General features: G+C 31.4%; 7 protein-coding genes across 10 annotated transcripts in view; 4 read left to right on the top strand and 3 right to left on the bottom strand.

Moving 5' to 3' along the window:
• Positions 1–2,216, top strand: part of LOC114739927 (exonuclease 1) — an 8,281-nt gene extending 6,065 nt beyond the window's left edge. The window contains exons 11-14 of the mRNA XM_028928031.1: positions 1–136; positions 253–304; positions 1,490–1,709; positions 1,794–2,216. The exon at positions 1–136 is cut by the window's left edge and continues 565 nt beyond it. Coding sequence (XP_028783864.1) covers positions 1–136; positions 253–304; positions 1,490–1,709; positions 1,794–1,866 — 481 coding nt within the window. The 3' untranslated portion in view covers positions 1,867–2,216. The remainder of the gene's footprint in view (positions 137–252; positions 305–1,489; positions 1,710–1,793) is intronic.
• A 10,636-nt stretch (positions 2,217–12,852) lies between these two features.
• LOC114739926 (uncharacterized) lies at positions 12,853–13,275 on the bottom strand. Its single transcript, XM_028928030.1, has one exon. It carries the CDS (start codon positions 13,273–13,275, stop codon positions 12,853–12,855), a length of 423 nt encoding a protein of 140 aa, XP_028783863.1.
• Positions 13,276–20,065: 6,790 nt separating this feature from the next.
• On the top strand, positions 20,066–23,576 carry LOC114739921 (pentatricopeptide repeat-containing protein At4g18975, chloroplastic). Of its 3 annotated transcripts, XM_028928023.1 has the most exons (9): positions 20,066–20,240; positions 20,435–20,568; positions 20,881–21,057; positions 21,131–21,232; positions 21,334–21,428; positions 21,611–21,707; positions 21,899–22,042; positions 22,683–22,895; positions 23,023–23,576. In XM_028928023.1, exons 3-9 carry the CDS (start codon positions 20,947–20,949, stop codon positions 23,227–23,229), a joined length of 969 nt encoding a protein of 322 aa, XP_028783856.1. In that variant the 5' UTR covers positions 20,066–20,240; positions 20,435–20,568; positions 20,881–20,946; the 3' UTR covers positions 23,230–23,576. The 3 variants fall into 3 exon arrangements, with proteins under 3 accessions (XP_028783856.1, XP_028783855.1, XP_028783857.1); XM_028928022.1 differs by having other exon boundaries at positions 20,435–21,057; XM_028928024.1 differs by lacking the exon at positions 21,131–21,232 and having other exon boundaries at positions 20,435–21,057.
• A 399-nt stretch (positions 23,577–23,975) lies between these two features.
• LOC114739922 (subtilisin-like protease SBT5.6) lies at positions 23,976–33,406 on the bottom strand. The gene is made up of 9 exons (XM_028928025.1): positions 33,317–33,406; positions 33,009–33,204; positions 32,726–32,923; positions 31,935–32,046; positions 27,070–27,631; positions 26,265–26,362; positions 25,815–26,172; positions 25,238–25,451; positions 23,976–24,749 (listed from the first exon to the last, which is right to left on the bottom strand). Exons 2-9 carry the CDS (start codon positions 33,157–33,159, stop codon positions 24,199–24,201), a joined length of 2,244 nt encoding a protein of 747 aa, XP_028783858.1. The 5' UTR covers positions 33,160–33,204; positions 33,317–33,406; the 3' UTR covers positions 23,976–24,198.
• Positions 33,407–43,222: 9,816 nt separating this feature from the next.
• Positions 43,223–46,226, top strand: LOC114739934 (GDSL esterase/lipase At1g29670-like). Its single transcript, XM_028928045.1, has 5 exons — positions 43,223–43,487; positions 44,031–44,155; positions 44,270–44,515; positions 45,335–45,590; positions 45,702–46,226. Exons 1-5 carry the CDS (start codon positions 43,232–43,234, stop codon positions 45,923–45,925), a joined length of 1,107 nt encoding a protein of 368 aa, XP_028783878.1. The 5' UTR covers positions 43,223–43,231; the 3' UTR covers positions 45,926–46,226.
• Positions 46,227–47,897: 1,671 nt separating this feature from the next.
• On the top strand, positions 47,898–50,729 carry LOC114739925 (GDSL esterase/lipase At1g29670-like). The gene is made up of 6 exons (XM_028928029.1): positions 47,898–48,102; positions 49,342–49,463; positions 49,705–49,909; positions 50,069–50,112; positions 50,203–50,437; positions 50,515–50,729. Exons 1-6 carry the CDS (start codon positions 47,898–47,900, stop codon positions 50,727–50,729), a joined length of 1,026 nt encoding a protein of 341 aa, XP_028783862.1.
• Positions 50,730–51,057: 328 nt separating this feature from the next.
• Positions 51,058–58,794, bottom strand: LOC114739932 (floral homeotic protein AGAMOUS-like). 2 transcript variants are annotated; one of them, XM_028928043.1, is made up of 9 exons: positions 58,719–58,794; positions 57,764–58,026; positions 53,928–54,009; positions 53,700–53,761; positions 53,397–53,496; positions 53,244–53,285; positions 53,007–53,048; positions 52,297–52,484; positions 51,058–51,322 (listed from the first exon to the last, which is right to left on the bottom strand). In XM_028928043.1, the coding sequence occupies exons 2-9, from the start codon at positions 57,997–57,999 to the stop codon at positions 51,319–51,321; spliced, it is 756 nt and encodes a 251-aa protein (XP_028783876.1). In that variant the 5' UTR covers positions 58,000–58,026; positions 58,719–58,794; the 3' UTR covers positions 51,058–51,318. The 2 variants fall into 2 exon arrangements, with proteins under 2 accessions (XP_028783876.1, XP_028783875.1); XM_028928042.1 differs by having other exon boundaries at positions 53,244–53,496.
• Positions 58,795–71,571: the final 12,777 nt, after the last annotated feature.

The raw sequence follows: 71,571 nt of genomic DNA, 5'->3' as shown, positions 1-71,571 counted from the left end.
CATTGATTGTCACCAAAAGCAAGATTGTTTGGTCAAAGATGATGTTGCCATAGTTGAGCCCGTAAATACCATATCGGACACCCATATGATAAATAAAGTCCTGAAAAGGAAGATATCTGCTGACAGTGCTCAAAGTGTAGGGTTCTTTTACCCTTTTCTCTCCTTTCTTAAAAAAAAGAAAAAAAGAAAAAAAGAAAAAAAAGGTAGATCCTGCAATTTTATTTATGTTGTGATGGTTTTGAATTTCTTCAGGAAAACCTGCAGCCGGGCAACATGGAGTCTGCCTCAACTCTTCCTGACCATGGTATAAATAAAATATAACTCATTTGATAACTCAGTCTTAGCAAGTATAATTTGTTTCTTAGCTAATATATTCTTTTCATTATGAAATTTTTCCTCATGTTTCAAACAAATTTAATAAACTAGACCTTCAAGTACTTAATACCAGTTATATATTTACTGTCATAGCTGGTACCATTTATGTTGCTAGTTCAGCAACTATGTTCTTTGTATTCATTGTCTTTTTTACCTTTCTTTTTAAATTCATCGGCTTACAGTTTTGTCTGCCGATGCTTGTTGCTATTGTATCGTGACGATGCCTTTGCAAATCCAATAGGAGAGTCTGTATATATGCTGATTTCTTCTCTGAAATTATTTCCATTTCATGGTGACTTGACATTTCAACTATTTGCTGATTTAATGCAAATTTTCCTTGTATGTCAAATACTTGAGGTCATTGGGTCTAGATTTTAATTTTTCCACCTTAATAGAAAGGCATTGTAGCCTAATATTGGATGATTATCTGTTATCTGACCGAAATAAAACAGAGGCTGCTATTGTTGCAAAAGGAGTAAAACACAGGCTAATAAAATTGCCTGAAAATAGAAGTACCAGCCACGAGTATATATGCCTGTCACGAGATCACAGAAAAAATTGAACACAAGAACTGTATGTTACACTTCTATGGGATAACAGATTTCCTTTTGTTTCTTTTACCACTTATCTTTATGTTGGCTCAACAGAGAAATGTCAACAGGTTGGTGTCACCTTCAATTCCTCTTAAAATTATGAGTTGGTTTATCTATGGCATTTAAGACTATTCTTTGGAGTTTTAAAGAATTTCTGACTTCATTGTGTATTTGTATGCTGCTGGACTTGGTGGAAGTGTGCTGGAAGAGTCATGTATGCAGGGAGAAAAAAGAGCTGGTTTTACCACGAGTAAATTGAGAGTCACCTTCAATGTTCAGATCTTTATTTTAGGCTATAGATGTGAAAATGTTCATATCACAAAACCTGATATGTTCCAGCATTTAACAATATCACAATCACAAACCTGAGGCTGTAGATGGATTATAGGACTAATGATCTTGAGAAACATGTAGGAATTAATCTGAGCTAATATCTATGCATAAAAATGTATTTTTCTTGCTGTTTCTAAGGAGAAAAGGTATTTATATGAAGTTTCTCTGATTATATTTCTTGGGTCTAGGTTGTTGTCATCAAAATTCCGATAGAACATCTACAGAGGGGAATTCTGAAGAGAAGTTTGGTGCAAATATTTCCCACCTAGACCATTACTCAAAAATATCAGAGAAATCTTTAGAAAAATTTACCTTAATGTTATCATCCTTCAGATACACCTCATCTGGTTCTCGTGCCAGCGGTCTCCGTGCTCCTTTGAGGGATGTTCAGAACACTTGTAACAGTAGGTATTGAATTTCTGCCTCAACTCTGGAATTTATTTCCCCTGACTTTAGTTTTATCATGATCTGTGACTAGCTATTTTATCATAGGCCAAAAGCTGTGGACATCGAACAGTTTGCATTTGCGCCGAAAAAACAAAAGACTGACAGAGTAAGTCGGTGAGGCTAATTCAAGTTTAAGCAGAGCTGTGATTGGCTAAGGTTTATGCCATCTATGCAGCCATGGCATTGACCTATATTGGAGCTTTTTTTCATTGGCAACAGCGAGTTAGATTGCTGATCTAACCTCCCAGTTGAGTGCGATTTCTTTTCCTATAATCACACATTTTTGAAACAATTTGGCTTCAGCTCATCATTAAAAAGTGGAAGTATATCATATCATGCTTCCACCTTCCTGATTGATTGTACTCATTATCCACAGTTGAGTGTACATCTTACCATTTCGGTTGTATATTCATTTATAAATACTATACTGATCGGTTTAAAATAGAAAATGAAGTTAATTTTCTTTTCTTTACTTGTTAGTCCTTTACTCTTTAAGATCATAAGGTGTTCATGCTTGAGTGTATTATTGCCCCTTACTGTTTCATTTACTATGCACATGTTTGCATTACCTGCAAATTACCCTGAGTCATAAAGGGATCCGTCGAGGTTTCAAGTTTTCATTAGAACTCCAACCATCTGCTTTAATTGAGTCATATAAGTACACGGCTGAATTGATTAAACCTATAGTTTTTCGCTCTTACTGCATTAATGCCTGTGGATAGAGAGCTTGGTTTTTCTATTGTTAATACTATTTAGATTTAGATAAGATTATTTATATTTGATTTTGGAATAATGAAATATTTAGTTTTTCTTTTTTCTTTCAATGATGAATTGCTTAAGTTTGTTGACGAAATATTACTTCTGGTTTTTAATATAAAAGTTAATTTAACATTCAATTTGGTTATAAATATAAAATCTTAATTCATTTTGTTTTTCATATTTATATTTTTTTTTCAAAGTAGGCTTTAAAGTAGTTGTAAATGTTAAATGTTTAATCAAATGATGGTTTTATTTAATACACATGATTAGTAAAAATATTCTAGAAAAAATAATATTTATTTATTACAATAATTAATTTGACAAATTTTTTTAATCCATTCTAATTAGTCAATTAATTCTTATACTAAAGCCGGAGGTAGTAGTATTTGTATTCTGTATTTTTCTGTTTTAAAATGAAATTGGTATCAAATTTGAAATTATTTAGATCGGCTAGATCTTATTTCTTTCTTTTTTTTTTTGGTCAAGGCTAGATCTTATTTCAACTGGCAATACCCTCTGTCACTTTCACGAATAAAGTATCTATTTTAATGTAGATGACTGTAAATTTTATCGTTTTTGATTGTGTTAAAAATTGTAGATTAAATTTTGATATTTTAAAATCGAAGACATACACTCAACTTTGTGAATGTAAAGAACTAATAATATGGGATCTCTATTTTAAAAAATAAAGGGAGGATACATAGCCCAAAACAATTGAAAAAGAAAAGAAAGAAATTATGCCAACCTGATACGTACTGATTAAATAAAAAGATGAAGTCACAAAAGATTATCGGATCGAAGTGGAGATGCCAAATAAGTAAAGACAAATTAAAACTCCCACGTTAGACAATCATTCGTTGAATGTGTTGGCTTGGATATTGAAAGGCTCAAAAACCAATATTTCTGCGATTTTATGTAAAAAAGTCACTTCTAATTTTTCTAATCAGAATTAAGGAGATATTGTTAAATTATTGATATTGTCTATTATTTTTTTAAAAAAAAGCTCATCAATTTACTCTCATTAAATACTATCTCCGATCCTAATTATAAGAGCTTGTTAACTAATTTGAGGAGATTAAGGAAAGAAGTTAAGTTAGTTATTTGTCATAAATAGATGTTGTCTTCCCTAAAATATCCTTATTAATCAAGTGTATTGGTTAGAACTACTATTGTTAGAAGGACTATTTTAGAAAAAAATACATAAATATTAGAGATAAAGTAGATTAGGATATTATATTTAGAACCAAAATAAGAGTCAAATAAGGTCATATATTAAGGACTGGAGGTAGTATATCATCTTTAAACGCATTTTTCTCTTATATGCAGCATCTTACTTCTTAATTTTTTTGATAAGCATGCAACCTCTTGTTTTATTTGCATAAAATAACAAAAGGGGAAAATTAAAATAAAGTAATAAATACTCAATCTTTTAGGAAAAATTACAAATAAAGACTCCTGGATATGTAAAATTATGATTGAGACTCTAAATTTGAAAAATAACAAATAAAGACCCAGTCTCACTTTTGCAAATATGAAATGTGGGTGAAATGTCTGAAATGCCCCTCAGTCAAATGACAAGTTGAATATGAGAAATGATAAGTTCACTTTAGCGAATGACAACTTCAGTAAACAAAATCACAACTTGATTGAGAGTATGCTAGATGACGAGTTGACTATGGGAAATGACAAGTTCACTTTAGCGAATGACAATTTTAGTAGACCAAATCACAATTTGGATGAGGGGCATTTTAGACATTTTACCCATATTTCATATTTGTAAAAGTGGGACCGAGTCCTTATTTGTTATTTTCCAAATTCAGGGTCTCAAATCATAATTTTATATATTCGGAAGTCTTTATTTGCAATTTCCTCATCTTTTTATGCAAAATGATTTGTGACTGAATCAATAATCGCCCCCAAAAAAAAAGGATGGCTTATATATCAGATTGGATGGAGGATATGGAAAGACAAAAGCATATGCGATATTGTCTTGGTTGAAGAGGTCCTCCAAATTACTAAATTCTTCTAGAATGAGGTTAGAGAAAGAGGATGGACCTTATTTTAGTTAGGGTTAAGGTGCACCCAGTACCCCCAAGTATTTTGCCAGGTGCACCCAGTGGCCTAAAGTAATTTATGGTGCAATTTTACCCTCAAAGTAATTAAAATGGTGCACCAGTATCCCATGTTAACAGATCTGTTAGTTTGACCGTTAAATTGATGAGTCAGCACAAGTTTGACCAAAATAATCTGACGTGGCATGTCTAATAAGCAGGTGATGTGGAATTTTTTCAGGGTTAAGATGCATCCAGCACCTCCAAGTATTTTTCCAGGTGCACCCAGTGACTTAAAGTAATTTATTGTGCAATTTTGCCCTCAAAGTAATTAAAATGGTGCACCGGTATCCTATGCTAACAGATCTGTTACTTTGACTGTGAAATTGATGAGTCAGCACAAGTTTGACCAAAATAATCTGACGTGGCATGTCTAATAAGTAGGTGATGTGGAATTTTTTTCGTCTGCCATTGCTTTGTTTTCTCTGTTTAGTAAATGCTCTCTTCGGCTCTTGGAATTTTTTTCAGAGTAAAAAATTTTTTCAGAGATATTCCTCTGGTCCTATTTATAGGGTAGAGAGAGAAGATATTTTTTGGTCCTATTTATAAGGCATTGAGAGAAATTTTTTGTATGAATGTACAAATTTACCCCTCATTTATTATTGTATTGACTTTGTTTATATGAGGTATAATGTATATTAAATAGGGATAAAGTTGAAAAGTTATTAAAATTTAAATGAGAGTTAATGAAATTTAAGGTTTTTCTTGGTCTGTGTGAAACATGCTGGAAGTGCCTTATAAATAGGACCAGAGGAGTAATATTCAGACAAAACAATGGAATTAACAAGAAAAGCCATGTCACCTGCTTATTAGACATGCTAGGTCAGATTATTTTGGTCAAACTTGTGCTGACTCATCAATTTCACAGTCAAAGTAATAGATCTGTTAGCATAGGATACCGGTGCACTATTTTAATTACTTTGAGGGCAAAATTGCACCATAATTACTTTAAGTCACTGGGTGCACCTGGAAAAATACTTGGGGTTGCTGGATGCACCTTAACGCCGAAAAAATTCCATATCACCTGCTTATTAGACATGCCACGTCAGATTATTTTGGTCAAACTTGTGCTGACTCATCAATTTAACGGTCAAACTAACAGATTTGTTAGCATGGGATACCAGTGCACCATTTTAATTACTTTGAGGACAAAATTGTATCATAAATTACTTTAGGGCACTGGGTGCACCTGGCAAAATACTTGGGGGTGCTGGGTGCACCTTAACCCTTTTAATTACACCTACATGGTTTAAAAGTGAGATAAGTCACTTTTATTTCTGTTTTATCCCTTTAATTTTATTACAGATCTAAAGTTTTTTTTTTTGACCGGAATTACAGATCTAAAGTTGAGATTTATCACTTTATAATATTTGTACGAATTGGGTCACAACCTACTTTTATCCTGTTTTCTTATTTCAAGTGCTGATAAGAATTAAGTTAATCTCAAAGGCAAAAAAAAAAAAAGGGTTAATCTCCCTCAAGGCTCAACGCGTAGTGTATAAAGGGTAAATTCCTTTCAATTAGATCTTGTTCCATCTACAAATACTACTAATTGAACCCCCTAGTGACAAAACAATCCCCATCACTCATAATAAGTGAAACAGATTTATTTAAACGTGAGTAGACCTAACATGACATGAGAACATATCTCACATTAAATGTTAATTAAATTAGTTAATATGATTTTTTTTAATAAATACTCTAAACATCTTTTCTAATTCCCTCGCCCTCTTTCCTACCTGATTACTATGAAAAAAATATTAATAGAGTTAATTTAAAAAAAATTGATAAATATGTAAAATAAGTATAATATATAAGATCAATATCAATTTTTTAATTAGGTCATATATTAAGAACATAAAGAGTGTATGTATATTGGCATCACACACATGTGAAAAAGATTCCAACATTCAAATCTCCCTCAGTGCATACGTGCAAAGCCCTTTACAATGCTTGAATATGACACGATAATACTTTATCTCGTCCTAAATATAAAATCATTTTAATTTTTATTATAAAATAGGTTTTATATTTAGAACCGAATATGATTAGATTTGAGATAAATATATAAAAATATCCTTTCAAACATAAACTGCTTTTAAAAAAAAATTCAAGAAATTAAATTAACTAATATTGGGGGTTTTCTATACACTACACATATCAATATTCCCCCCCCCCCCTCAAATTAGAGAGACAAACACAGAGAGTTGAAGATTATAACAAGAATTAAATTTGCAACCTCCTACTTACAGAAATTTTTTCATATCATTAAACAACAAAGTCATTGGTATTACATATCTCAATTTTATGGTTTGTATTATGCTACATAATAATTAAGCTATTGATTTGATTAATAAATAATAAATGAGATTAAACATAAAAATAATGTCATTTTATTAATGTTTTGCATACGATAATAAAGGTAAATAAAGGATAATTGATGACAATGACGACATTTCAAATGAATTTTTTTTCCCACGTCCACATACAATAAATCAAAGTTAGGAATCTGAAAGGAAGTTAAGGCAGATGAATAATTCAATATCTCACAGCCAATAATTCAGAAGCCAATGAGGGAATAATATGATTAAAATATTAACCTTAAAATCTAATACCACATCGTAGACTTTAATAACATCATCATTCGCATATCTCAAGGTCGGTCACCTAATTTTTTGTTTTTAATATTTGAAATGATTAACATTATGTTTATTCCCATTTCCCAATGTGAATCTCATTTCTTGGCAAACAAACAAGACATTAATATTCAATTCTTAATATAAGAGACAGTTTATTAATTTAAATAAATTAATAAAATTTGTTAAATTAGCTATTTATAAAAATAGGTGTTGTTTTTTTTAAAATACTCTTGTTAATCATGTGTCTTAGCTAGAACTACGATAAAATTTTTAATATATACAATTACTACAAACGCTATTTAAAAAAAATTAATGAATATTAAAAACAAAGTAAATTAAGATCTTATTTTAAAACCAAATTAAAAGTCAAATTACTTCTTGTATTAAGGATGGAGATAGTATATTATAGGTAAAATAACATTTATAGACTTAGCCGGGTCATTAATTACAATGAAATATCATAGGAGTGCTAAATTTTAGAAATTTTAGAGAAGTACTAGGATCCTTAGATGAAATTATCCATGGATGGGTGGATATTGACAGATTAGGATTTCGATTAATTTTCTTTAGGTTATTAACCTTTTGGAAAAATGATAATAAAATACAATTTCACACTGAATTTTACAAAACAAATAGTGGATTTACAACTTTTATAGTGAGAGCTACTACTTTGTCAATAAGTTTTGTAACATGTTTTGAGACAAAAAAATCAAAATTTCATATTGATACCTAATGTCTTATTTGTCATTTTGTTTATTCGGATGCCTTATTTATCATTTTGAAATTCAGAAGGTATTTTATTGTCATTTTCTCTTATCTTTTTTCCCCTCCAATTTTTTTTTATATCATTCAAAATGAGTATATTTTAAAATGGAGTTAGTGCTTTTTAGCAGTGGTGCTTCAATTTCATACCAACGACCAGCAGCAGAAGGGGTCTAGCCTCTAGCAGGGCCATTTTTGTTCACCTATTTTCTTAAATTGGTAAAAATATGTTTTTTTGTATAGTTTTACATAATATGTTAGTTTGATTTCTTAGTTTTATAAAGTATTTTTTTATTTATAACCCATAATATTATTAATTTCAAATGATATTTTTTGTGTTGATCATTATAAAATAAAAAAAACTTAATATGTCAATATCTAAAAATATTGATATTGACATTTAAAACTTCAATACCACTATTTTTTTTCTGATAAAACTAATAATATTAAAATTAGGGAACCCGTAATTATCTGTAGTAATTGAAACTATTTATATATGATTTCGGGCAAGAGTTGAATTGAAACATAATAGTTTTCTTAAGAGAGAATTATATACCCATAATTAATTCTTTGATTAATTTAGAGGATTAGTTATTAATTCAATTAAACTCAAACACAGTATATATATTTATATAATAACTGAGTCAAACTCAAGGTGGCATAAAGTCTCTGTTTTTTTTTTCTTTTAAGTGACAAAGGTGCACTAATTCAGTACGAGAATTAAAATATATTTAATATAATTTATTCTTTTTACGTCTAGCTTTCATCGTGAAATTGAAAGTGAAAAGGAAAAAAGAAGGAAAGAAATTGAGTAACTTTGAAAATGACATTAAAATAAATTTGCATCCCAACAACCGCACACTTGGGCCATCAGAATAAAATACAAACTTAGAGATTAAGTTAAAGTTTACTTCCATAAACTATAATATCTAGTTGACTCTAATTAACAACCTTTTTTTCTTTTCAAGTGACCAAAAAAATTGAGATTTTCTCATTCTGCATCAATTGTAGAGAATCAAAGAAGCACACTAGTCTACAGATTTCTAATAATAACTATTACTTTTCCAGTCTTTAATATAAAACCTAATTATTAAGTTAATTTTGATCATAACTATAAGAATTATTTCTTATATTTGTCAATTTTTTCTAAATTATCTCTATCTATACTCTTTGAATCATAATTAAGTAAGTGAGAGAGGAAGCATATTAAGAAAAATGTTATGGTGTTTTAAAAAAAATATGTCATATTACTTTTAATTAACTATCTTATCTAACTTCTTTAATGTAATCAAATTAGTTAAATAAGTCTTATATTAAGAACCGGAGGAGTATATTACAACAGATCATTCATAACCCTAATAGTAGGATATTTATATTATAGAAGCTATGTTGTTTATAAGTTATGACTTTTGTAAAGACAATTAGAGAGAAAACTAGAAAAAAAAATACAGTATCTACTTTAATAAATGCTCACGCAAAATTATGTAAATTTCTTTTAAAGTAAACTTTAAAAATATTTTAATTGTAATGCTATATACCACTCCGACTTTTAATATAAATTACTTTTAACACATTTTTGTATACAAAAGGAATGCATTAAATTGACCCAAAAAAATTTAATTTTACTTTATTCAAATTACTTCTATATTTATAAATTATTTTCATATCTCTGATATAGTGGTATCTTTTTTCATTTTGTCTTTCTCATGAGAATTAAGTAAAAATAATACTAAAAAATAAGCATTAAATATACAACAAGTGAATTATATTTAAAATTAATTTTTTTTCCTACAACTGACTTAAATTTATGACCGGAGAGCTACTCATATAAATGCTCGCCAATTATATGTATGAGCCTAAAAAAAATACATTCGAAAACTTAACGTATATTCAAAGTTTTCAACTCATATACGTTACTATTGACATTAATTCAATTTGTTTGTAATAAGTCGTTGAACAAAAATAAAATAAAATAAAATTTATCCTGGCTGGACAAATTGGATAAGATCCAAACAATAACTCCTCTCTCTTTCATTATTTTAATTTCAAGAACAAGTAAACCGATGGAGCTTGTGTAACTTGAACACGTTACATAGTTAATGTGGCGCAAGCTTGCATTTTATATTGGACACAGTTGACTGAGTAATTGTGCATTATTTAATTTAATAGTTAGGAAAAATTGATAAAAACAAGTTTTTCATTAAAAATTTTATTGGCAAGAAGAATTTAAATCAGAACATTATTACACTGTATGTATAGAATTTGCCAAGTATCGATATTTTCTACGTATACAAATTTATCAGCACTTTGTATGTATAAAATTATTATCAGATTATTCTCATCATTAAAATTTTCAATGAGTGACTTTTTCCTAATTTTTTTCATTTAATTATTCTGTCCTTATTAAAGAATATTTTCTATTACCCTCAGGTTTTCTAAATGTCATTAAATAAATAATATTCTAGCGAACTAAACAACTTCCTTTTATTAAAATATTAATTAATTTTAATTCAATTTTTTTAGTCTATGTAATTAATTAAATAGATCCTTATAATAATGTACCATAACGAGTAGTTAATAATAATACTATCAATGAACACACATTGATTGCATGGCAAATTTTCTAATGGCATAACTACATATCACGAAAGCTTCAAATTTAAATCTCTCATCACAAGTTAGTTATTTAATTAAAAATAGTTCGATCCCGAAATGACGAGGTTCCTTAAGCAGAACCTGAAAATAATAATTATAAAAAAGTGAATAACGTTAATTTTCCACAAAAGAAGCCAAACGTAAATTAGAGGAAGACGTGTAATTTTGAGTTTTACGCTAATACTAATATAGAATTCGATTAATGAAGACTTTAATTTAATATTGTCCCTTCCGATCTGTATCATTTTATTATAACTAACTACTGCCTAATCATAATTCAACCAAACCCATGTTCCAATTTATGGTCTCGTTTCCTTCTTGTAGTAAGCTACCTTCACATACTATAGATTAGAACATAACACAATATTTATTATTATTATTATTATTACTATTATTATTACTACTACTAATACTACTACATTCTGTCTTAATTATAAGACAGAATTAACTAATTTGATTATTTTTAAGAAGTAATAGCTAATATTTTTATTCTTAAGTTTGTAGTAAAATATATGACTTTTCAAAACTTTCTTTTAACTGAAATCAAAATCATATAGTGAAGTGGTGTCTAATTAAGAATTAAAATTAAAGACGCCACTTGTTACAAAATTGAGGAGGGCTGACATTGGAAATAATTTTAATTACCATATTTTCACCCTAAATTTAAGATGAACAGCACTTTAAAATTTTTCCCTATAAGTGGGACCCAAAGTAATTATTACAAAATAGATCTAACTAGCTGCCTGGGCTTTTCCATTTTTTTTTTTCCGGTTTGGCAGAATGTTTTATCCTGGCTAAGTTTTGTGCTGTAGTTTCATCATCATAAAAAGAGAATATTTTGTCCAGCAAATATAGTACTTCTCCTTGTATTATTTACGAGCTTTAGATTTGAAGAGGTGTGTGATTTATTTTATAAGTTTTAATTTGAATTTGTTTCAAATTTAATTTTTTTTCCTAATTTTACCCTTATTAAATTATTCTCTCTATTGCCTCACTCTTTTTCTCATTACATTTTTCTTGTACATTTTTAATCCTTTTTCTCATTTTTTGTAAGAATATATTTAAAAATAAAACAATATTTTTTTATTATATATTACTTTAAACTAATTTTAACTAATTTTTTGGTTATTTGTAAATCGGTTATTTAAAACTTATAATGAGAATAGGAGAGAGCAGTAGAAAAGAATAAAATTAAATTCACTCTTCTTTTTAAATTATACAATTTTTAATGGCGAAAAACAGACTCGGTACAAACATTGCATGATTAGGATTTAGGTGGATTGTTTACTTGGTTATGTTTAAATCTTCATACGCAACTTGGGCTTAGGCAAAGTAACCTCCATATATTTCCATCATTCATAAAAATTTTGTTTGCATAATAATAATTTTTAATTTTTAATTACATTTTTAACATCCTATATATCAATATGATAAAAGCAATTTGGGATCACTTAGGAATAAGATAAACAAATATATGCAATCATATATACTATCTCCGGTCCTAATTATAAAAGCTAGTTGACTAATTTGAAAAAATTAAAGAAATAAGTTAAGTTAGTTACTTGTAATAAATAGGTGTTATCTTTTCTAAAATATTCTTGTTAATTAAGTTTATCGGCTAGAACTACCATTATTAGATAGACTATTTTGAAAAAAAAAACACAAATATATGAGACAAAGTAAATTAGAATTTTATAATTAGAACCAAAATAAAAGTCAAATAAGATTTTATATTAAAGACTGGAGGTTGTTTGTGTGTGTATATAATAGGAGGAAGCATTTTGGTAGTTTCCACTTTCCAGAGATTTTAGCTGGAAAATCCATAGAAAACCACAAGCTTAATCAAACCTGCAATACAATCTACAAACCCACAAGCTAATCCTAATTAAGCAAATTATCCAAGAAAGGGAAATCCATTGCACCAAAGCAAAGCCTCAAGATTAAGGAACTAATTAAGCAACAACGATGACTTCACCTCTTCTCTAATCTCAAATCAATGTATCTGAATGTATTTTTTCTCCTGTCACAATCTGTGCAAGACTTCTAAGCATTCTCAGTAATCCATAGAAGAAGAAGAACGTCATTAACTAACTGCTAGCTGAGACTTGTTGAAACAGTTTAATTTCCATCTCATTCTCCGTATCGCCAAACGCAATTTAGGTCGCAAAATGAAAACAGTTACGCTTCCAAAAATCCAGTCATTCTCAGAATTGAATTCCGAACTTGGCTCAAATCCCGTCCCTTCAAGGTCCTTCCGTTCCCTGTACACACCGAGAACGCCATTTTCCCGGCGATTCTCCGATTCACGATCACGTATGGCGGCACCATTCCTTCGTCCTCCCATTCCTCCTCCAGCAGCTCGTCATCCGAATCCGTTCGCCGAAAGATCCTCTCTGGTATATTTACCGGCATCGAATTTGCCATCTCCTTCTTCTTCTTCTTCTTCTTGCTCCTCTTCAACTTAACCCGTCGCGAATCCAGCTCTCTCTGCGAAATGTCACTCCGATAGTCATCCTCACCGTCCGAGGTGGCAGCACGCGGAGGATTCTGCCGGTGGTGATCGGAGAAGATGACGTCGGCTTCTTGGAATTCTTCAGCCATGAGAGAGAGAGAGAGAGAGAAGAGAGAGAAAGGCTTTTGAAGTTTGAAGCTTTGGAAATGGAACAGTGAAGGTTGGGTTTTTATAATGACAGAATTGGAGAGTCGTAGCAAGCACTCTTTGATTGGAATGTGTTGTGAAATGGCGTCATTACAGATTATTATGAATTTTAATTGGCCCAAGAAATTATACCAATGACTTTTCACCTGTGGTCCCTACTTCTATTTCATTTATACTAATGGCCCACATATTTTTATAATCATTTTCCCTTCCATATCATCTCTACTTGAAGTCATGGAAAAAATAGTAGGATGAATTTACCAGAAAAGATTAGTCCTTATAATATAATTAATTATTCAGTCCAAAAAAATATAATATAATTAATTAAGATTTGAATTGAATTCCTCTCAAGAAAAGTTTTCACATTTAATGTCTAATAATATTTTGAACGTAATTTTCAAACTTAATCATATCTCTTTAATTTAGATGAGGTGATTAGAGGCATGATATAATTGAATTACAAGCGAGTGTTTTTTTTTTATTTGGGAATTGCTATAAAGTTTCAAATAAAGGATATAATTACTAAAAAATTTATTGACAATAAAACAATCTATAATGGCAAATTTTAGTGTGAAAAATTGCTCATTTGTCATTAAAACTTATTAATATTTATTTTTTTAAGGCTTCATTGTAATTTTTCCTATTTTTTATTGGAAAATTTATTCTTCATTCTAACTTGTATCATCAGGAATGTAGTTCCTTGTAGATTAATAGTTGCTTGACCTAGTTGGTTTGCAGCTTTATTTAATTGAGTTTTGGATTATTTATACGTCGAACAAGTGCTTTTTCTTTTTCTTTTTTAATGATATTAATCAGTGCTCTTTTTTACATGTCCAGATTCAGGGTATACGTAGGAACCAATTAATAGGTATATTTATTTTGAGGTTTCTAAAAAATTGTACCTAGACGAGTACTGAACCAAGATGCTGTTTTGCTTTACTCAATTTCTATCATTTGGTTAATGCCTTGCGTGGGGAGAGTTAAGACCATTATGACTTTCAATTACTATTATGTAACCATAATTAATTAATACTAGCATATAATTATTTTTTTAAACAATTAGTAAAAATGCATTTATTCTATTGTTACAGTAATAAAATTTTTAGAATATATGACGACGTATTTTTATATTAGATGGTTATTTCAGATAAAATCTGATTTTTTTCCGACCTTAATTTCAGCATTCTTATTATTACAGTGTTAAAATTCAATTTGAGTGGCTCGATTAGATCAGTGAATTGGTGAAAGCAATTTCTTGCTCTGTCAGGGCAAGAGTTTTTTGACACGTAGATTGGGTTAGATTTTATATATTTTTTCCTTATTGTTGAGTCTAAAATAACGTTATTTTAAGTTTTAAAAAACATAACAGTACGTATGTGGTTTATCCTAATAATTATGATTGGTTTGAATTTGATCCCTGGCTGGCGGAAAAAAATGAGAGCCATTGATCTTAACTCATTGTTCCAATTAATTGAATGCCGATCGATGGCCAAAAAAATCGTGCTCAATTCCAAATACATTACTTATTATATAGTAATATTATATATTTTATATTTAAAGTACATTGTAGTGCTACCATCTCAATTTGGATCTCATCAGCTTCCAGCGTTGATGTCCTTAATTTTATTTCTTGACACGGATCTCCACGAACACTTAAGGAAAGACAAAAGACAAGGAGGAAGATGAATTAAAATCCATCTAGCATTTAAAAATATTTTTTTAAGTGTATTTAATATTCTAAAATATTTTACGATACATTTAATATTTTAAAATATTTTTTAGGTGCATTTAGCATTCTGAAATATTTTTTGGTCTTGGTGCTGGATGCAGAAAATTTTTTTTTGGGTGTTGGACACAATTAAAAAAATACTTTGAAGTATTAGATGTACCAAAAAAATACTTTACAATATTACACATACCTAAAAAGTATTTTAGAGTGCTGAATATATCACAAAATACTTTAAAATGCTGGATGATGCGCCTAAAAAACATATTTCAGGGTGCTGAATACATCTTAATCCAAGTAAGAATGACCGTTAAATTTTAGCTGTGATCTACTAACTACTCCCTCTGTTCCTTATTATAAGAGACGAATAACCAAATTACGTTGATAAAAAAAACAGTTAAAATTAGTTAAGAACAATTAATATGTAAAAAGTATAATTTTTTTTCCAAAAATGCCCTCATTAATAAGGAGAGAACAATGGTAATTTATTAAAAGAAAGAGAAGTGGGAAGGAGAGAGAGTGTGAGTTTGAGACAATAAATATGGGTAAAATAGGAAATCAACACAAAAAAGTAGAGACAACTTTTAAGTGTCTCTTATATATAGAAACATGCCATAAGCACCAAATGCCTCTTATAATAAGAAACAGAGGGAGTATTTCAAAGAATCGAGTAAAATATAAAATTGGCGTACTCTTTTATGAAGGCATAACAATTTTTAATGCCAAATCTTATATGCAATTAGTTGTCGACCCGCATTGAAGCTGAAGCTAAAGCTAAGATGTGAGCTTAGTATGTTAAACGAATCCTAGTATTTGAACTTGCAGACCATTTTTCTCAAATAATTATTTGATATTTGACGGTATTGATTAATTAAGCGTTGATCGAACATTGGGGGATTCGTAAATACTACCTCTGATCCTTAATATAAGACCCTATTTAACTTTTATTTTGGTCCTAAATATAAGACCCCAATCCACTTTATCTCTCATCTTTACTCAATTTTTCCCAAGATAGTCCTTCTAATAATTATAGTTTTAGTCAATACACTTGATTAGTAAAGATATTTTAGGAAAGACAACACCTATTTAGGAAAAATAACTAACTCAACTTACTTCTTTAATCTCCTCAAATTAGTCAACTGGCTCTTATAATTAGGATCGGAGGTAGTATATATTACCAACAAGATAATCGTCGTCGGCCCCAAAAAAAAAAAGATAATCTTCAACTTAAGAAGCTTTGAGTCTCTTTAATTTGAACTTATCAGTTATCTGTATTGGCAAGTTAAGTAGGACTAAATTAGAAATCTTACCACAGGGAATACGTTGAAGATACATTCATATATATATATATATATATATATATAGTTTTATTTATTCTACAAAATTAAATAGATCAATTTAAGAATTTAGATACACATATTGAGATTTAATTTTAACTTGTGATCGAATTGAGAATGACGCATATGAAAATGGCATATCATCCCAAGTGTGAATTCGAAATAGGAGTAATAATGTGGAAGTGAATAAGAAGGACGTATGATTCTTACAGTAACGAGTCAAAGCATGAGTAAATGGATTTTTGATAAAACGAAATAAATTCTTCCGCATATCGTAAAAGTATTTTAAAAATTATAATTTGGTTTCTATTTAAACACCTCTAAATGAGAGAGAAAATGCTTCACAAAATGTCCTACAAATTCTTAAATTATTTCAAAACATGTATTCCTCTGGTCCTATTTACAGAACAAAGAGAGAAAATATTTTTTAGTCCTATTTATAAGGCATTGAGAGAAATTTTTTGTATGGATATACAATTTTACTCCTTATTTATTATTATATTGACTTTGTTTATAAGAGGTATAATGTATATTAAATAGGAATAAAGTTGAAAAACAAATAAATTGATATCATTAAAAAAATAGATAGTTATAACATTAGTGCATAAAAAGTCGGGCTCAACCGATTAAGTTGACCTGGAAATTGGTGAACTGGTCACCCAAATAAACTAGAAATTACGGTAATTGATTCCGGATCAACCTTATTGACCCTAGTTTATAGTTACTTGGACGGGCTTAAATTAGATTTCTTACAATTTTTCCTACTTTGCTGAGTCTAAGATGACGTGTTTTGAGTTAAAGAAAAAATGGCATTCCATTATAATTATGCTTTGGTCACTTCGTTTTTCTAGAGTATGTGTAGCGTATGCATAATTGTTCTATTTACTTATAGATTCATATTTTTTATTTAACTACTCCTCCGGGCCTAGATATAAGAGCCGGTCCTAAATATAATAGTTTTATATCTAGGACCGGAAGAGTATTATTTTTTCATGGTTATAAATGGATATTTTTGTATATTTTAACCAAATTATATTATTTTAATCCCAATCAACCTTATCCCGATTAAACTATTAATTCTTGAACCATTAGCTCGAGCAATTTAGCGACAAGTCGAAGTTTTTAGTACTTTACATAACATTAATAAGCATTGTGATTTCATAGGTAGGCGTTTGTACAAATTTAATTAGCTAGTGATTTTGAAATTTGGATTTAAATGCTTCATCATCTTTTTCATCATGCCCAACTTGACTCATGTCAGATGGATTACTATATATTACTTCATATCTTAAATGTAAAATCTCGTTTATATATTATAAATAATGCTTTATATTTAAAACCAGAAGTAGTAATTAAGATGAAAAACAGGAAAGCAATCATTGGAGTTGGTGGGATATTTTTCTATTCTAGGCAACTAGGCAAGGAAGGGCAGCAGAAATTTCCTGAGATGAAGTCATGGCACACAAAAGGCTAAGAATAATCAATCCTTATTTCGTTTGGATTAGTTCAGTAGGCACAACAATTGATGATAAATAGAGATTATTTTTAATATAATTTTTCATCACAAGTAGATGTATTCTTGCCAGCATCCTTCACATGTCCCTGTACACAATATTATATATAAACTCATCTATTTAACTATATGCAATGCAAAAAAAAAAAACAGAGGTGGTTGGAAAAAAGAAAATGTAAAGACAGATGTAAATTTTACATACATACAAATCTCATACAAAAGCATAGTTTCCCACAAAAAGATTTACATGTCAACTTTTGATTTACATTCACATACAGAAACAAGTACACGCTAAGAAATGGTTTCAATAATGCTAATATTATTTTATTTGATTAATTAAATTAGTCCCCAGATTAAACTTTTGTGAGAGGCAATTATCTTCATCCCTAAACCTTGCTTGCAACTAGAATTGCTGTTATTTATTTGGAATTCCATACTCCATAAATTGTTTAAATTAATTCTTTTCTTTCACTCTTAATATTTTAGGATTAACAAGTTTTCTTTTTATCAAAATCAATTTAATTACATTCATACATACAAACATGTCAACATCAAAATTGGAATTCAAAATTCATCCAAATATAATAGGTAACCTTGTCACAGCAATAAACTTGTTGTTGATAAACACGTTTGAACAAGTTGAACCAACTTTCATGATAATTCGATTTATATAAGAGAGAAGGCAAACACACATTTTATATTCATGAATTGGTTGTATATAATATAATAAAAAAAGTAAGGATAAAATGGCACAATCTTATATTCCCAGATCACTCTTTTTTTAATATTAGCATTTAATATCTGAATTAGATACATACAGTTTTAGTGTAATGTGATTTCGAAATATGATTTTCCTACAAATGACAACTTTTACTTCTACACCAATATGATTGGATTGGTATTTGAACGCAACTTAAAATATATTGTTTTGAATTATTTCTTTTTTAGGGGAAAAAAGAGCTTTTTCCCCCCCATAGATTTTGAATACTTAGTCTTATTTAAAGGAAATCAAATCATTTATACTCAAACTAATTAATCTCTGTTCGTCACTTTATCACTTGTTTTAAATACACGACTTTATGAATATTAAAAAAAAACTATAATTTATGAACATACAAAAGAAGATAAGGAAGGCATCTTCATAGAAAGGCAAGGAAGGTTTTGGAGATTAGAAATGGTTAGCAATGGCGTACTCCAAAGAAGAGGACAAATGTTTTTTTTTTTTTAAATATATGAAGGAGTTGCTTAAATTACAGTTAATTAATTAACAAGAGCAAGTGGATTATTCACCAACTTTTTCTCCCTCCAAGCCACTCATCGCCTCTTTTCAACTTCAAATGTATCGTGAGTTGGATTATATGTACCTTTTAACCACACCTCTTTTGAGGTTATAAAAAAGAAAAAAAAATAACAATCCATCATAACTGTGGTTTTATTAACTTTTTTTTATTGGATTACGTGTGCTTTATATAAGTATTTTATTTATCTGAGTTAAAATCTTTTTTATATTTTAGTTGAATTATATTATTTTAAATGACTAGTTTAATTATGAGTTGACTCCGGTTTGAATCATTAGTTCTTAAACTATTGTCTTGATCAATTCATTGATTGGTCTGATTTTTAATATTTTGCAATACACCCTTTGTAAAATTAATGATTCGTCAACTTTGAACAATAAGAATAACAAACTAACATCAGCTACTAATGTTTTCATAAGCAATGCACTTTTTTTTTTTTTGCTAAAGTATATGTATTGTCTTATTATAGGTAATTCTATTCGAAATACTATCAAGTACCAAATGTAGATACTTTTTTCAGTAGAGATTTGAATATTGATTCGTTATGTTGTCAAGGACTAACTCCATCTAGACTCAATCCTAATTGGTTTTTTTTCTTTTTTTTGGATAATGTGAATGGACTTTCCCTTATTCTAGACTTACACAGCATGACACTATGACGCAGTTCATGAGCAATGGGCCAGAGGCGTCAATTGGGCTTTATGATCATGCTTCAGTGATTGCTCTTCGCTCCCCGTCTTTGCCGTTATTGCCCAGCGGAGTCATGACTGACGTCGCGGTTAAAGAGAACGTGAGCTTTTATCTTATGCTGGCATACTGCCCATTACCCAATATCTCTACAGCAAATAATTTACAGCTGCGAATTTTCCTTCTGATTCCTTGGCCTCCTCCGTCTTCTCCCAGCTCGAACCTGCAAAGAGGAAACAAGGGAGGCCCCGCCCGCAAGGCACCTCTGGGCAAGCTGTAGCTGCTAAACAAGTTGCCTTTTCCTCTTTTCACCCTGTTTTTAGAGAGAGGAAAGCTCTTTGCTTGGGTATTGTCTCTGCTTCCTGTTCTTATTTTGCCTCGCCAAGAATTTCTGGTTGAGGTGGATTCTATTCATAGAGATTTGGTTAAATTTTTTTTCCTTTGCATTTTAGAGCACGTAGATTTTAATCCTCTGCTGGCCTTCTGGGGCATCTATTTCCTTGGTGGCTTTGTTAAAAACTTCGTATTTTGCTTGTGCAGCGGGGCTTCCTGAATTGTTATTGCTTATTAGTCTCTAGTCTGACATTGCTTCATTGATATGATACTGCTAAAGAAAAGATAAAAGGTCCTGAGAGATGTGATGGCTTTTGTGAGGAGGAATCGCACTGGGTGACGTAAAAGTCTCTCTATTCATCATGGATATTCGTTGTTCATTGCTTGCGATTCTGCTGGATTGTCCCAGGGAGATGCAGTTTAGCGGTTTGATAAAATGCTTGCATGTGATGTTTGAGAAAATTGGTGCCTAGCTTTATGTTTTCTTAATGTGGCAGTTTGAAAATCCTCCCTATACAAATTAATCTCTAAGCAGCGCTTTTATGTGGGTTTAAGGATACTGACTTATTGGAGAATACTACAGCGGGCAGTTAGTTCTTTATTAAGAATATTGTTGTTTTGATGTTTTCGTTTCAATTATGTTATATGGACAGGTATGTTCTTTTTGGTTTGTTGAGGAATTCTGTTGATGAGGGATACAATGACGAAGCCTTTGTTTCATGTCATCTGAGATATTGAGCGAGCTGAGTCTAAAGAGTAACAGAAGTATGATGCTTGTTAAATGTGGAAATTCAATTTCTTGTCCGATTCTGTCTTCAGTAGAATTTAAGGTAATGGCATGTATTGTGGTCTTATATTCTAGTTGCTCAGAAAAACCACTTCATTATGTAATGCTTTTGATAGAGTATGGACGGTAGTAGAATGTTGCTTCAGACTAAGGCAGATATTGGAGCTCTGCTATTTGGTTATAGAATTTCAAAGCCTATAACATGTGGCTCACACAAGGTACAGTGTTGACCATTAATGAAAAGACAGGAGATATTCAATGTAGCATTTTGACTTAATTTTGATTTGGGAAATTCTGATTATACTTGTTTTCATCGCAGAAAAATTATATCAGAAGTGCATTAGCTTTTCCTTTGATCCAATCATCTCTCAGCCATAACGGAAGAGCACTAGGTAGACCCAGAGTGCTGGAAAAGTAAGTTATCTTATTTTCCCGATAAGTTGCTATCAACTTCTGCTTCCCATTTTGTATAGTACTGTATACTTCATGCTTCATCATTTAATGCTACAATGCATGACAAGCTTTATAGGTCAAATAGGGTGTATTCCAAGCCTTGAGTATCCTATTCGTGATTTCTTTTTTAACTTGGAATGCAGAAAAGGGAAAGGAGGAGTTGGAAAGAAGGAGCACCACTTATGGCAAAGAAGAGATTCTGCTAAATCTGGGCAAAAGGCGCTTAGTCTTATCAGGATTGTATGCTTCTCTAACCTTTTCATTTCATTAAGAATATTCTAATTGGTGACCTAAAAAAATGAACAGTAATTTGTGTTAATTCAAGTAATGAACAAAAATACAAAATAATTAACCAGACGGTGGTAGGAAAAAGAAGTCGGCCTTATCTGTGTAGTTTAATTTGTTGTGCATTGTTAATTCGGAAATGGCAGGTGTCTGAACTCCCTAATGAAAAAGAGGCTGTTTATGGGGCATTGGACAAATGGACAGCTTGGGAGACAGAGTTCCCATTGATTGCAGTTGCCAAGGCTTTAAAAATCTTAAGGAAAAGGGGCCAGTGGGTTCAGCTAATTCAAGTATGACCTTGATATTCTTAAGGGTTATTCTTGTATGGTTTTTAATAATTGTATGAGTTGGCTTAAATTGGGTGCTATCTGGGACTTGACATTAGATTGTTTTTCCTGCGAATAAATTAAAGTTTGTTGTCAGCTCCTTGGATAATTGAATGGGTTAAAGAAAGCTGAAATTAGTTAAGTAAATGATTCAGATTTAGGATACAAGATAAGGTTTCTTATAAATATTTACAGCAGCTCGTCTGATCAAAATTTGATTCCCCTTGATGTAGCTTCTGCTTAAATCAAATTCCCAGCTAGTGTTATTCTTCAATTGAGAAAATGGTCCAGTTTGTATTCTTTTCGAGCTTATAGATCTACATCTTACGTATGTTTTGGATATTAAAAATTTTCAAGTTTTTGTTTTTTCATCAAAATAAAAGAAATGTCATCTATTAATATTAATGAATGTTGTTATGTACTGGTCCTTCTTACGAATGTCACTATTTGCATATGAGCATAAGAAAACGAACTTAAGGTGTTGATGAATGGTATCTCTTTCACTCGTTAGCCCTGAGTGTGTTGTCTATATCAATACTTGATTTCGATTAGATATGGTGATGGAAAGAAATATCACTGGTTACTGATTCTTAACACTACTCAGGTGGCAAAGTGGATGTTAAGCAGAGGTCAAGGAACAACAATGGGGACTTATGACACTCTTCTTCTGGCATTTGATAGAGATCGGAGGGTTGAGGAAGCAGAATCATTGTGGAACATGATTATACATGCCCATACGCGCTCTCTCTCAAAGAGACTTTTTTCAAGGATGATTGCATTGTATGACCATCATTATATGCCTGATAAGATAATAGAGGTACCATTCTTTTCTCACCTTCACGTGGATTTTTCTGCAGTTGTCGAGTTTGACTCTTTGTACGTGTGTCTAAATTATGTTTGCTTCAACGTAGTGAGCTCTATTGCTTTCTTTTCTGTGTGGTCAGGTATTTGCAGACATGGAGGAGTTGCGTGTAAAACCCGATGAAGACACAGTTCGCAGAGTGGCACGAGCATTCAGAGAACTAGGTCAAGAAGAAAAGATGAGATTGGTTATAAAAAGATATGGGATTAAGTGGAAGTATATTCACTTTAATGGTGAACGGGTTAGAGTGAGAACAACATGGGATGAAGATGATGAATCAACCAACTGAAATGGGATTGTGTTTCAACCAGGAAACAGTCTCATCTGGATCCGAGATACTTAGAAATGTATTCTAATGTAAATAAACGTAACTGTATATGCAAAAGTTCATTAGTTTGCTCTATGAAGTTAGATGGACGGAAAAATTCCCAAGGGTGCTGCTGATGTCAATTCTGTATAACTGTGTATGGAAACCGCTTAATTCAAGGAGCGAAGAGTACGTTGGAATAGAGCAAGATATAGTCCTTGTATGAATTAGGATGCTGTAAGATATAATGCAAGAGTGTTTTTACTTGCGTGTTATTGAACTTAAAAGTATGGCAAAATATGTCAATTATAGAAAAGAAATTATAAATATGAAAACTGTTCATAACTATTAGTAAGAAGTGTTTGAAAATATAATTGTATTTTCATAATTTTTCCATCTACTTAACTTTGTGCCAGCAACTTAATTCTTGCAACTCTCAACTCTCCCGTGTTTTAGGTTAAAATACATGCTCTTTGTTCACGGATGGCATGCTTTTAGATTTAAAGTTGAGAAATGCCTTTTAAGAGACAGTAGGTCTTTTGAAGTAAGAAGTACAAATAAACACACCATCTTTTTTATTTGTGGTTAATTTTTCACTTCAGAAGATCTAATTTTTAAATATAATATCTAATACAGTATTCATGAAAGCAGAAAATCTCGGTCATTTTCGAAGCATAAATCTGAGTCCTCTTGATTTAAAACATCAGAGAGGCCAGAGAACAAAAAAGTTGAGGAAGCAAACCATGGTGACATTATATCGTGCTGATCCTGAGAGAGTACAAACCAATCCCCAAATCTCAGTCCCATGATCCTACTGTCCTTCCTGAATCCCAATCTTATTTTGCCTTTTCTTTTATATCTATCTGTAATGTTTCCATCATTTGACTAATGTACAATTCAAATGTAAAAGACAAACGCCACTAAGAAACAACCATAATAATATCAGAAACATTATAGAAAAGATACAGCAACTGTACTTCTAACAACATATTGCTTGTAAGTCCAAGCATACCACCCAAAATAGTACTGATCTTCATCTGACTCAATCTTTTCTGGTACTTGACTTCTTTTTGCCATCACTGTGATGGTGAAGTTCTTTTTCTGCCCAACATTTTCAAATTCCAGAACATTCGGAGAGGCTAAGATGGTGTATTCCTTTGGTGACTGAGCACTGAACTTGTAGACACTCTTGGGGCTACCAACGTTTGTGACCACTCTCACAACGGTCTTCTTGCTCCCACTGAGCCTGTGAATTTGGATGGATGGATAGTTAAGGTTGTTAGGGTCAGGTAATGGATTTGGACAGCGATAGTTGAGTTTCAATCGTTGAGTTTCTCCAAGGGTACATGTGTGAAGAATGTAGTCAATGTAGGAAGAATCATAAATTAGCCCAGGGTCTGATGCTTTCAGAGGTTGGAAGTGGCCAGAGCCATATGCAAATGGAGTCGCAGGTTTTCCTGTTTCTTCTTTCATTGGCTCTCCCATATTGTCTGTTGTGCTAGCTGCAAGAAAACCATTATTTAACTGGTAATTAACTAGGATGACCACAATAATAAGCTTCATCCTATTAGGAGGGGTCAGTTACATGAACCGTATAATGCTATTAAACTCTGTTAACAATTAAATCTTTGGATAAATTATTAACCATGAGGTTCTGCTTAAGTAATTACATGTGAGATAATTGCATCCAATGTTGTAGATTTATCTTATTTGTGTGTATGGCTTCTCTGCAGATCATTCATCACATATCAGATCATCTCTCTCTTGACCTTGTCTCAAACCCAAATTATACATGTTGGATTATGTTTTTTCCTTTGAGCCCATTTTAAAGTCTAATTAAATATGACCATACTCAACCTATGCAAGAGACAAATCAAGCAGTTCTTGTATGGGTCAAATCTGAATGATCGTCATCCCTATCAGCGTATAAAAGTGAACTACTGTTGACAGGCAGGTTATCATATCAAATTTGAGAATGAAGGTTAGGTACCTGTGGTGATGAGGGCAGATCTGATAGCAGCAGAGGTCCAAGTTGGGTGTAGAGCTTTGAGAAGAGCAGCAGCGGCACTAACGTGAGGACAAGACATGGAAGTACCAGAAAATATGTTGTACTTCACTACTCTGTTGTCTTTATTTGACCTTGTTGGCCCATCTGCTTCTGTCCATGCTGCCAATATGTCCACTCCTGGTGCTGTGATGTCTGGCTGCATTTCACCCCAAACACACAAAAGAGGTTAACTTTCTGGTCTTATCCTCCTCAGATGCACATAAAGTGCCCGTTTGGTTCAAAGAGTCATAGGGAATGTAGTGTCATGGAATAATGATTATAGAGAATCCGTTTGATATGCCATCAATAAATCATGGAATGAAAGTTATATTTTATGTTTGTGGTCTCGTCCAAAGCAAAATGAGAGTAACAGTTATCAGTCTCACAAGTAAAGTGTAGTTTATAAGTTTAAGGGATTCGTCCATCCAACAAGCTAGTCTTCTAGGATGGGTTCTCGCTTTAGATTTATGTTCATAACTGTAACTTTCTTGGAAGTTTGTGTGCATGAAGGAAATATTACCTTAAGAACAAAGGGATCGACAATGTTAGGACCCCGACTAGAGAAGTTGGCCAAGAGAGGAGCAGGTTTAGTGTGCAGCACAGTGGTTCCGGGAAGAAGTTGAACCTTGGGATCATTAGATGAACGCAGATATTGCAGAAGCTTGAGGGCATTCTGGTACGACACACCAGTGGCTGAAACAAAATGAAGATCACATGGTACGTCGTTTCCAAATGCTTCAGAGTTTCCCAGAATTAAACCAACCCCATCAGCTCTTCTCACCTCTAAGCCTTTTGCAACTCTCGCTCCTTTCCCTCTCATGCACAGAACTATCTTCCCTTTAACCTTTTTGGCCTCCAGCGAGCCCTCCAGGCAATACCTGCGTTTCATTTGTTTGTGTTTTTTGATTAGCTTTCCTTAGTTTAAGATGCACTTAGTTTAATGTCGCAGAATATGATTAACAATAATCACCCTGAGTCGTTCTTGGCAACGCTTGAATTTTCAACGTCTCCTGCGAATACCAATTTGTGGAAGCTGCGTTTCATTTGCATTGGTGTGATTGATCGTCCCTATAGAGTGTTCAAAACCAAAATAAATGTTATTATAATTAAACACGAACACGCACCCACTCACATTCTTTAAACATATAACACATCATATTAATATCGACGAAAGAATATACCTGAAAACTTCAATTGTCTTTATTGTTTTAACATTTATTTATTTATTATTAAATAAAGCTACTCATACTGTCATGACTCGTACGTGTTACCCATGATTCTTACAAATCTTTAAAAAATAAAAACAGAAAAGTTTTGCCATTTAAGGAGCAATAATATGATTAAATTTAGATTAATTAGCTGTATGGATGAAAATAAGATACTTATAAAAAAATTAATACGTAATAAGACATATTTTGGTCATTTTTAACAATATCATTTTTTTAATAAACAATACTCCTCCGGTTCTTAATATAGGACCTAATTGTTAAGTTAATTTTGGTCCTAAATATAAGACTTATTTTTTATATTTATCAATTTTTTCTAAATTATCCTATAGGTACTCTCTCAACCATAATTAAGTAAGTGAGAGAGCAATGATATTAAGAAAGATGATTATAGTGTTTTAGGAAAAATATGCTATATTTTTTATAATTAACTAACTTATTTAAATTTCTTAATTTAATCAAATTAGTTAAATAGATTTTATGTTAAGGAGCGGAGGAATATCATATTTAGAAGAAGACCGGCAAAAAACAAACATTTAATTTAATTACCTCAATTCTGGTCCCATTACGGAGCAAAACTGGGGCAAGAAAGGTCCGATCCAGAGTGCTTGCCCCGACTGTAATGACCCACGGAGCCGGGTTGGACAAAGTCCGACTTGAAGGCCCAGAGTTGCCAGCGCTACAAACCACCACAATGTTCTTCCTCGTAGCCTCCAAAGCCGCTCTCGCAATCACGTCGTCTCTGTAAGAGAGAGGTTTTGGATATGCAATTGAAATGCTCAGAACGTCGACACCGTCTTCAATGGCATCGTCGATGGCCTTCAGCATGTCAACATCCGTACACACGTTTCCGAGGTCTTTGGATTGCCCTTTGATCGGCCAGCACGCTTTATATATGGCCAATCGGGCCAACGGAGCTCCGCCGGAGGCCGTGCCATTCGCGTATCCACCGAGGGCCGACGCGCTCGGGACGGTGCGGCCGGCGACTATGGAGGCTGTGTGGGACCCGTGGCCGTCTTTGTCTCGAGCTGATTTGTAGTCTTCTTTCTCGTTCAGAGAGCCAAATGCTGTTTCATAGCCTTGCAGGTAGTACCGAGCTCCGATGATCTTCCTGCGAATAAAGAATTGAACGACAAATCAATTTCCTATTTAAGAAAAAATTAGTTTTGTTTTTTTTTCACCTGAAAATTATGTAATGTGATTCTTGCATGCAAGAATCAATCATTAAATTAGCCATTTTAATTATGAAATTGGATTTAAGAGCACTAGAAGCAAGGAGAAATTTTTATATATAAAGTTTGTCTTTAATTTAAATTTGAATTTTGTTTCTATCTCATTTGTCCTTTATCCAAATACTACCTCCTGTCTTAAATATGTCAATATGAGACTTAATTTATAGTATAAATTATGTTACAAAATACAAACTAAGTTTTATTTATATTTAGGAGCAGAGGTAACATATTCTAATTTTAAATCCCAATGAAAACAAAAGTTAGATGGGTGAATTTAAAAAAAAAAGTCCGAAAAGATATAAGGGCTTAATGTGGACAAAATGCAAGAAAGATATAAGAAAATTGTGTGGACTGAAAATGCTGATTGAATATATATAATCATGACCACTTATATGCTTATTTAATTTAAAAATAAATAAGTTTCACATTAATTTAAAAAATAGAAATTCAAACAGAGTGATGATAATTGAAAGATAACAGAGAATAGAAAATTTTAAAAGGAAGGGGAATAAAACCCTTAAATACTAGTTAAGATTTACTTTCTGAACGAAATTTAAATATGTGGGTTTTAAATTTAACAAATGTTAATAACAAGAACTACTCATAAGAGAAATCGAAATGTTGTACGTTATTTTATTATTATTATTATTTTTTTTGGGGGTAAAAATACCTCCACAAAGTTCAACACACCTCGAAATTCATGGACCATCCATATTGCAAAAGGTCGCTACCTTATCCATAACACCTTTCTCCGCTTTTCAATTTCTTATCAGCTACACACAATCCAGTACAGCTCAGGAAAAAAACAAGCCCCCTCAAACCAAAATAATAATAATAAGAATAATAAATAAATAAAATAAAAATTGATTTGGGCTCATTTAGAGGGCTTTATAAACAGTTTTTTAATCGTGATTTATAGAATACAAAATAAACATGTGAGAAGAATTTTACCATGTGTTCATGAGTGATTTCAAACATAATTCCAAACAAGGCCTCACTCTTTCACGCGCTCAAGATCGGATTAACTGCTTTCCTTGCATACTTGAGAGTGATTGGGTTATACAAAAGATAAAATACGTGATAAGAATTATTTCGGGTGTATAAAAAAAATAGAGAAAATCTAAAAAAAGTGCTTGTTAAATTTTAAAATTCTAAATCAGTATTAGTTACTAAACTCGTAAAGAAAATGACTACATTCGAAAAGCAAATGACAACACATTTTTGTAGTAATTCCTGATTTGGAATTTTGAAATTCAATAGTCATCTTTTTGGGATTTTTCCAAAAAAATATGCGATAAGAATTTTATCTAGTAAAACAAATAAAAAAATTATTTTAAGCTAATTCAAGTAGTTACAAACATTCTTCATTAATTGGACTACCCATAGGCTCTTAACCCCCCATTTCAATCGTAACTTGTTTCTTTAAAGGTATATATCAGGAATATTTTTAGTAATAACAGAGGCTATAATACCGAGAAAAGAATGCAAGAAATAAATCTCCTGAATATATATATATATGAAGACTTAATCCACAATTACTTGGTAAAAAAAAAAAACGAGAATCCTTGCCCTCTATACCAATTTAAATTGAAGATTATTGCAACAAACTTTAATTGAATTGAATTAGAAGGCATGTTTTTAACAGTACACTTGTACTCTTTTCTGATCAAGACGCTCATACCATGTGCCTTTTAATTTGATGAACTTGGTATTCTACCAATCAATAATATAAAATTCATATCATCAACCCGTGCTAAATTAATTAACCATGGAATCAATAATATATACTTTCAATTAATTAGTTCACTTATTATAATGAATAGGGTGTGGACAAGAGATTTGTGCGGAACATGGATGACCCAGAAAAAGGACAAGACAGTGTGATGAGGATAAAATAATGGAAAAGGGGCAGAGAGGTTGAAGAGGAGGACAGTGGAACGCGAAAGAAGATCACAAGATGAGAAAACGAAAGAAGACAAAAGGAAATTAAGTCAAAAAGACAAAGAAAGAATCACGTAGCTAGACGTATAATATATATATATATATATATATATATATATATGCACACACACTATGTCGGTTCTTAATATAAGAGATAATTTGGTTTTTATTTCAAGATAATTCTCATAGTAATAGTAGTTTTAGTTACTTACGCTTGATTAGTAAGAATATTTTACAAAATATAATATTTATTTTTTTATAAATAACTAATTTAAATAATTTTTTATCAATCTAAATTAATTAACTAGTTATTATATTAAAAATTAGAAGTAATATATACTCTAGGGAGACTGAGAGGGACACCCACTAAGTGTGTTATATATAGACTTAGCCCCACTTGCTTCTCAAAAGATGGCACTGAAAATGCCCTCTGTGACTCTTATCATTTTGTCCTTAATCTCTTCTTCCTCGAAAAAGGTGTCTCACAGGTTCAACAAAGCAACATATATGGCACAGTGCAATGGGAAAACTTCAATCTGTTTCATGTCATTTTGAAATCCTTTGCTCCCGCTTTCTTGTGCAGCTCTTTTCAATTATCTGTAATTTCCCATACTTTAGTTATATCATTTATGTTCTTGTCCACATGATAATAATTAAAGGCTATCTATGATAAGTTTATGATTAAAATTTTAATTTTAATTGCATCAGGTCAGATATAATATATTATCTTGTCTACATGTATTTTTAAGATTTTTTTCTTTTAAAATTTAAAAAAAAAGGAGAGATTCTGATTCATTGCCATAACGTAAAATAAAGATAATTCAAGTCATAAAAGATTGATATATGTTATATATAGATGACCTCTTTAAGCTTTGAAACGTTACAATGAATCTCCCTACACTTTCCTAGGTTTATGCATATATCTTTAATTACTAGTGGTTTTGTTAACTACTTATTATCTGTGTGTATTAAAGTTTGCAAAACTTAGATGCATATAACTCAAAATTTGAGAGGGCATATATACACAAAAATATAATTCAAGGGGCATATATTTGGGTTTATTCTTACCGAGTTGAAATATTAGGTATGCTCTTTTTGAAATGACCTCCAAACTTACTTGATTAATTTATACGCTTTTTGAAAACAGCTGACATTTTCTCAATAAAATAAAATAAAAGCTATCTTAATTAACAAGGTAATGGATTATTCTGTGCACATTATCCTATATATAAATGCAAGTAGATTAAGTTGCTTTTGGTATTCTTTGATGTTATAATATGTATAAAGACTGTGACATCTGAAAATGACATAACCCTAAACAAGTTACGCAATTGAGGGGAAAACAAATCGACAGCTTTTGCTTTAGTAATATCTAAGCCACTACACAATATATATATATATATATTGTACTCTAAAATTCATTCATATATATATGTGTGTATGTGAAAGAGAAAACAAGGTACTAATTAATTTGTGGCTTGATTAAGGAAAGAACCTGCGCATTCAAAGGTTCTAAAGTAGTTGAATATAGAAAATACTTTGGTTTCAAAAAGTGTTTGTCTTGTCATCATTATAAAGTTTCCCACAAGAATTAAAGAGGGGTAGAGTTCAAACAATTGGATAACGTCTTTATTATAATTTAAACTCAACTAAGCTTTAATCCAGAGATTATGTAATGATTATGTCAAAAGCTACTAGAACTCCCTAATTTATTATATTGGCTGTACTTCAAGCTCTATGCTCATTACATCAAAAGGACAATTTTTTTTAACCAAATCTAAATGAAAATTATATTAAAGGTCTTAATCTTCAAAATAATTATCATTCTCAAGATGTATATATACAGTATCCCCCCCCCCCAAAAAAAAAACATGAATGATTATCCCATCAAGATTGAAGAGAAGGAAAAGGTATCTGTAAAATGAGTCAGTTTTGTCAGGAAAAGGATTCAGCCTTAAACATGAACTTTTTTTGGGGGTGCAAGGGTAAATTATTAATTATTAAGGGCAGAAATTCCTCTTCTGTAACTGTCCAAAAAACCAGAAAATCTTGGTGGTCATGTGTGTCTGTACCTGACACCTATATTGACTCACATGTGTGTGTATGACTCAGTTGTCTCTCATGTAATGTAACATCAAAATGAAGAAAACAGTACACAGTCAAAGTGTAAAACATAAATAAATAAATAAATAAAAATAGGGGAAGAAAAAAACAAGGGAGGAGAGAGAAAGAATAAGTGACCTGTTACACAAGGAGGAAGGGAAGGCTGTCCCATTTTGGCAGATTCCTTTCCATCTTTGTGGAAGAGGCCCCATACCTTCATCTCTGAAGCTCTTTGATTCTGGCCACACACCTGCTTATGCATTTTTGTATATATGTAATATCTCACTCATACATATTATTCTCTGTCTTAAATCAAAATCAAATCAAAATTATTGACTCCAAAATATTTACATGTTAGAAAATGTTATTTATGCTGCATTCTATTTTGTTCAAAAAAAAATATTCAAAGTATTAAAATGGGGGGATAAAAAAAGGTACGAGCTAAATTTGAAAGGTTCATAGATTTCATTAAATGTGTAAAGGTTCTAAATTAAATTGAGTTTAGGCTATTTTCAAATCAAAGGGTTCTATCCCTTTCAAATGCATACTCTGTTTTTCTTTTCTTTTTTTTTTAAACTAAAGAGATAACTACTGAAGTCTTGACATTATAAGTAGAATCGAACTCACAATCTCTTTTTTACTAAAAACATGAAGCATAAAGAGAAAATCCAATCCCAAAAAAATAGTTAGGAAAGCTTTTTGAACTTACAAACCACGGCACTTTAGCCGGCTTCTTACTAGTTATGACCCTTCGGAGTCCTGTCCTTAAACGCATACTCTTGATTATATTCATCTCTAAACAGCCACACACACACACACATATTATTTATGTCTGAAGAGAAGTGATATATAGGGGTAAAGGCATGGAAATGCAGATGTATTTATATGCGATGTTAAGAATGAAAGACAGATTAATATATATTACGTACCACTATCTATCATTCCAACAATAATATCTTGTCCATATTTAGCTTTTGAGAGCAAGTCTTTTCCTTTCTTCTTCTTAATGGCCTCTTCTTTCCAAGGATTCAATGGCTCTTCTAACCCAACAAACTTCCATGACCTTGTGGTCTGCAATGAGTACCTTCCTGGTTGGCTCTCACGCACAGAAGCCACTCCCTCCATTTCTGTCCGAAACGTTTCCTAATTTAATTTCTTCGAATAAATTAATTCAATGACCTAATTGAATGAATCAGTTATAAACGATTATACCTGATAGCCTCTTGGCTTCTTCTGGGGTAAGCACAGCAGAGAAGCCATTAATGGTGTGTTTGTAACTGTAGAGAAGGGATGCCCGAGCTTCTTCTTCAGTTTCTTTCACAGAAACAAGATAGGAGCGATGGATATGTTCTATATCCTGCATCTTTATTCTGTCTCCATGATCGCCTCTGATGTCGACTATGTAGATCTGATATGTATAATAAAAATATATCTTTCAGTAATGATGTAACGAACACAGAACTAAACCCAGATAATCGTATAAAGCAACACAATGAGGAGAAGGAGGAGGAAGAAGAAACCTGTTCATTCTTTTTGGTGCCTGAGACAAAGGAAAAAAGGAAGAGGAGGAGAAGGAGGAGGAGAGTTGTAAGGAAAGCACTACTGCTGTGCGTTGCCATTGGTTTAGGGGAAATGAGGCATGAAACTTAATTTGATAAGAGGATTAATATTTATAGAGAGGTTATCGCTATCAATACACGCATTTCCACACTAGAGACATGAAAGTATGATTACATTTTTATGCATACACTCCTTCTGCCCCTTATTATACAAGCCTTTCTACAAAGAATTTTTGGTGATGTTTGTGAACGTTGGGCAGTTTTAATGACACTAAATATAATTTTTTTTTATATATCCTCATGTTTAATAAGGCTAGTGAGAGATTAAAACTTAATATGAGTTTGAAATGTAGTATAGTTAATGGGAATAATATTAGAAATCACCTGAATTTTATAATAAATTTAATACTTTTAACTAATTTTATTAGTACGTTTTAATTAGTTACAGAGTTCTCATAATAAGGATTAGATAAAGTAATTATATAATATTTGAAATTACTGGGTCAGAATATTTGAGTGTCCATCGTTAATTGTTTTTAATCTATAAGGTTCAAAATGTAATTATAATTGTTACTTCTTCCATTTTAAAAATAGTATTCCTTTAAATAAAATATTTCTTAATAATATTTTTTATTATAAAAATAAATAACTTTAGATTATCACTATGCGTGAGATTTTCCTCTTAATTAGTCTATAAGCCTAAGCTGACAGACTTGCTTTTTAAGCAAAATCTAACGATGGTAATAAACGAAAGTTATTTATTTTTATAATAAAAAGTATTTTAAATATGTTAAAATTACTTTTTTAAGCACAGATATATAATAGATATTTAATATTTTTCATCTTTTAATTATTTTCTTATAAAGTATTTATTGGCTTTTTATATTTTATATTTCCCCTTTTATCTTTAATAACTTCATTTTATCAATTAATTCATTATTTTTCTTATTCGAAATTATTTTTAATATTTTTTTATCAAAATTAATCTGTTCAACTACGAATAAATCATAATCAGATCAGTAGTTTGAGATCAAAATTACCACCAATGGATCTGGTTTTTAATATGTTACTCTTCTAGTCCTTAATATAAGACTAATTTAACTAATTTGATTAGATTAAGAAAGTTAAGTAAGTTAGTTAAGTATAAGAAATATGACATGTTTTTTTAAACACTATAATCATCTTCCCTAATATCCCCTCTCCCTCTTCTATTTGACTATGGTTGAGGAGTATCAAGAAGGATAATTTAGAAAAAAATTGATAAATAGGTTTTATATTTAGGACTAAAATCAACTCAACAATTAGGTTTTATATTAAGAACCGGATGAGTAATTAATAAGAATAATAACAGAAGGTTAGAGGGATAAAATGGGTAAAAATCTAAAGGAGAGGGGAAAAGGTCAATTAAGTGAAAAGAACAGGGGCATGGCAGATTCTCAAATATAGGAACAAGGGATATTGAACCTTTTTAGATTCCCGCAAGAAGCAGTCAAATATATGCGGCCACTAATATCTTATATATGTTACCTTTGGGCTTTAATTGTGATGTGGTGCCTTTTCCTTTTTTGCCAGAAAATTAATAAATATCCTTACAATTAATGTGTTTCCTCTCATTATTAATCCATCAAAATATAGAAAGAAGGCCATTATTATATGTGCAATTTACCAAATCCTTTCATCCTTTATTTTATTTATTATTTGGATTTTGACAAATAATAGTGACAGGTGACTTAAAAGCAATGTTTTAAGAACCGGACCGGACCGGACGGTCGAACCGGTTGAACCGTGACCCGGACTCGTTAACGGCTCGGTTTGGACCAAAAAACCGTTCATATAGTTGAGCCGGATTGGACCGGAGTTGAGCCGTTATTAAGCCGAAACCGGAGTTGGACCGGGAACCGGAACGGTTTTCAGAAAACCGGACGGTTTTTTAGCCTGACTGAAAAAATACTAAAAATTTAAAAAAAAATAGAAGAAAAAATAAAAAAATTGATCCCCTTAAGTATCCTAATATATTTTTAGACTATTTATAACCATAGAGTATTATTTCATTGAAAATTTCATATATTGTGGTGTTAAAATCGTAAGTTGCTAGTCTTTTTGTTTTGATATTTGGTCTATCGTTTAAAAAAATATTTTGATTTGAATGAATTAATAATTTGTAATATCATTAAATATTTTAAACATACATAAATTTAAATATATAAGGTTTTAGTCCATTTTCAATGATTTCATTATAATTTTAGATTATTTAAATGCATTTCTAAATTATTTAATAATTTGATATTTTTCATATATACTAATTATATGTATATAATATTGTTTTAAATTAATTATTGCATCACCAGTCTGACCAAACGGTCCGACCGATCCGACCGATTGAACCATGACCTGTTGATCTTTCCGGCTCGACTTCCGGTCCGGCTTTTAAAACATTGCTTAAAAGTATACTTGAGTATTGGCTAGGCTCATGCTTTATTTTCCTCCCTTTTAAAATAGTTTAAGCTAATTAATTAACGTATTTCTTGTTCTTATAAGAGAATATTATATATAATACTTAACATTGATCTTTTTTAATAAGCATGTAGGACTTGCCCATTTCACCATAATAATGCAAACTATTTGATTAAGATAAGTTTTTGTGTCTAATTTTTATGTTATTTTTTGATAGGAGGCCTCATTTTTCTCCCTTTTTTTGCTTCTTTTTTTGGTTTTCTTCCTTGCTTTTTATATTATTTTTTTGATACGATGAGACATCATTCAAGAGTTATCTCCAATGTGATATGTTCTTTGAATAATTCAATCTATAGCTTGAGAGAAAAGCTTGCCTTTTAATTTCAAAGCCCCATGTTTCTGCTTCAGTTCATTTACTACCAAACTCTGCCTCTATCTGCTTCGGCTTCTTTAGAAACATTTTATGTCAATTCCCCAAACTATTTTGCCCCACAAGTTTGTAAGACTTCTGATTTACTTTCAATAAAACCAGAACGTGGGCATGTCTACAAAAAGAATGTGTTATTAGCACTACCTCCGGTCCTAAATATAAAAGCTAGTTGATTAATTTAAATAGATTAAGAAAATATGCTATGTTAGTTATTTGTAATAAATAGGTGTTATTTTTTTTTCTAAAATATCCTTGCTAAGCAAGTTTATTGATTAGAACGGACTATTTTAAAAAAAATAAAAATAAATATGAGAGACAAAGTGAATTGATGTTTTATATTGACGATCAAAATAAAAATCAAATGAGGTTTTATATTAAAAACAGGGGATAGCAATATAAAATATAGAAATGAGTATATTTTAGTTTTTTGGGGCATTATCATCAAAATGGACCAATAAAAATCAGCATGCACACTAGATACTAGTGTAGACGATTTCATGACAAGCCTTATCTTATTATTATAAATGAAATCGGAGTCATGGATCGCACAATGCTATTGTTATTTATCAATAATATTAAACTCTTTAAGTAATAATAATAGTTGTGTTAGGAAAAAGAGATTGGACTCCCCTGTTCATAGATAAAGTCAAAGAGTTCCAAACCTTATGAATATGTAAAAAAATAATTGCTTTACGAAAATTATTGTAATTAAACCGGATAATACTTGAATCTCATTACTCAATAAAATCTAACATGATAATAAAAGATATCATGTTATATTATACAAAAAAGGATTAAATATATCATTTAGAAATAGATATTAAGAAGACCTCCATCCACACACAATATTGAATTCGGCAATTGAAATGTGTGTGATTAAAAGCATTTGCCTGAATTAGTGGTACAGGACACAAACTATGAGATCTCATGGCATGCCAACTTCCAGTTTCCATAAGATATATAGCTAATAATACCCTGAGAACTAGGGCATTGTTATATACACGAAGTGGAAGAAAAATGGAGTTACTTCTCATTTTTAATATAAAAGCTAATTAAAATTTTAGTCTTAAATATAAGACTTAAGTACATTTTTTTTATATTTATTGATTTTTTTTTCTATAAAATAATTCTTATGATGAATGCACATGTTAAAAGCTTTTATGAAAAGGGTAATTTCAATACAAATGATTAACAAATATATCTTAAAAGAGACAATACATATTTATTATAAATAATTAATTTAACTATTTTTAAAAAATATTTTTAAATTATTTATTTAATTTTTATATTAAGAGTTCGAGATAATGTTGTATACATATCATAGTAATTATTCATTGAGATAAATGTCTTTGACTTTGGTTGCTTCACAATGTGTCATTGCAAGAATATGTGGAGGCAATGGTTAGTGGCTATACACTCAAAATCCAAGCTGGAACTAATTCAAGAATCCCATATAGCCTAAAACCCATAAAGCTAATATATGCATATTCCTTCCAAACTCAGACAATATTACACTTTCTCCCAGCAATTGAAGTTAATTTTTCTTTACCCTGCCAAGGCTAGGTATACACATATCCTTCTCCCTAGTTTAGTTTGTGGCCAAACATATCTTTACCCAAACAAAAAAGTGACTATTGAAAGAAAAGGGAGTTTGGAAATTTTTGGAGATCCAATTGGACAAGAATATTTAAAAATTATTATTTCCCAAAAAAATTTGATCTCTCTCTCTTAAATCTCTAAGATATGTGGTTTTTTTTTTCACTACTTAGAGGTATTCTTCCATTTAAGATAATTTTGTTTAAGCACTGTTGGATGTACATTTTTCAATGTGAATTTAAACTTTGTTCAGTGTTTACCAATCGTCATGTTGCGTAAAATTAACTCACTTCATTAGATCTAACCTCGTATACTCTGTTTTTCAGTGTACTGAAAAGTTTTAAAAGATTTTGCCAATCCAATTAAGTGTTTGTTTGGTAGTCCTCAATTGGGTCTTCCTCCGAACTTGGGCCAAGGAGAATTTGATCCAATTTAAAGTTTGGGCCTTTAGGACTTCATTTTCAAATGAGAAAGGAGCCCAGAGACATTTGGGAACCAATGCAGTTGAGAGGCCATCTACTTCTTCTTCTTTTTTTTTTAGCCCAGGAGATCATCAATTGCATTTGGTATCTTAACTGTATTTGTAGTGCAATTTCATTCTTAATATTTTGAATTTGAATTAATTTTATGCATACCACAAACGTCGGTTTTAAAAAATCTTTGACGCACCGGCAATTTTGTTTTTTTTTGAACTTTCCATCTGGGCATTTTAATTTGATCGTGACAAGTAATGAAATCAAATCTTTCCTCCAAGCAACTGAGAAATAGCATGATGGGTACTATCTTACCTTGTATTATCTCATAACATACAAATGAAATGTTCTACTTACACACAAAGCCTCACATATCACAGGTCCTTTCCATGTTAAGTAATGGACAATAAAGTCAAATAAAAGTGAGCATGAGCTAAGTCTGAGCTATAAAAGCAATGAAAAAGTAGTGGTGGGATAGTGAGAGTTACTTGAAAAAAAAAGAAAAGATGAAGAAGATGTAATTAAGATAAACATCCACACGAAGCAACAAGCAACTCTTAATATTCAATCAATGAGATTCATCCATTATGCTGACCTATTTAAGACGCTGATGGGATCACAGGTGGGATCCAGACGTGGGTGCGTTGCTGCCATCCACAAAGATCGACACCGACGACAACTTGCATGCACAAATAAAGCTGTAACCTTTGACAAATGAAAATCTGTCTAGTCTCTCCTCCTTATCAATCATATGTTGCAAGCTTTCAATCTATATGCTGATATGCTCCATCCGCTTCAATCACATTCTTCAACACATTTAATATTCTTTGATTTGAGAGAAAGCTTAACTAACAATTTGTATTATGAATCAGAGGAGTGTGCACTCTCTTAGAATTTAAGGGTAATGTGACTCAAACTGGCGTTTTCAATGAAAAAAAAGCTACTTTTGATATTCAAGAGTGATATTTGTGATTAAGAGTTTTCGACTTGAAAGTTAAGTTGAAACTAAAACAAGTTTTTTCTTCCAGCTCTTGGTTTCTGATTTTTCATCATATTTCAATCTTCTGAGATTTTCTTTTCAATGTACCATTCAAATTCAAATAAGTTTCTGCCAAGCTAACTTTTCTAATTGACTTCGGAAATTCTAATATTATTAGATCTAATTAGAGGGGGCTCTTTTATTTATTTATTTTTAAATTTTTTACTGTTCACAAGGTTCAAACACTTAACATTGCTTAAGAGGAATTAAGTATTTTCTTGACCTAACTATAATTCGCAGCTTACATACATACTCCTTTGGTTCTATGTATAAGGTAGAGGTAAAAAGTTTTTTTTAGTCCTATTTATAAGTCACCTAATTAAATTTTTAATATAAATATACTATTTTGTCCTTTATTTATTATAATGTGGATGTTTTTATTTAAAAGATTTATATATTAAATAAAGTAAAGTAGAAAATTTATTATATTTTAAAAAAAATTAATATATTTTAAAATTTTTTTTAACCTGTATGAAATATATTAGAAGTGTCGTATAAATAGGACTAGAAGAGTACTTTGTAAATTCTAATTTGCATAATGAAGACTTTGTGTCTACGGAAGAAAAGAACGAGCCTCTGTGACTTTCTGTCTTAAATGTATCAAAATTATCAATGGGGTCATTTATATCTACCACGTTACTCACTTTGACAAAACGCAATCTCACATTAAATTATACTACCCACTCCCATTTATGAAAATGTTCCTCCCCTTTGAAACTTTCAAATCTTCCCCAATAGTCTCAGACTTGCCTAATTCTCACATGCCCTCCGGTTTAGGGTGATGGGTTGATTACTTGATTGATTCCGAGTTTTCCTTTTTTTTTTTTTTGTTCAATGGTGTTTTAAAGCTTTATCTTAGCTGTTGCTACTAATTTTGTTCAGAGAAAATGCGGTTTAGGATTAATGGGCTAATATAATTTTTATTTTTTCAAATTTGTCCTCATTTTGATTTTGGTATTTTAAATTTAATTTCAAACCATAGGATTTGGCTTTTAAGGAGCAAGATGGTCTAAGTTTTTATAAAATTATTAATACCAATGTGTTGAATAAAAGAACCTTGAGAAATCAAAATTTATAATATAAAATTTAATTGACTAAAACCAAAATAAAGATGAACCAAAAATTATATTAATTCTTGTGATTGAGAGCTAGGGTTAATTGTGAGCTGAGAGATTTTAAACTAAACAGGTTTTAGTATTTACATCAATAATTAATTGCTTCTTAATTTTTTGACCACATTAATTGTTTCTTATCACCCTACTATTGGTTTACACGTCCGTTTTCTCTTTTTTTCTGCACAGCAATAAAGCAATAAATAGAGAGGAAGGAATAATAAATGCGAAAAGACCAGAAGATTTCATGCATGGACCACTCCAAGTACCATATGCCTAATGCCCTACTAAATGCATGTTGAGCTTCTTGTTCCCAAAGTGTGAACTTATTGAATTATACATTGAACTTTTGAAAACTCAGGTGATTGCTTGAACTAAACTCTGGGTATAGTTACTCCTTGCTAGGGAAGATTTATTAATACACACTATGATCAATTGATTTAACATATTTTATATGAATGTAATAATATTCATATTAATATCAGCAAATGATATTTTAAATCATATAATAAGGTTTCATAGGTTTATATAGCCGTGTCATATTCAAGATATGAGCTTAATGCAACAAATAAAGCGTATATTTATATTTCTTTTGACTTTTTTGGCTAACATAAAATTATATATCTTTTGAGAGTTGAATAGTGAATTATGCTTAACTGGGTGTGTGTGTTTGTGTATCTTCCCATCTTTAATGAAGGGGAAAAACTACCTTATTGGCATTAAAAACTAATTAAAGTTAATTAATTCTGTATATCAGATTCATTTTTTCAACAAGAAAAAAGAAAACCTACTTAAATGGCACTAATGATTCCTTTATTCACTCTCTGACTAATAGCATAGTAATCCACTTGCTAACAAGTACTCCCTCCGTTCCTTATTATAAGAGACAAATAATCAAATTACGTTGATAAAAAAAACAGTTAAAATTAGTTGAGGACAATTAATGTGTAAAAAGTATAATATTTTTTTTCAACAATACCCCTATTAATAAGGAGAGAGAGTATGAAAGAGAACAATCAAATTATTAAAAGAAAGAGAAGTGGGAGGGAGAGAGAATATGAGTTGGAGACAAAATAAATATAAATAAAATAGGAAATCAATACAAAAAAATAGAAACAACTTTTAAGTATCTTTTATATATAGGAATATACTATAAGCATCAAATGTCTCTTATAATAAGGAACGGAGGAGGGAGTATCTCTTAAAAGGAGCTTTGCAAGTTTGCAATTAACTTGAGTTAGTATGCAAGCTGTTATTGACATTGACTTTTGAGGATGAAGCGAGACACATCATACATAGGTCACTATTACATATACAAGGAAGCCATAAAAAATAGAAGAAAATTTAGACCATGTATTTAGAAAATTACCCTTTTCTTATCCAATGTTAATGAGAGTCTCATAATAATAATAATAATACATTCCGTCGTAAATATAAAATTTATTTTGTAACACAATTATTCAGTCATAAATATAAAATTTAATTTGCAGTCTAATTGTTTGATACTTCTGATATAAATTAGATTTTATATTTAGGATCATAACAAATATACTGACTTACTTCGGATTCACCATGCATATGTACATTTGAACAAATATACTTCCTTAATCCTATCATATTTGTCCATGTTCATTAACATTTAGTAAGTACTTTCTATTATGAGTCCGAAATCTCAGTAAAATATATCATAGGTGCATCAATTATGAACCAAAAAAAAAAATAGTGACTACCTCCCACCGGGGATTGCACTTTTGACTAGTGTCACTCGACAATAATGCAAATTAAACGTTTTCCAGATATTGATCCCCCGCCCCGGGGGGGGGGGGAAGGTATTTCACGGTCCAGTGCTCAGTTTTCTGAAAGCTCCATAGTACATGAATTATGGTGCACGGCACAAAATTGCCCAGGACTTCAACTCAAAATGCCAGATTCTGCTGATTTTAATCACTTGATCATCCTATTGGCAGCCATTAAGTTGAGTATACCCATTACTCTGTTTACGGTTTGGCATCTTCACTCTCTTCGGTGACACATCAAATTCACGTACATTAATAGCTATTCGAGATATTTTAAGTATCATATAATGTTGTATGTGATCAAGATTAAGTTTTTAACAATCTGACATGTGAGTCCCACAATGAATCTCCATCATACGTGCTACCACTGCATGACCAATTATGATCGATCATGTGCAGAAGGAAGCCATAAGGACCCCATCTATGCAGCCGAATCTCATAGCCGACATGAAACATGTCATTTTCCATACTTAACACAGTTTGATATGATGTGAATGAAATGTGACTCTAGACAAATGACACATCCAAAAATATAAAACACAAGTATCAGAAAATATCAAGAGTTCCATATCCATGATTTATATTTCAAATTTTTAACATGCAACGCCTCTATGTTCAGATAACAAAATATAAAACAAAACAAATACTGGAGATTAAGAACATCATCGGAAATTACAGACCTACCAGTACTAGTGAGGCAGAGCAGAGGGGACACCAAATCAGAGGTTAAGACCAAATGGCTGGTGGTGATTGCCGGCCTACTCATACAGCTTCACATTATATCCGCGTGAAATTAATGCTCCTGACAAATACTCCCAACTGTAAAAGTAATAAAGCATGGCCTAACTTTTCCTTCTACTATATATAGCATGAATCATCCAGGAAGTTCAACGCATTCACTCACTCAAATACCTACCTCCCTATCTTGCCTTCCCCACTACCTACCCTTTTGATGCTTTGCTTCATTTTTGCTTCAATGGAACCTGAGAAGCTCTTAAGGAATTGGATGAAGAGTTTAGTGGCAGTGTTGGTGGTTCTAGGTTTGTGGGTTGGGGTTAGAGCTGCACCACAAGTACCGTGCTACTTCGTTTTTGGGGATTCTTTGGTTGATGATGGCAACAACAATCAGTTATCGTCTTTGGCTAAAGCCAACTACTTTCCCTATGGGATTGACTTCCGTGGAGGCGCAACAGGAAGGTTTTCCAATGGGAAAACTACTGTTGACGTTATTGGTGAGCTTGCTTCCCAATCACTTTCACAAGTAGCTTATCAAAACCGCATTGTGCTAAACCAGTTTAACTAGCATGCACCAATCATCATCGATAATATCATCATACACTGACAATTCTAGACTTGTTTATCAAAGAATTGAGGGTTTTAGGTAGATTTACAATTTGGCCTGCACTTGTATGTATGATTCCCTTTTCCTCTCTTCAGCTAAGTAATTACGAAGCACGGTCACTTAGACAAGGTTTTGTTTTGTGTCCGAAACTTGCCGAAACTACATCTGCGTATAGAAAATTTCATCTGTAGTTGTCTCATGTCGTGTGCCTATGTCATTGTCCATGCTCATCAGCTAACCAGCTAATAAGAAAATGAAGATAAAGGGCAGCAAAAATGACATCATATAGTCTGAAAAAAAAAGACAGGACTGGATTTCTGGTTAAGTTTACTCTGTATGAATCACTCTTCTTATGGTGTATATTCTTTTTTCACATGACTTTTTATATTTTATTTTTCAAAATCTTATTTAACTTACTGTTGAAATTTAACAGCTGAGCTTCTGGGGTTCGACCATTATATTCCTCCCTATTCAACAGCCAGAGGACAAGACATACTCACAGGGGTCAACTATGCATCAGCAGCTGCAGGAATCAGAGAGGAAACTGGACAGCAACTGGTACCTTTTCTCTTTTCTAAACAATATTTGCTTCTTCTATGGCACATCAAGCTCTTCCTCATTGGGTTAATACCGTGGTTGAATATGGTCACTGATTGGCTTGCTTATTTGTAGGGAGGGCGAATCAGTTTCAGTGGGCAGGTGCAGAATTACCAAAGGACCGTGTCCCAGGTGGTGAACATACTGGGAGATGAGACTCAAGCTGCAAATTACCTGAGCAAGTGTATATATTCAATTGGATTGGGCAGTAACGATTACCTCAACAACTATTTCATGCCCGCATTTTATTCCAGCAGTAGGCAGTACACACCAGAACAGTATGCTGATGTTCTCATTCAACAATATGCTCAGCAAGTCAGGGTTGGTCTCTAGCTTTCCTTGTCTCTTCCCACTCCTTTTTCTTGTCTTTAACTGCCTTCAACTATCTTCTATAAAATGAAGAATTTCAAGAATCCATAAAAAATAAAAACCTAAATTTTATGGGTTTAACTCCAATTAAGTTCTTTTTCCCTTCCATTTTTTCAGTTTCCACGATCCAAACATGTTATTAGCAAAAGCGTGGTTAGATTTAAATTTACCTCAATTCCTTCCCTACTCCACCTTCCATTGCTTTTGGGTTTGGGATGCTTCATTCACAAAGTAAGAGTACAGCCTCCATTTGGGGAGAGAGTGACACCCAAAAAAAAAAAAAAAACTTGGTTCCGTATATGACCCACGTATTTGATAATCAAGTGTGGAGCCCACTACCTTACCTTTCTTTTCGTTTTGTTTTTTGCCAGTCATGTTGGCAGCAAATTATTGGGACTGGCAATCAGAGATGCCATCTCTTCAAATCATCATGGTTCAAAAATGAAAAGCTAACCTATTCTTGTTTATGTAAATATGGACGTTATGTGTGACACAAGAAAATGTGGTCCTATGTGGGATCCGCATATCATAATTAGACATGGAGTCCACCGCTCTATCCTTTTCACTCTATCTTCAAATGCACATTCTACATTGATTTCGTCTGTAAAGAATCCTTGGCCAAAAAACAAAGTCAATGTAAAGAATTCAAGTCGATTTTTTCCCCAAGCCATGTTGACAGAAACTGATTCCCACTGGTAAGCAGAGATTATATCTCTTCAAATCAATATGGTTCAAAAATGAAAGGCTTAACAACACTTTTTTATGTATCAGGGTTTGTACAACAATGGAGCACGGAAAATGGCGTTATTTGGGGTTGGTCAAATAGGATGCAGTCCCAATGAACTTGCCCAGAATAGCCCAGATGGAAGAACATGTGTGGAAAGGATCAACGCTGCAAACCGACTATTCAACGACAGATTGAAATCTCTCGTTGATCAACTCAACAATGAGCTGACTGATGCAAAACTCATCTACATTAACACCTACGGAGTCTTTCAAGAAATAATAAGCAACCCGTCAGCCTTCGGTAACTAATTTACCCTCTACTCTGAACATTTCTCGCCGTAGTTTCCGCCACTTTCTCTACGAAAAAAGATAGAATTTGTTCTAATAATCGGATAAAACAATGGAAATTCAGGATTTAGGGTTACGAATGCGGGTTGCTGTGGAGTAGGAAGGAACAATGGTCAAATTACATGTCTGCCAGGGCAGAGACCATGTCCGAACAGAAGAGAGTACCTGTTCTGGGACGCTTTTCATCCAACTGAGGCGGGTAACACCATTATCGCAAACAGAGCTTACAGTGCTCAATCTTCCTCCGATGCCTACCCCATGGATATCCGCCGCTTGGCTCAGAGCTGAAGAACCTTTGCGAACAAGAAGGAAGGATCCGGAGGGGTTGAAGAAGATTCTGGGAAAATTACCTTAAGGATCCCCAAATATTAAAAGAAGTTTACATTAAAGCATCTACGAGTATTATGTCCCAAATTGGAATGTTTCTGATTTGCTAATGTTAATCCATAAGTACTAAGTATGATGTTTGTCTTGAAGTTTCTTGTGGTTATCGTTGAGGAATTCTCATTCGAAGTGTAATTGCCGTATGCTTTTCTGATTGGAATATTAAATTAAATATCGATAATATATTAGCAGAATTTTTGTGAGTGGCCATGTAATTTTCACACTTTGACGCACACTGTTCCAAGACTTTTCTTTTGTCCCACGGAATTCAAATACCACGCCTTTCCCATCAGCAAACTGCAGGGGAGGAAAAAAACAGAGGAAGACCTCTCTTTGCGAATAAGGGGATCTACTCTCCTTGGTGCTTATTTGGAATTGTGATAGGTTATTTTAAAAAAAAGTTTCAAATCATGAGGAGAGTTAAGTTCTACCTGCATGAATGTATTTGTATTGAGTAGTTTCAAACAAGTACTTTATTTATTATGAAACTTGAATAATGATCTTGTGACTAAATGACATGAGATCTGAAAAGTGGTGGATTTGATATCATTTGTGATGCAATGCAGTTAGTGCCTATCCTCTAAAAGTCATAATTTCTGGAGCATCATCTCTCCCCAGGCATCTATATACATTCCATGTTCACCTCGCATCACTATTGCCCTATTCTTAGCTGATTTTGACATGTTTTGTGAGACTTTATGGCCCTTCCTCCTCTGTCACTGTCGAATTTTCCTTTCAATCGGGTTCCCTTTCTTTCACCTACATTCTTCTCTAGCAGGACCAAATTCCTTGTATTCCATTTATATTCCACCCGGCGTTGTTAACTAACTTGCCCCATTTCTTGCCCAGATAACACACATTCCATTGTGGGGTCTGGTTTTGTTGTGGCAAAGTTGGTTTATATTTATGGGCCTGGATTAAGAACCAGCACAGATTTAAAATGACATTGGGTGAAATGGGCTTCTTTTTTGAGTTCAAAATTACCGTCAAGAGTAAATGGGCTTAGTCCAACTGTTATGGCTTATGCTTTCTGTCCTTATCGTCTGTTCATCTTCTCCGTTGTTTCTGCTCCCTCTCATATTTGGCCATGTGTTATTCGCAAACATAGTACGGGACATTAAACGAAACTATTTATGTTAGGGTTAATCCAAACTTTAGTCCTTCAAGTTTGTCTTTATTTTGATTTTGAACCCTCAAGTTTTAAATAATAAGTTTTGATCTCTCAAGTTTTTTTTTTATTTGAAACATTAGTCCCTATAATTTAATAAAAACTTGGATCATTTTGCCCTTAAGGGACTAAAATCTATAGTTTGAAATTTGAAGAATCAAAACCAAAATGAGGGCAAATTTGAGGGACTAAAGATTATATTAACACTTTATATTATTATAATATAATTTATCATATATATATATATATATCTATGAATGTAACTTTTCAGCCCAAAACTTTTTATGATATATAGTGATGAAATAATTTTAGCAATATTTATCATGATTTTGAAGTGTATATAATAATACAAAATGCAACAATTGATTTAAAAACCATGTTTTGTTTTATTTTTTTCCCTAAAGGGTTATTAGTTATTACAATAAAATTTTAAAAAAAAAAACCAGAGAAAGTAAGAAGAATAGCAATTTTTCCTAATCCTTTGATTTCTCCCACCAAAATAAGTCACCTTTCCTAATATAAATATGCCTAAAATTAGAAACATTATTTCCACATTATATATAAGTGCCACAGCTTCTCTTTACCTGAATCCCAAAACCCAGCAACATCATTAATTGCCGTAATTAATTAGAGATTATGACTTGTTGTGAGAGAAAGGGATGGTTGGGTTTGCGAAGTGCTGCGCTGTTAGGAGTAATATTAACATTAATGGTGTTGCAGAATATTGAAGGTGTAGAAGGAGAGCCTCAAGTGCCATGCCTATTCATATTTGGAGACTCTTTATCAGACAATGGAAACAATCATCTTCTTCGTACTTCTGCCAAAGCTAACTACTTCCCTTACGGCATCGACTTTCCCGACAGCCGCCCCACCGGAAGGTTCACCAATGGCCTCACTTCCATTGATTTTATTAGTACGTTACACCTCTCTCTCTATCTCCCTCTGAGTCATTTGCTTGTTTTATTAACGTAAGTTTAGAACAAACTAATTGCATTCTTATATAGTATTCTTCACAAATCGATGCAAAAGGTTCTCCTTAAACGACGTAGAAATTAAAGCCTTGCTTGTAATGGTGATTCTTTCTGTCTCTCTATTATAATCGATTCATTTAGTTCCTGTTTTGGGATTAGTCGTTGTGTTTTCAAGGCTGATCTCCCTATCTTATGGTTTATTTGTTGAATTAATGCTGAATTAGGAATAAAGTTTTCTCCTTTACCGGCATAATAGCCAACTACTATCTTCAGTCTTTAATATAAAACCTAATTTGATTTTCAGTTTGATCCTAAATATAAGACACTAATCAATTTTCTCTCATATTTATCCATATTTTGCAAGGTAATCCTTGTAGTAGTAACATGTTAAAGGTTTTATCAAATAGCAGTTCTAGCTAATACATATGATTAATGACCGTATTTTAGAGAAGATAATACTTACTTGTTATAAATAATACTCATCCAGTCCTTAATATAAGACCAATTTAACTAATTTGATTAGATTAAGGAAGTTAGGTAAGTTAGTTAATTATAAGAAAAATGACACATTTTTCCTAAAACACCATAATCATCTTTCTTAATACCCCCCTCTTTCTTTTACTTGATTATGGTTGAGAGAATATCTATAAGGGTAATTTAGAGAAAATTGATAAATATGAGAAATGGGTCTTATATTTAGGATCAAAACCAACTCAAGAATTGAGTCATATATTAAGGACGGAGAGAGTAACACTTATTTGTTATAAATGAACTTAACTGATTTTCTTAATCTACTCGAATTAGTTAATTAACTCTTATATTAAAGGTCCCAGGCAGTATTTTTCAATTTAAAAATACATTTGGGGGGTGGAGGGATTAATTTTACAATTTCATCCTTCGCATAGACAAAATAAAATCATTGAAAAGGAATTGTTGTGAGGGAATCAAAATTGAGAGGTATCCTTTGATACGTCAAACATTTTTTTTTTAATCTTTTCGGTAGTAAAGTGGCAATGTTTTTCTTTTCTTTTTCATTTCCTTTTGGAAATGAGTGAACTGAATGAAGTGATTTTTTTTTATAATATCGATTATTTAATTAATTGAATGAAGTGTATTTTCAGGAACCAAAAAAGGGTATGATTTTCAATTAACTTTTTTCATATAACATTGTTTACGGACAGCTCAATTTCTGGGATTCGACCAGTTGATCCCTCCCTTCGCAAATACCATCGCTGACATATCCAGAGGTGTCAACTACGCCTCCGGTGCCGCCGGCATTCGCAACGAGACCGGAAAGCATCTCGTACGTACTTTCTTCCCTTGTCTTATTCCATTAATTAGAAACACACACACATCTTGTTCTTGACTAAGAGTGGGCTTTTTTGCTCTAATCCTTGCCCAGTCGTTTAAATCCCATTTCATGGATATTGAGTAGAACTTGTATCATGAGAATATATGTGCTTTATACGGATTAAAGTGTGAATTTGTATAGAAGAAAAGGAAATACAGTGATGAAGCGGTGGTTGGCATATATGTGCATGCAGGGATCTGATATAAGCTTGAGATTACAACTAACAAATCACAGAACAACAGTATCTCAAATCAGTGCTGGGTTTAATAAAAGTTCAGAGAAAGTAGAGCAGCTACTCAACAAGTGCTTGTATTATGTGAATATAGGTGCCAATGATTTCTTAAACAACTACTTCCTGCCCCAATACTACTCTACCAGCGCCACCTTACCCTTGAACAGTATGCTCTGATCTTGTCCAACAATATTCTCAAGTCGTCCAAGTAAGTACCTTCATTCTTTCATGTTATATTAGCTCCACTTATTCTTACTTTCAAACAACGATTGTGTTGCCAATGATCTTATAGCCTAATATAATGGTATAATAGCTTTCTTGTAAGTGGAAGGTTATGTGTTCGATCTTGCTTGTAATCCCAAGTGGGAGGTCATGTGTTTGATCCGCTTGTAATTTCAAGCCATTTGTGTATTTAAAAGAAATAAACTAATGACGATTGTGTGGTGTTGTGTTATACAGAATCTATATGATATTGGAGGAAGGAAGTTTGTGTTGGTGGGGGTGGGGTACATAGGGAGCACTCCAAGGGCACTAACAACACTTAAAACCAATAGTAGTACTGATGACATTAATAAAGCAGCTTTTCTCTTTAACGCCAACCTCAGATCTCAAGTTGATCACTTCAATAAGGCCCTCCCAAATGCCTCTTTCATCTTCATCAACAGTACTGCTTCCAAAATTGACCCTTCACTTGGTAATTTCTCCTAATTAATTAATTCTCTCTTTAATTTCTACATTTTTTGTTCCTAAACGACCCTTCACTACTTGCAGGATTCAAGGTTTTGGATTCTGGGTGCTGCCAAGTAGGGGAAAATGGGCAGTGTGTTGCTAACGTAAGGCCATGTGATAACAGGAAAGATTTTGTATTCTATGATTCATTTCATCCCACTCAAGCTGCCAACTTAATCACTGCACTTTCTTCATATAATGCTTCAATTCCTGCATATACTTATCCTATGGACATTTCCCACCTGGTTCGCTCCTAAATCTTCCATCTCTCTCGTTGTATATATATCTCAATCCCCAGCTGATAGGAGCAAACATGTCTTAGCTCTAATAAACAGTCCTAGACTTCAAAGTACACCCCCACCCCCAAGTACTAGGCATCTCCAATAACGTCAGTAATAATGACGTTTTTTTGTATCTTGTTTTGGTAGTTTGTGTGTGTGTGTGGGGGGGGGGGGGTGGGTGGATTATTAAAGCACTAAGGAGCTATATTTTTCCAAAGAATTTAATAACTTTAAGGAATTAATATAGCTAACCTTTGTGTCAATAAAAGACATGCAAGATGGGAATCAATAGACAAGGTATTTCAAACATGTCAAGCTGTCTTCTCCATATATCATGCTAAACACAAATTTAAGCAGCTTTCAGCATGAATACAGAATATTCAGTGCTATCATTAATGTCTACAAATAAAGCCAGTACATAGAGGTAACTAATACATCAAAATATATATCTTTCTCACACAATTCTGCTTATACATATATTTGTTGCGTTTAAGCTCTAGCATTCATCTGCCATCATTATGCCAAAATACAAGAAGCAGAAGTTCTTAAATATGTCACAAGTACATCACCTGCACATGAACATCCCAAGCAACAAGGGGAGAAAAGGAAACTTGATTAGCCTATTATGAAGCGAAAGATTTAATTACGTATTGTAAGTTTGTTTGACAACTAGCTTTTATAAATATATATATTTCTTTTTGGCTGAACAAGGAAGATAGAACAAAAGTAGATTTTAAAAATATATACGCATGGATTTGAAGGAAAAAATTTGTTAAGACGGAACTGTGTGCAATTTCACATATTATAGAGTTCTATATTGTGATACTGATTCCTCGTGTCATTGTTATATAAATACCGTCAAAATTTGACAGTGTTTTTTCAGCATTCGACATTGATTTTTAATAGTAAATTCTTTTCCTGATTGAAATGGTGAGATGCATAAATGAATATACACAGATGTACTAATATAAACTTACCAACATATAAATGTCAAAGAACTAATAATTTGGATATAAGTAAAGTAGAGAAAGATACGGACAAAGTAATGGCTTCCAACTATATGAGATCCTCTTGTGCAGACTTGGAACCAAATATTCTCGTCCTACTTCTCATTATACATTTAAGTACCTGAGAAGATCCGAATTTCCAAAACTGCTACTTCCTCCAGTCCTATTTCTAAGGCATTTGGAGGAGGGATTTTACAGTCTTCTTCTTTTCTTCTTCTAATAAATAATGCACCGCATTGGTTTTTTTATTGCAATTTTTCTCTTTTAAGTAAAACTTTTGAAAATTGCATTTAATATGGGAAAAAATAAATTTTTTTTAAATTTTTAGACAGACTCAAATGGGATCGGAGGGAGCATAGTATTAATGAGGGTAACAGTCTTTTATAAATGAAACTAAAAGATGGCAAATCAATATCTAATCATTCTCCACATAAAACCATCACAATTGTGCTGGAGATGAAGGAAAAGACAAAGGCAATATAAAAGAACACAAGACAACCACACACACACATATAGAAGAAGGAAAGGGATCATACACTAATTGAAGGGACATGTGGTCTTGGGGAGCGTAGTGATTAGTAGGTTGCAAACCAGTGACTTGGAAGAAGCCTCGTGAGTCAAACTGATGCTCATTTGGAGACTGCATTGCTTCATAGTTTGAGCCTCCAGGCAACACATTCATGTTATGTTGCTGCTGCTGCTGGTTTCTCTCACTCTCAGCTATCTAAAATATCATCATCGCCCCAATACGTGAATCATTCTTGGAAAAGGTTTCATATTTCTCTATTTTGATCATGCTTGTGAGTAGACAAATAGAGAGATATGCAAGTAAATGTATATATTTGTGTATATGTATGCATGAGCTAGGGGTGTCAGCTGCCCCCCTGCGCCTTATTTTTGGTGCCCTTTTCAAAAAAATTTGTGTGTCTTTTCATCATTAGATTCTATATAAAATGAGTGACATTTTGATATCTTATGCGGAAAAAATGATTCAATTCTCAATTTCTTTTTATGATTTTTCAAAGATTTAACATTCTAACTTAAAAAGAAACTAAACCGTTTGAAGTATTAAATATTTGAAAAAAAAAGGTTAAAAACGGAACCAATTTTTGCTTATATAAGATATTAAAATATCACTTATTTTATGTAGAATCTAATGACCAAAAAAATACTTGGGGAGAGCCCCAAAAATAAGGTGCAGCTGATGAGGCACAGCCGACATCCGTCCATTTATGTATAAATATACCTTAGCTCGAAGAAGCTGGTTGTTATTGTGCAAGTCTACCTCCTGCAGTTTAGAGTTGATGAATGAGACTTCGCAGAACAAATAATGTTGCAGAAAGGTGAAGACAAAACAAAAGGCGCTTGAAAGTTTCACAGCATAGAGTCTTATTGGCGCAGGAAATACACAGTTAGGGTTTGAGAGGATTCTTGTGCATACTACAGTATTGTGCTTACATTCAGAGGCAAGTAAAAGACTTACCCTTTTCTGCATGTACTCGATTTCTGCAAACAGAAGTTCATTCTGGTGCAAGTGTTTGGGAAGAAACGCCACAAGGGAAGAAGAAAAAGTCAGAAAAAAACTATAAAATCCACACATACAACAAGAGAAGACAAGAAAGAAAAAAGATCGTACCTTTTTGGAACGAATTCTGCTAATGCCTCTCTCTAACTTACCCTCCAAGTTTTTGAGTTCTCTAGCGTTCATTCCTGCCAGAGTCTCCCCCATCATTTGCCTGCCATTTTTGAAAGCATGACAAACAAGTGATTCAAGAGATCAAATATACTTCCTTCCTAACAACACTTTAGTCTTTGAAAGATATTGAGTTACAAACTTTAAACAACTAATTGTCAATTAGAGAAATAAAGTCAAGTTATATTGAGAGATCAAATTGAATAATATAGTAGTAAATTTAGTTTCACAGATAATTCAAGATACCTGTTGTTATTCCTCAGGTTACTGATTTGAGCACGCAGTTTGGCAGCTTCTTGCTGATAATACTGTACAATTGCAGCTGAAAGTTTCAGTCTATTCGCTAAAAAATAATAATTTAAGAAGCTGCCTCATAGGTGGACACAAAACTAATATATACTATATACATATACATACACATATATATATATATATAGGTAGAGATATTATAATATCTTTTAAAATATAGAACACCTGAGCGTTAGCTTCAGAAGTGGATCCAGCACCAGACGAATCTGAGCAAGCTTTCTTGTACCTCTCAATTGTTGCTTTCACACTGCAAAATACCACATTTCACTTTTGAAAGTATTTTGCTGATTTTAAAGTTCATTATTAAAACAAAAGAAACTTGATGGCGTTATGCTATCATCTCATCAAAATCTTCATAAGCATAATTATTCCATCTCGCATGCGAAAATCTAATTAAGGTTTGAATAAATTTGATACAATTAGTTGTTAAAACCACTTTGAAATTTCAGATGCTTAGCTCCCATGCATATAATTAGGTTTGCGTACGTTTGGATTGGAAAATAAAATAAAAAGCACAAATAAACCAAAATGTTAGCTACTTTAATTTGATAATACTATATCATGTTCTTAATATAAAAACTAGTTGGACTTTTAACTTAATTTTAAATCTAAAACTCTAATTTATTTTGTTTATCATATTATCCATGTTTTTTAAAGAAGTCCAAACACAAGGATTATTGAATTAAATAAAAATTGGGAATCTCTCGTTCCTAGAAACAAATAAATAAAAAAAGGAAAGAGAGATTAAAAGAGAAACCTGATAGATATGTTAATGGTCAAATCATCCAGTTTTCTCTCCCTGAAGACATTAACTCAACCTTAAAACCTAAAACCTAACATTTCTTCCAAAGTAACATCAATGACCTCACTATGACTGTGTCTCTGAACCACACATATCCAAAACGTCCCAAAAGAAAAAAAATCTGAGTCGATGTGATGTGAACAAATAAATAAATAAATAAATTATTCAAGAACAATAATAGATTTATGCGTGTTTCTACTTTTAGGGTTATGATTCTTATGATGATACCTTAGCATCGTCGAGCCACTGATTGGCTGCGCCTGCCACGCTGGCATAAAATCCCCCCAGTATGATTGGTTGACACCATTTCTAGAACTAGTTTTTTGCATCCTTATTTTACAGTGTGTAATGGTAATACCCTTAACCTCACTGTATTATCCACCTCGATCTAACACAGACTATACTCAAATATAATCCATTTTAAGACATCTATACATACACACACTGTGTCTGTGACTGTGAATTTACTGATTTTATGAAATAAAAAAATATTTATTTTTATTTTCCAAGGTCACTGTCAGCTGCTGCTAGAGGAGCAGTAATAAATCAGCTGTCTGCTCTCAGTTTTCGTACGTTTTCATTTCATTTTTGACTTCTCTGACTTTATTGCTCAGAAAGAAAAAAAAATATATCTTGCGTTTCATGCATTTGGAATTGAATTAAAATGAAACGTCTGAATATTAGTATTTAGTAGTTAGTAAATGGCAAATATTTTCCAAAATCCATTATTAGCTAATTAGCTAAATTAGTTAGTAATTGATAATTAATCATAAAAACCATTATCTAAATTTTAAAATATAATTTTGAATGATTTTAGTAGTTTCTTTTTTAATAGTTTGGTAGCATTTTTATACAAAAGAATACCAAAAAAGAACTGTTAGTTTTTTTGGCTTTCGAAGAAATTATTGCGATTTTTAATATTGTTTTGAGAAAATTGTTTAAAATGTTACTTAATCTAAGTTAAACGATTCCTAATTTATACGGAATCCAAATTTTTCAAAAATGTATTTTCGTCACATTAACACCAATAATATATTTTGTGAGTGCTTGATGGACTACATTTTAAAAGGGTTAAATTGCATCTAACACTCCGAAATATTTTTTTAGCTGCATTTAGAATCTCGAAGTATTTTGTAATGCATCTAGCACCTCAAAGTATTTTTTAGATATATCTAGCACTCTAAAGTATTTTCTTTGCCTTAATGCTGGATGCACCAAAAACATATTTTTGGGTGCTGAATGCACTTGAAAAAATACTTTGAGATACTGAATGCATCAAAAAATATTTCACTTTACTAAACGCACCTAAAAAAAAAATATTTCAAGATGCTAGATGCACAAAAAAATACTTTAGAGTGCTGAATGCACTTGAGAAAATAATTCAAAGTGTTGGATACACCTTAACCCATTTTAAAATGTAATCTATTTTTTATGTAATAAAAAATAATACATATTCTTTATTACAAGAGTATCTTGCTTTTAATTTAAGCATGGTAATAAAGCATTGACAAAACTAAGCTTGAAAAGCATTTAATGTTACGTCAATACGTCATACACAATAAACTTTGAAACTTCAATTTTATTAAATCAAACCATTTTATGTAAAAAAAAAAAAAGTTCGCACTTTTGCAAAAAAAAGAAATAAAAATCTAAAACTTCCAAACGCATCAAACACCACCATTATTACTTTGTGTCTCTATGTTTCCTGTTCTTTGAGTGAGTCCAAAACTTTCACAAAAATATCAACACACAGACTTTGAACAGTTGAAAAGCTCAGTAACTGATACCAACAATGGTGAAATTATGATGAAACCAGTTGTGACTCTCTTATTGGTTCGTCCCTCTTTCCTTTTCAGATTCACTGTCTTCGTAAAAGAACTTTTTTACTCCATGAGAACCAAAACGAGAAAGAAGAGAGAGAAAAATTTTCCAGAGATAAAAAAGGGTTAAGAGAAGAATGATGAAAGGAAAGGGAAGCAAGAAAACTCAGTAGTAAATAAGGGTTTGAGGGTTTATGACATTATATATACTCTTTTTTTTTTTTTGGCAGAAGTCAAGAACTGAGAGAGAAATGATGTGTGTGACGTGACCAAAGATTCTCTCGACCAAGAGACAAGCGAATCCTATACTCTAACTCCAGTGATCATGAGACCTATTTAAGAACCCTAACCAGAAAGCCAGAAATTATGCAATCAAACCAGAAACTACCAACTTTCTTGATCTTTCCTCTCTTGAAAAAGGGTTTCTCAGGTTTCAATTGGTTGGAAAGAAACCAGAAAAAGGAACTAAAGGGGTTTAGGTTTGGTGTTTCTTACTTGATTAAGTGTAACCTAATTCATCATCGCTGGAAGGAAAAAACCCTAATCTTTTGGGTTAAGTTTGACCCAGCTCGAAGCTACACGTGGGTGCAGGTGAGATTTGTGGAAACTTTTGATTAAAATAGCAAATCTATCAATCTAGGTATGGATCCGTCTTGGCTGATATTGAGAAAATCCCTACATAATCTAGACAAAACTAGCTTGCGTTGTTACATTTCAGCATCTACTAACCCTAAAAAACTATTCTTTTTTATTAAAAATTTGTTTTAGTTCTTTCGATTTGATGTTTTGACAACTTCTTGAAATTCTGCAGTACTGGCTGCTTGACCAATCTGGTGACAAGTGATGTGTTATTAAGGAATTGTCAAAGATGAAAGCTTAGGCCTTAGATTGAGAAAGAGAGAGAGAGAGAGAAAGAGGGGGAGAGAAGGGGATAGAGGAGGAAACTAGAAACAGAAACTTTTAACCATGGAGGAAATCAGGCTGATCTCACACTGGATTGCATACTAAACTTCCCAAATTTTTACCTTTTCACACTCTCAACTAAATAAACTTCTAAATCTATATGATCTGTTACACCAGATCTATGAATTCACCAAAACAAGAGCTTAAATAATGATCAGAAACGATACAAGGATTTTGGAAGGGGGGAGAGAAGTTCATCTTGCTTGCAGAAAACAGAACTATTTTCACACTTCACAGTATTTCTGATAAGCCCTTTATGAGATCCATTCAAGAAGAAAAAGAAATTTGAGCCCAGAGATTTTATATGACAGAAGGGGAAAGTGAAAAAAGGAAAAAAGATGAGAAAACCCGGAGAATTTGAAGATTGAAAGTTGAAACCCTAAGCATTTATGCAAGAGAAGTGTGTATATCTATACCTGTTATTAGCATATTCATAGAGGCGACCACGAGTGGAGAAGACGATGAGAGCGACCTCAGCATCACAAAGCACAGAGAGCTCATAAGCCTTCTTGAGGAGGCCATTTCTGCGCTTACAGAAAGTGACCTGGCGATTCGTGGTGTTCTCGATCCTCTTGATCTCAATCTTCCCTCTTCCCATCTTTCTCTGTGGAGATGATGAACCCGACATGGCTTGACCATTTGGGAACGCCATGGCTGAAATCAACCTCGCAAAAGCTAGCTGAATCAAAGTAAAGAAACCATCAACATCAGTAAAAGAAGAACCCCATATGCTCAAGATAGCTTTTTTCTTATCAAGAGAATCAGAAAAGGAACAAGTAGTGAAGAGAAGAAGGTATCAACAGTCTCATACTTGACAGTGAAATTTTCAAGCTAAATCAAGTGATTATTACTGTTTTACTCACTCAAGAAATTAAAAAGAATCTATTGGCAAAAGTAAAAGCCATGACTAAATTCTGGAGCTTTGAGCTAGTTTTATGGAGAATCTGAAAACTTGGCCGAGGATTAATTCTTCATTCTCTTTTCATAATATTCTGAAGCTTTAGTTTCAGTTTCAGCTAGTTTTTGCCTTACTAATTTGCCGCAATAACTTTCAAGCAGAATCAAGAGATCAATCGCTCTTAAAGTAAACTCACAGAAGAAAAGTATCGATTTTTGGGAAGTAAAAGCCATGACTAATTAAAACCCTGGATTTATGAGCTAGTTTTGGACAATCTCAAAAGAGGAAATATAAACATCGACAAACTTGGGTTAAGATTTTTCAACTTGTTTTCATGACAGTTTGCAATAATCTAACAGGGCTTGGGCTGCAAAAGGGGAGGGTTTTCATGCTCAAAAAGTTGGATTAACCCAAAAAAGTTGAAGCATTGGAAATGGGATTTCAAAGGATGTCTCAGTATTTTTCTTACTAACCTGGGGATAAGGAAAAACAGAAGCGATAAAAGAGTTACAAGGAGGAACACAGTTCTCAGGAACTGGGAAATTCTTTTCCTTCTTCTATCAGAACTGAAAGAGAATTCAGAAAACGAAGGCGAAGTGGCAAAAGAGAGAAAGGGTGTATATTTATATAAATAAATAAATAAAACCAACTTTTGATCAATAATTCATCAGAAACCATAAATATGGTCTGAACATCTCCATATTTCTCTTCTCCTTTTCCTCTCTTTACTTTTTCACCCTCCACAACTGGACCCTCAGGAATCAAAAGAGGAGGATAAATCTGGAATAAACTTAAGAATGACGCTTGGTTTAATCACAATATTATTTACTTGATTTGATTTTTCAAAGAAAGAAAATCATAAACGAAGGAGGATGGAATGGAAGGGCAAGAGAGAGGGAGGGGAGAGAGAGAGACAAAGAAAGGAACTTCTGAAAACGATTATTCATGAGGTGACAAAGACGTTGGGCTATATCTGCAAACGTCGCACCTAGAAGTGTATTCCACAACAGAAACCACTTTCCTGCTTTCTCTTTCTCTCACCATATTTCTTTCCAAACCCAGCTATATTACCTTATATAAAAGACACAACACACACCCACACACACATTGAGATTTAATGTAAATAATTAGAGGGTGGAGGAAAAGTCATAAAATTGAATTGAAAATATATATGTTGATGAAAATATCTATGAAAATGTAATAATGCTTTCAAAATTTTGAATAAACAAAAATTTCTAATTCATATATATATATATATATGCTTTAAAAGTCCAGCGGTTTTTTTTTTTTTTTTAAATTTGAACCATCTAAAATCTACAACCGCAAACTACGTTTATCTCTAACTAATTTGGATTGAGCCGAGTAGTATCCCATAGCTCAAATTTGATTGGGGTTCAATTTAGAGGGTATTTGCAATTAAGAAAAAGCATTTTTACAAAGTACTTTCACGTAAATAGAGACAAAACTGCTCTTACATATATAGTTCGTATATTGTTTGAAATCACGATTTAGTTTGTATCCGAACACCCCCTAGCTTCAGAATTATTAAGTTGAGAAAATAAAAAGTAGTACTTGATTGGGTTGAGGCGTGCTATTAGATTGTTAGTGAGTTTTTCTGTTCTTTTTTTTTTCCCCCGAAAAAAAGTAGTACATTTTTGCCATCTTAGTGTGATTTAAGTGTGAGGAAAAAGAATCTCACAAACTTTATATCTTAAGAATTTGAGTCAACAAGCAAGTAATGACTACCCTAATGATATGATTTTAACGTTTAGATGAAAGATTAAAGCATTAACTAATCTTGTGGTTTTGAGCGATCATGTTGGGCGTTACTAAAATTAAAGTAAAAAAAAAAAAAGAATTGTGATGATGGATTGTTCTTTTGGATTGTATTATTATGGAAACGGGGACTTAGTTAAATCATTGAGGAGTGTATCTTTATGAATTGGTGGTGACCCAAAATTGAAGGCAACTGCCATGTGACAACCAGTATCCTAATGTATAATTCATTTATGGTAATATTAAAACCAATTTTTAATTAACAATAACTTTCCTTTTTGTCACTCCATCTTTCTTATCTATCATTTACTTTCATTATTTTTTCCCATGTGTGTGCAGACACAGAAAGAGAGAGAGAGAGAGAGAGAGAGAGAGGGGATTAATTTATGTTTAAAAAACTTTATTTCACATTTGGGTTAAAAAATTGTTTTTCTTGAGCGTTCTTCGTTATGGCTTTATTTTCCTTTATCAACCTGGATTTTCAATTTCAATGAAGTCTTTATAGTTAAAAGCTACTTGGTTTGAAAATTCAGGAATGTCACTTAATCATACCAACGAAATTCTGTAGGGTTGTAAAATAATGCTTAACTAATTTTAGAAATGTTTTTCAGCCTACAGTTAGTAGCGACTTTTAGAGTAGCTGGAAAGACAACAAATAATTATTGTTGTTAAAATTATTTCAAAAACCATATGAATTATCCACTCAGAGCTCTCAATGTAACGTCAGAGAAGCTTCCTGGTTAATTTATTAATCTCCAATTAGGCTGGTTTATACTACCTCCAGTCCTTAATATAATATCTCGTTTGACAACACCTATTTATTAAAAATAACTAACTTTATTTATGTCCTTTATCTCTTCAAATTACTCAACTAGCTCTTGTAATTAGAACCGGAGGTAGTATTTTACACCGGTTGTTATGGGCGTGATGTCAAAAGGGTGATCAATGACATTTATCCACTAACATCACAAGGCAACTCAATTGAAATAGTCCATTCAATTTCCCAATCTATATATATAGGCTCCATAATTAGAAGACCTAAGTCAGTCCAAATTATTTGCCAACAAACAACAAAGCATCGAAACCACAAGTGAATAAACACATGCAAGTACCATCAAAGAGTATAAGGGAATGGAAAACATACACTAATATCTATAAATGATTAACTAATTGAATGATTAACAAGGTCATTTTTTTTGCCCCTAAGTAATTCCTATAGTAATTATACATGTTAAGAAGTTTTTATCAATAAATAGTTTCAATACGCATGATTAACAAGGTCACTTTAAGAAAGATAACATCTTTTTTTTTTTTACATATAACTAATATAATTCTACAAATTAGTTATCTAACTCTTATATTAAGGATCGGAGATATTATTATGCATTCTATATATAAATTTTTACAACACAAAGAAATTGATTATATAATATACCTAACAACTTTTTAGTGGAATATTTACTAAATCCAAATCTGACCTGGCAACACATTTATTTGAGCACAATGGTGGTTCTGGTAGAAAGGAGCAATGTTGTGTTGGGTAGTGAATAGAATTTGTTGTATTCATCAAATATGCCCCATCCCTCATTTGTGGCCTATGACTTGTCACTTTTCCTTTACCTGCCTAAGCTATTAATACACGTTAACCATCTAATAATCACAAGTACTTCTATGCAACAAGCTTCTGAAATGGACAATAAGAGGCAAGTTCAATAGGGAGAATTAGAACTAAGGACCTAAAGAAAATGTTACTTATTAATTGAAATATAGGAGGTTTGGTTAGAGGCAATTTAGTATTTATTTTTTGAGGTTCGATCCTAATTGTAGTTTTTAAATTCTCTCCAACAAATACCATTCTCTATGCTTTTTTTTTTTGTTATAGCTTTACCAGCTCAATAAAAGGCAATAACAATCCGTTCCAACTTGTTCACTAGATTTTACGTGGATCAAATCTATATATGAGAAAAGACTAATAAATTCTGTGAGAAAAGGATTTCTCAAAGAGCCCGTCAGACACTCAAAAGACTAGCAATTGCGAACGGATGGTTAAATAGGTTTCTTAAGCAACAATTGTCAATTGCACTCCAAATAGGTTTATACTTACAATTTAAATTTCAGGCTACAGTTGTGAACTACCCCTTCTCATTTTTATTATAAGAACTTCCAACATAATCCTCCAGTCTCAAATGTAAACTTTTTTGTAGTGTATGTAGTGCAATTTACACTACAAAATGAGTCTTACATTTAAAATGAGAGAATATTTTATACTACCTCCGGTCCTTAATATAAGACCTTATTTGACTTTTATTTTGGTTCTAAATATAAGATCCCAATCCACTTTGTCTCTCATATTATGAATTTTTTTTCAAGGTAATGCTTCTAACAATGATAGTTTTATCCAGTACACTTGATTAACAAGGATATTTTAGGAAAGACAATACTTATTTATTACAAATAACTAACATAACTTATTTTCTTAATCTCTTTAAATTAGTCAACTAGCTCTTATAATTAGGACCGGAGGTAGTAATACAACATGTTTTATCCAAAGTGTTTTTTTTTTTCAATTTAGTATCTTTAACTGATTGTAAAACTTCCTAATTACATGATTAAAAACACACAGTTAGGGTGTTAAAAAATCTTCATCGAGGGTAATTTTGATATTGATACTTCTATTGCTAAAAACACACAAACCTGCGTTTAAAGGGAAAAGAAAAAAAAGAAAAAAAAGCAGTTACGTGGAATAATAAAGACTTGCCAGACCTTGCTAACAAACGAAAATGTCACCTAATACTTTTTGAAAACATCATCCCATGTACATTTTTCTTAGTTAGGAGTTAGGACAATATATATATGCATGCACATATATGTATGTATGTGCATATATAGTCTAATTTTTAGTTAGGGTAACTATATATGTAGTCTAATTTTGATTTGTGTAAGATCATATCCTTGGTGTTTTGTTGCTAACTTGCTTTCTTAGGTTTAGCTTGAATTATTTCCAAGCCTGAGTGAGTGGGCTTGGTTTAGTAGTGTTAAAGATAAAATTACGTGCACATTACTCTTTGATCATCTTCCTATTTATATAATGGATAAAGGATCTAATATCACCATTTTGGCGATCTCAAGTGTCCTGCAGTGTCAACCATGTGATTAAATTAAATGTGAGTAATTACAAAATGAAATTTTTGGGTCCTTTTTTCATTTAATTTGTGCTTATTACTTGGTTTGAATATAATTTCTTCAAATGAATGAGCTTAGTTGATTAAGATGGATATATATCCTAAATATTAATATCTCAATCCCACTTTAATTTATTTCGCATATTTATTATTATTTTTAACTAATTTATATGACTTATAAACTAATATATAATATTATATTATACTTCTCCAGTCCTTAATATAGGACCTAATTGTTAAGTTGATTTTGGTCCTAAATATAATACCTATTTATCACCTTTTTCTAAATTACTCTTATAGATATTCTTTCAATCATAATCAAGTAGAAGAGGGAGGGACGATATTAAGAAAGATGATTATAGTATTTTAGGAAAAACATGTCATATTTCTTATAATTAACCAACATACCTAATTTTCTTAATCTAATCACATTAATTAAATAGGTCTTATATTAAGGACCGTAAGAGTATAATATAAGGATATTGTAAGGAGATTAACACTGACGCAAAAAAGAAAAAAAAACTTCCAAATATCCTTATAATCAATCACACTTTCAAGGCAAAATAATCTTAACCTTTATTATTGTCCCATCTATTATTGACTGATATGATAAACTGAAAAACTTTACTAAGTTGGATCCTACTTTCCAAAATTTTTCATGATTATGACAAAGACTGACACCAACTTTAGAAAGCAGTTTTTTCAGTAACTTAAAGCACCACAAGTCTATAAGGTTATATAGTTAGGCCTATTTTTATTTTTTATTTTTCTCAAAAGAAAAAAAAAACAGAGTTGGGCACCCATCATCTTTTCTATCGATTTATGACCGTAAATAGGACGTAATTATCTCTATCCGAACTAAATTTTTATATTATAAGATGTTTTGATTTAGAGATAGTCCTTCTATATATCAATTATATACTACCTTTGATTCTTAACATAAGATCTTGTTTGACTTTTATTTTAATTTTAAATATAAGACTCCAATCTATTTTGTTTCTAATATTTATACATTATTTTAAGGTAATCTTTGTAATAATGGTAGTTCTAGCCAACATATTTGATTAGCAATGATATTTTAAGAAAAACAATACCTATTTATTACAAATAACTAATTTTAACTTATTTTCTTAATCTCCTCGAATTAGTCAACTAACTCTTATAATTAGGACCGGAGGTGGTATGATTTTTTCCCCCCGACAACTTATTGCTATGATTCGTATGTGTTCAAATTTTCGCCCACTGTGAATAAATATACTTTCCTAGAAACTAAATAAATAGAATTAAACCTGGTCAATTGAAATGTGGATTTAAAAATTATCACCATTAATATTATAAGTCAATACTTCTCCTAATATTATGACTATCTAATAACGATTTTACTTAAAGTAATGAAGTTAATTAAAAGGGTTTAGCTAGAGGAGTTTGATTAATTAGTTAGAAAGTTTCTTAATTAGTTAGGGAAATAGATTAAAAAAAAAGTTAGTACATGTAACACTATACTAGACTTCTTTAGAATCCGAAAAGGTGGTATGTATAATTTGATGTAATTATACCCAACAAAGCGAAAATAAATCAAAAGTGGAAAAAAATTAAAGGGGAAAAAATCATAAATAGTTGAGTCACAAGTGGTAAAACCCAACTAATGATATTCTTTCTTTTGTTCTTTTTTTTTTAGCCAGACCTGGCTAATAATAGAGTTGACTAATAATATTACTGTATACTACCTCCAATTCTAAATATAAAAGCTAGTTGACAAATTTGTAGAGATTAAGAAAATAAGTTAAGTTAGTTATTTGTAATAAATAAGTGTTGGATTTTCTAAAATATCCTTACTAATTAAATGTATTGGCTAGAACTACCATTATTAGAAGGACTGTCTTGGAAAAAAATTCATATATATGAGAGACAGAGTGGATTGAGATCTTATATTTAGAACCAAAATAAAAGTCAAATAAGGTCTTATATTAAGGATATAAGAGCTAGTTGGCTAATTCGAGGAGATTAAGAAAACAAGTTAGTTAGTTATTTGTAATAAATAAGTATTGTTTTTCCTCTAATATCCTTGCTAATCAAGTGTATTGATTAAAACTATCATTATTGGAAGGACCACTTTGGACAAAAATGCATAAATATGAGAGATAAAGTAGATTGAGGTCTTATATTTAGGATTAAAATAAAAGTCAAACAAGGTTTTATATTAAGGACCGGAGGTAGTATTATGTATTAAAAAGATCATATTGCAAGGCTGGTGTCTAATACTACCTCTGGTCCTTAATATAAGACATTATTTGACTTTTATTTTGGTCTTAAATATAAGACCCCAATCCTCTTATACATTTTTTTTCTAAAGTAGTCCTTCTAATAATGGTAGTTCTAGCCAATACACTTGATTAGCAAGGATATTTTAGGAAAGACAACACTTATTTAGGACAAATAACTAACTCAACTTACTTTCTTAATCTCCTTAATTAATCAACTAGCTTTTATAATTAGGACAGGAGGTAGTAGTTCAATAACACTAAACATTTCTCTTAACTTTTTCTTAAGCATATGGTTGTCAGGAAGCCAATTGCAACTAAAAATGAGTAGAATGTAGATTAATTAGCTTGTACATACCAGATTTGGGATGGTTCATCATAAAAGAAAAAATTGGCAAGAGCTTTATTTTATTCATCTAAATTCACCCACATCACTCTTGCCTAATTGGAATATCTTCATATAATTTTCCCACTCACATCTTACCTCATCTTTGCCTTAATGCGAGGGTCAAATATATTATGTATACGTGTGGCTACCTTCCAATATATACATACACTTCATCAGAGAATGTTCCACCGACTATATATATATGTGTGCAGATTCTGCTAAGTAATGTATCTTGATGACACCATCATCGTATCAATCTTTTTTTGCATAAAAAATTTCGTCTGGGCAACATATTTTCCATATATATATATATATATATATTAGATGCTTTAAAATATCTTTCAAATACGTGCCAGTAGGGTTTTATGTATTTTTTAGCATAATACAATATATCAGGTGATTTGATTCTACCATAAAACAAACTTTTTTTTTATTTATCCAATTTTATATTAGAAAAAGTCCTTTAAATCATTAAATACATTTAGTTATTGATTTGTTGGTCAATATGTTGAAAACTGATCAGTTTAGCTCGATTTTGATAACATTAAAAATGTGTGGTTTTTTGTGATGGAATTAGAAATTTAACAAAAATTAGAGAAAAATGGATTAAAAATTATACTGGTGAAATTAAAGGACCTAAATCAGAATACTGGTACTCATTGTGCAAAATATTTCCAAATTACTGGTACCTTCTATGTATAAAAATTTATCAAGTCTTTCTTCCAAATAAAATTTTTTAATGAAGGATTTTCCCCCCAATTTTCTCGAGAAATTTTGGATTGAACACAAGAGGGAAGTCTTCAAGAAATTACAGAACTATTTAGTTACTAAATCTTGGGATTCAACTTGGTCTAATAATATGTTAACTGTTTGGCAATGTCATGGCATTCAAAAATAAAAAAGTGACCAATGTCTTTATATCATAACCCAATGATATAAAAAAAAAAACTTAAAAAAAGAGAGAAAAGGAAAAAAAAAAAGAAGAAGTGAGGCAGATGGATGATACAGATGTGATGAGAGGCCACAAGGGTCAAATATGTAATGTTACATCACAACAAGAAAATCTGAGCCATATCTGTAATAAGGACCACAAAGAGAGCAAGTAAATGGTGCCATCACATGCCTATTGCTTCGTCCATCCAACACAACTAATTGCTAAATTTAATAAATGTGTTTTCATACGGTAAGGCAAAAAAAAAAAAAACAGAGAAAAATCTACACCTCTCAATTATTGAACATCCCTTGTAAAATTATTAATTTTACCATCTCCTGTTGATTTATATCATATTATGGCACGATGTTATAAGAAAAGAGATGGATAAATAGACATGTGAGGCCACCTAGGATGATTTTTTCCCCTTGCACCACCATGTTGAAATAGAGCTGGCTATTTGAAATATAAAAATTAAATAACTGAATTATGAGTATTGAGAAAATTAATTAAGTCATTTATTTTGTAATAAATGTGTATTAATTTGTCTAAAGTACTCCCTTTGATTATTACTCCATTGATGGAAATTCCCTCTCATATATATAAAATTAGGATAAAAAATAAATTGAGATTATATATTTAAGATCAAAGCAAGCGCTTCAATTACAATAAGTCTTTTATTTAGGATGGGGAAGGAGTATGTTTTAATCAAAAAGGAAAAGATGGTTGTCCCATATGGGCAAATAGAAGGAAAATGGAAAACAGTGAGAGAAATTTTCAAGTTGATGCCTTGAGGCTGTGATATTGAAAAGTCTCTTTTCACATGTTTTCATTTCGGTTTGAGTTTTGTTTTGTTTTTTTCCAGGTTGTTTTAATTTGATGTGGACAATGTAAATTTTGTGTTAATTAATTAAAATCAATGTCACTTTTTGCTACAAATTGGTAATCGGGAAGACCATCAAGTAAAATGTTGATAGCTGGAAAGTCAATAATTTATTTTTGATACTCGGAAGTCAATATTTTTATTATTACGTGCTTCACTTGAAACACGTCTATAAAAACACGATTTAAATCATTTACATATGTGATTTGGACAATTCAAATGAGAAATGAGCATCGTGTTCATCCTTCATTGGATATTCAATGAGCATATTGAAGCTGATGTCCCAAAGATTTAGAAAATTTATTATAAAGTTAATAATGTATACAGCACTAAATTAAAAATAAATAATCACATACTACCCCCGGTTCTTAATATAAAACCTTGTTTGACTTTTATTTTGATCCTAAATATAAAACCTCAATCTACTTTATCTCTAATATTTATGCATTTTATTCTAAGGTAGTCTTTTTGATAATGGTAGTTCTAGCTAACACACTTGATTAACAAAGATATTTTAGGAAATACAACACCTATTTATTACAAGTAACTAACTTAACTTATTTTTTTTAATCTCTTCAAATTAATCAACCAGATCTTATAATTAGGACCGGAGGTAGTATTTGATTTTGAATATTTGAAAACAAATATATGAAAAGTTGGATGTATATATCTTTTTTTTCACAGAAAAAACTGCTGCAAATCAAACTATTTTTTTTTTCAATCCGTCTTGTTTAGGAAAGAAACTAGTGCTGGTATAAAAAAAAGAAAAGAAAGAAATTCGTAAACTTTTGCACCCCTTATTACACTTGCCATATATCTGGAACAAAAATCACCGTTGTGGCGTTAAAAATGTATTAAAAGAATAACACTGGAGCATTTATATATACAGTTCAACCCATTAGAAAATAATTAATATATATTAATAACAATTAGGGACAACAGAAACGGTTATGGACTTAAAAAATTAGAAATTAAGCAAGGCACTTCATTTTCTTGTTATGTTCATATCTGTTCTTAATTAGCCACTAACTTTAATTCAATGAAGCACATTATATAATATGTGTGTGTGTGTGTAGTTATATAATCTAGTAGTAGTCATAGATTTTGTGGCCAAACAAATAACTAGTATTGATAGATTAATGTACTTCAATGTTATAGGTGAGTTTTATTGTTGTACCTATTCTTTTTGCCTAAACAAATGGAGGAAGTGAAAACTATCTCTGTTTATTGTCCGGCCCTTTGCTTATTGTCTTCATATTACACATAAAACAAGCTTCTATTTGTCGCATAAATTAAATCAAAAAATAAGTAAATACTATCTCCGGTTCTTAATATAAGAACTTGTTTGACTTTTATTTTGATTCTAAATATAAGACCTTAATTTATTTTGTCTCTCATATTTATCTATTTTTTTACCAAAATAGTCCTTGTAATAATGGTAGTTTTAGTTAGTACACTTTATTAGCAAGGATATTTTAGAAAAATAATACTTATTTATTATAAATAACTAACTTAACTAATTTCCTTACTGTACTCAAATTAGTCACTAGTTTCTTATATTAAAAACAGAGGTAGTATATTAAAAAATATATTTTTTTTACCAGAACTGAAATTATCATCAGGTTTTGAGAGAACTTCACTTTCAAATTATTAGAAAGCTGGTAAGATTGTTTTAAAAAAAAAAAAGGAAGGTCTGAATAACTTGTTAGGTTCTTTAGTAAAAACATGACATATGTCAAGCGGAAAAATATTTTTGAAAGATCATATCACGTATTATTCACGTGGAAAAATTCATCAGTGCTGAATACAAGTAAGTAAAATTTACACTCCATCAAGTGAAATCTTTTTCTCACTGTACTTTTCTGGGATTTAATTAGCTAGCTGTTATTTTAGGGTCCCATCCATCACCATTTTGCACAAGAGAACACTCAAAGCCACATGGGAATTGATGTGCTGTAATTTCCATTCAGAGTAAAAATTCGCAGTCAATTTTGGAGCCTTTGGCTCTTTGTTAGCTGTAGATTTAATTCTCACTTGATGATGAACGATGATGAGTCCACATTCAATGGACCCCACAAAAGAAAAAGGATAAAGATAATCTGGGGCTTACATATCAACGTTACTGGCAAACATTTACTTCCTCTTTCTCTTCACATTATAAATTTATTCCTTTATTCCTCTTTTTGATATACATACATATATATATATATATTCACATGCACTTGACTTGATGCAGTTCTCCTCAGAGTTCCGTGAGTAAGTTTTGTTGTGCGTAGTAATTCGAGATTCGTAGTTTTTTGTTCTATTCTAATTTCTAAAGAAGGATTCCTTTTTTTCCCCCCTATATGTAATACAAATAATTAAATTATAAGGGTACAAATTATGGTTAGAATTAATTGAAGACAATAAATATTTACAAAACATTTTTTAAAAATATATTTAAAATAATATTATTTAAGAAATATGTTAAGATTAGTTAAAAGTAATAAATATGTAAGAAAACAATTTTTTTTTAAAAAAAGTGTAAAATGAAACTTTAAACAAGATCTAATATTTTCTTTTTAGTTTGAAGAAGAAAACATGGGTTGATATGGAAGCAATTAGGAAAAGGACAATGGAGATGTATTTTCGACTCACTTCATTTGTTGGAACAAAATTCTAAGGAATACAACAAATTAACTCATCTATAACATTTATTGCAGTGATAAATTAATTTTCCTGATATGTAGAAATGACTAAATGTATATATTGGTCCAATCACAACGGATAAAAACTAAGATAAAAATTTGGGGGGAAAAATATAAAAATATATTTAAAATTGTCCTCTTTTTTTGGGCAAAAACAATTGTACTCGTTTTGTGTATTTAATGTACTAAATGTACAATTATGAAAAATAAAATAAAATATGTTAATAAAGTTGAAAACAAAAAATGTTACATACTTACATTGATTGAAATCACATTTTTATTACTTGTAAATACTAAATAGTTTCAGCAAAATTGTAGTGAAAATATAAGTGAAGTTTACAATAACTATAAATCTCTAAAGCATTTAATATATCTTTTCTGTTTTACTCTTATGCAATATTAAACTTTATAAATAATTAATTCATTATAATTCATATGGAGTTGATTTTTTTGCAAGATTATATTTGATAAAATTGATTACTCTTTCTATGTATTTAATGACGTAACTTTTTTAACTATTAATTTTTTTAGATTTCATACTTTTATTAAATAAAAAATAGTATGTGCATGGGATTATTTTGTAAAAACTAGCTCTTTTATATATATATATATATATATATATATAGATATATATTTGAGCTTTTCAAGAAATGGTGCAATTCTTTAGTTGATTTTAGTTAAATAATCTACTTCCTTAAAATCAAGGCATTTATTAATTTTCTATAATAAATTCAACTTTTATACTTTTTCTTAATCTATTTTGTTGAATTTAAAATCTGTCTACCAGAGTTCTCAAATTAAAACTCTGGTGGTGTGTATAAATATATAGCTCTATTTTATTAATCAGATTAATTTGATTTGATTTTCTTATAATTACAAACATTTCTTTTTTTATTAATAATAAATTTAATTTTTACTTTATTTTCATAATTGATAAATTTTAAATTAAAATTTATAAATTTTACTGTGGCATTCTTTTGCTGTAAGAAAATTCTAATTTTCTAAATAATTCTAGTTTTCTAAATGTGAAATTTTTCTTTTTCTACTTATGCCTCTTTCAATCATTGTGTTTTCTCCAACTTGATGGCCCTTTTAGTTTTAAATTAAGCTTTGATACCATTTTTAAGAAATATAAATATAATGAAATAGGGAGAAACAGAACCTACTGACCATCAACATCTATGGGTATGTATAGGTATTCAACTTGCAGCTGCAAGG

Source organism: Neltuma alba, unplaced genomic scaffold (assembly GCF_004799145.2).
Source record: "Neltuma alba isolate B1F8T4 unplaced genomic scaffold, ASM479914v2 tig00002985_pilon, whole genome shotgun sequence".
Lineage (NCBI taxonomy): Eukaryota > Viridiplantae > Streptophyta > Magnoliopsida > Fabales > Fabaceae > Neltuma > Neltuma alba.
This window is presented reverse-complemented; position numbering and strand designations above follow the sequence as displayed.

What these genes read in the sequence shown, in the direction of transcription:
- LOC114739934 (XM_028928045.1), top strand. Translation starts at nt 43,232, where the DNA reads ATGGAACCTGAGAAGCTCTTAAGGAATTGGATGAAGAGTTTAGTGGCA. An exon ending in AATATGCTCAGCAAGTCAGG is followed by an intron (nt 44,516 to 45,334) that starts GTTGGTCTCTAG and finishes TTTATGTATCAG; the next exon opens with GGTTTGTACAACAATGGAGC. An exon ending in AAGCAACCCGTCAGCCTTCG is followed by an intron (nt 45,591 to 45,701) that starts GTAACTAATTTA and finishes ATGGAAATTCAG; the next exon opens with GATTTAGGGTTACGAATGCG.
- LOC114739925 (XM_028928029.1), top strand. Translation starts at nt 47,898, where the DNA reads ATGGTGTTGCAGAATATTGAAGGTGTAGAAGGAGAGCCTCAAGTGCCA. An exon ending in ACGAGACCGGAAAGCATCTC is followed by an intron (nt 49,464 to 49,704) that starts GTACGTACTTTC and finishes ATGTGCATGCAG; the next exon opens with GGATCTGATATAAGCTTGAG. An exon ending in CGCCACCTTACCCTTGAACA is followed by an intron (nt 49,910 to 50,068) that starts GTATGCTCTGAT and finishes CTTTCTTGTAAG; the next exon opens with TGGAAGGTTATGTGTTCGAT.
- LOC114739926 (XM_028928030.1), bottom strand. Translation starts at nt 13,275, where the DNA reads ATGGCTGAAGAATTCCAAGAAGCCGACGTCATCTTCTCCGATCACCAC.
- LOC114739921 (XM_028928023.1), top strand. Translation starts at nt 20,947, where the DNA reads ATGTCATCTGAGATATTGAGCGAGCTGAGTCTAAAGAGTAACAGAAGT. An exon ending in TAACATGTGGCTCACACAAG is followed by an intron (nt 21,233 to 21,333) that starts GTACAGTGTTGA and finishes TTTTCATCGCAG; the next exon opens with AAAAATTATATCAGAAGTGC. An exon ending in CGCTTAGTCTTATCAGGATT is followed by an intron (nt 21,708 to 21,898) that starts GTATGCTTCTCT and finishes CGGAAATGGCAG; the next exon opens with GTGTCTGAACTCCCTAATGA.
- LOC114739932 (XM_028928042.1), bottom strand. Translation starts at nt 57,999, where the DNA reads ATGGCGTTCCCAAATGGTCAAGCCATGTCGGGTTCATCATCTCCACAG. An exon ending in TATGAATATGCTAATAACAG is followed by an intron (nt 54,010 to 57,763) that starts GTATAGATATAC and finishes GGTATTTTGCAG; the next exon opens with TGTGAAAGCAACAATTGAGA. An exon ending in ACCAGCTTCTTCGAGCTAAG is followed by an intron (nt 52,485 to 53,006) that starts GTATATTTATAC and finishes ATGATATTTTAG; the next exon opens with ATAGCTGAGAGTGAGAGAAA.
- LOC114739922 (XM_028928025.1), bottom strand. Translation starts at nt 33,159, where the DNA reads ATGCAGGATATAGAACATATCCATCGCTCCTATCTTGTTTCTGTGAAA. An exon ending in TGTTGGAATGATAGATAGTG is followed by an intron (nt 32,047 to 32,725) that starts GTACGTAATATA and finishes ATGCATAAGCAG; the next exon opens with GTGTGTGGCCAGAATCAAAG. An exon ending in TCGATCCCTTTGTTCTTAAG is followed by an intron (nt 25,452 to 25,814) that starts GTAATATTTCCT and finishes GGTGAAATGCAG; the next exon opens with CCAGACATCACAGCACCAGG.